The sequence below is a fragment of the Physcomitrium patens genome, chromosome 23 (genome assembly GCF_059467195.1).
Source record: "Physcomitrium patens ecotype Gransden chromosome 23, ASM5946719v1, whole genome shotgun sequence".
Taxonomy (NCBI): domain Eukaryota; kingdom Viridiplantae; phylum Streptophyta; class Bryopsida; order Funariales; family Funariaceae; genus Physcomitrium; species Physcomitrium patens.
In genome coordinates this window covers 6,847,127-6,919,215 of record NC_143432.1, presented here as the reverse complement: position 1 = coordinate 6,919,215, position 72,089 = coordinate 6,847,127, and the positions used below count along the sequence as shown (strand labels likewise).

At 37.2% G+C, this 72,089-nt stretch overlaps 4 protein-coding genes across 14 annotated transcripts; 2 read left to right on the top strand and 2 right to left on the bottom strand.

Annotated features, from left to right (window-relative positions):
- Nucleotides 1–5,914: 5,914 nt before the first annotated feature.
- Nucleotides 5,915–10,712, top strand: LOC112276171 (phosphoribosylaminoimidazole-succinocarboxamide synthase, chloroplastic). Its single transcript, XM_024507257.3, has 12 exons — nt 5,915–6,692; nt 6,826–6,927; nt 7,047–7,176; nt 7,406–7,498; nt 7,758–7,846; nt 8,251–8,331; nt 8,453–8,542; nt 9,087–9,176; nt 9,431–9,481; nt 9,894–9,940; nt 10,051–10,108; nt 10,237–10,712. Exons 1-12 carry the CDS (start codon nt 6,288–6,290, stop codon nt 10,294–10,296), a joined length of 1,296 nt encoding a protein of 431 aa, XP_024363025.1. The 5' UTR covers nt 5,915–6,287; the 3' UTR covers nt 10,297–10,712.
- Nucleotides 10,713–12,731: 2,019 nt separating this feature from the next.
- On the top strand, nt 12,732–17,776 carry LOC112275913 (protein GRIP). Of its 2 annotated transcripts, none has more exons than XM_024506671.3 (2): nt 12,732–13,506; nt 14,422–17,776. In XM_024506671.3, exon 2 carries the CDS (start codon nt 14,520–14,522, stop codon nt 17,307–17,309), a length of 2,790 nt encoding a protein of 929 aa, XP_024362439.1. In that variant the 5' UTR covers nt 12,732–13,506; nt 14,422–14,519; the 3' UTR covers nt 17,310–17,776. The 2 variants fall into 2 exon arrangements, with proteins under 2 accessions (XP_024362439.1, XP_024362440.1); XM_024506672.3 differs by having other exon boundaries at nt 12,985–13,625.
- A 7,525-nt stretch (nt 17,777–25,301) lies between these two features.
- On the bottom strand, nt 25,302–29,108 carry LOC112275546 (uncharacterized). The gene is made up of 11 exons (XM_090246585.1): nt 28,967–29,108; nt 28,396–28,860; nt 28,077–28,144; nt 27,672–27,768; nt 27,376–27,504; nt 27,056–27,164; nt 26,642–26,786; nt 26,447–26,489; nt 26,115–26,291; nt 25,771–25,995; nt 25,302–25,609 (listed from the first exon to the last, which is right to left on the bottom strand). The coding sequence occupies exons 2-10, from the start codon at nt 28,726–28,728 to the stop codon at nt 25,912–25,914; spliced, it is 1,185 nt and encodes a 394-aa protein (XP_090102711.1). The 5' UTR covers nt 28,729–28,860; nt 28,967–29,108; the 3' UTR covers nt 25,302–25,609; nt 25,771–25,911.
- Nucleotides 29,109–48,599: 19,491 nt separating this feature from the next.
- On the bottom strand, nt 48,600–52,754 carry LOC112275931 (protein LIGHT-DEPENDENT SHORT HYPOCOTYLS 3). Of its 10 annotated transcripts, none has more exons than XM_090246860.1 (4): nt 52,365–52,754; nt 52,189–52,261; nt 50,792–51,004; nt 48,600–50,305 (listed from the first exon to the last, which is right to left on the bottom strand). In XM_090246860.1, exon 4 carries the CDS (start codon nt 50,180–50,182, stop codon nt 49,304–49,306), a length of 879 nt encoding a protein of 292 aa, XP_090102986.1. In that variant the 5' UTR covers nt 50,183–50,305; nt 50,792–51,004; nt 52,189–52,261; nt 52,365–52,754; the 3' UTR covers nt 48,600–49,303. The 10 variants fall into 10 exon arrangements, with proteins under 10 accessions (XP_090102986.1, XP_090102992.1, XP_090102993.1 ...); XM_090246866.1 differs by having other exon boundaries at nt 50,936–51,004; nt 52,365–52,720; XM_090246867.1 differs by lacking the exon at nt 52,189–52,261 and having other exon boundaries at nt 50,936–51,004; nt 52,365–52,666.
- Between the last annotated feature and the right edge of the window lie 19,335 nt (nt 52,755–72,089).

Below are 72,089 nucleotides of genomic sequence, written 5' to 3'. Positions count from 1 at the left end.
TCAAATGTGATCATATACACTTCTAAGAATGAATTTAAATCATAAAGAAGTCATAAATCCTTTTCCATCAAAGGTACAAATTAAGAAAAAGTACTTTTACATAGAAGTTCACATATAAAGCCGACTTGAGTAAATCCATCCATGTATTGGAAAGGATGTAATCTTAAGTAGAGCTTAACTTGGTGTAAAACCTTCAAAATTTTAATCTTGTTCCATCAAAATTCTCAGGCATACTAATTCTTGCCTCTCTTGAGCTTATAGCAGTAAGACCCCTTGAATTTGGTTGTGAGGTTGATCGACTTGTTTCTCTCAATTGCACAACTTCTTGATATAGGCTCTGGACTTCTTCTATAGGTATTGAAGTAGTGCTCTTATAGTTGACGTTGGTGATGTGTGAAATTTCTACCTTAAGAGTATTGACAAGCTCGTGAAGACCCGCAATAGTTGTAAATCTATTTTCACTTCCGCTAGGAGTAGCATCTATAATCTTTCCTTCTACAGACAACTCAAACAAATCTAAAAAGTTAAATTAGAAGAAGTTAATTTGTAACCTCTAATAAAAATTTCCACAAAGAGGGATAATTCTTTATTTGTAAAATAAGACAAAAATAGTATATTAATACTCTTGTCAAATTGACAAGAACATAAATCTTGAAGAAAAAAAATCTTCAATATATTCTTGTGTCACTGAAGAGAACTAGAAAGTCATTCAAAAGGTGATGTAATATTAAACTAGAATAGCTATTGCCAAAAACAAGAAGACTAAAAAGTCTTGAAACAAGACTAAGGACTAGAATGGCATTGATAAGAATAAAGAAGGTTTTATTCTTGCCTCCATATATACTCTTAACTAAGAGCTACATGGTGATGTCCTATATGACCTTCAAAATGTGTTGACTTTGCTAGCCACATGTCTTAACTTGCAAGGCAAGTTATCTATGTATGCACTACATAATTAGCTTGTTCCACAAGTTACTATATAGAGTTAACTTGTTCTACAAGCTACCAACACGTGGTTAACTTGTTAGCCAAGTTTCTAACCTACAAATACATCTAAAGTCAAAACCGCATCTATGAAGCTTCTAGAAAGCTTATCTAAAAGACTTAATGAAATTAATCTATATTTACCTACTTCTACCTAATCATATAAGTAACTATTAGAATAAATATATATGTCTAAGACATATATTCCTTGAATGAATCAAATACATCTTATAATAAACTATAGAATGGTTTAATGACAATTTAGCTTTTTTAATAGAACAATATAGCAATCATAAGAATGATGTTTTAAAAAAATATTTGTATTTTTTTTTAATATTTTAATAAACTTTATACTAGATTAGAATGTTGCTTAAAGTCTTTCTACTATTAGAAAAAGATGGAGGATAAATAACAATACATGGCTATTCTTTGAAAATGTGTATAAAAGTTTTTGCATATATAAATAAAAATTTGATTTTACTAAGCTTATGATTTTTGGCTTGATTAGAAAAAATCTTAATTATATTATGAAAAAATTTGAAATTACAAAAAAATCCAATCTATCTAAAGATTATACTTTTTCATCCATAATAAGTTTAAAATAATTAGATTGGAAGAAAATTTAATAATATTAAATAAAACTAAGCTATTATGACCATTTATTATTACATCTATAGAAATTGTTTCATAAATAATTTCTCTAAAAGGTAAAAATCAATTATTTATGACTTTTACATACACTAGTCTAGTTTTTTATACCATGTATATTCTATATCTTTTAACATCTAAAAGAGAAGCCAAGGCTCTTAAACATAATAAAAAAGATACTTTATGATTTTTAGATTCCAAAAAAAAATCTATTATAAAATAAGGTGTAGATTGTAAAAAAGATTATGATCTTTTCTAAATATTGTATAAAATTATAATCCTATGGTTCTTGTTGTAATTTAAAAAGCTCATTATCTAATACATTATTTTTTTTATAGCCATGATTCTTATTTTATAGTTATATTATTTTTTATACAATGTCAAATAATAAGCTAAGATTCTTTACAATATAAGTACAATCCTTCTTGACAGTAATAAGTTTTTTTTTGCTCAATCAAAGATTTAAGGTTTACTACATTAATTTTCATATTTTCCACTTTCAAACATATATATTAAAAAAATCATTGAAATTGCTATTGAATTTTAAAAACATTAAGGCATTCTTTTGTAACACTTGTATTAAAGTTTAAAAAGTCAATTATCATACTTTATAGCAAAATAAATTGCTTGATTTAATTTTTGAAGATGATGTAAGTTTAATATTATTTTCTTCAATTTATATTGCAATCCACAAAAAAACTGGTCTGTAAATGCAACATCATCTTTCTTAATATTAATTGTAAGTTGTCAAAAATATGAATAATATAGGAATTTTAAAAAATTGCATTGACAAAAAATACAAATCTTGTTAATTGTAATATTAATTGTATCTTTTTTTATACATTAATCAAAATTTTGCCAAAAAAGCCTTTTAATTATCTAATATTAAATCATTTTATTTAAGATTAGATAAAAATTATGATAAAGCTGAATATAAAAATAGTGTTCTAATAAACATGACTTATGATTTTGGAGTTGAATAACTTTAAAGTTGAAGCTCAATCACTAATTTTATTTGATTCATTAATTCTTGAAGCTTTGATCTTATATTATTAAACCTCTTAAGGAAGAATTGTTTTGGCTTTCTAATACTTATAGTAATACTTAAGCTATGTTTTATATGGAAAAAATGATATGATTTGATGTAAATGTTGAAGCACCTCTAATCATCTCTATATCTTTACTTTTAGTTATTTTTGTTGTTCTTTAAGGTGGTGAATTGAATTGATGCATTGCAACCTATAACTCCCTCATTTCTTGTATTTATATTATTACATCCTTTATTTCACTAAGTTTTTCCATCATGACACAATAAAAAAGAAGATGTCTAATATGACTTGGGATAAATAGAAAAGAGGGCTTAAGTACAAATTAAATTCTAAGAATAATATGAGATTAAAGGTGAATAAACTAAAAAACATTATATTCTAGTGTTTTATTAAAGAAAATAATCATCCACTTTTAATCACGAAAAGACAAAGATCTAATATTCATAGTATATGTTCATCAATTTATCAAAGATATAAATCACAAAACAACCAAAGAGTTAATACATTCTTGTGATATGAGGAAAGAGAAAATATTAATTAAAATATGATTATAATATTGAAAATAGAATGACTATTGGAAAAAGAGAAGAAGAATAGAAACTTTTGAAACAAGATTAAAAATAAGAAAGACATTGATAAGAGTAATATAGGCCTCACTATTGCCTCTATATATACTATCTACTTAAGAATGTATATAATAATATTTTAAACATCAACTAACACATGTCTAATTTGTAAGACAAGTTTTCAATATGTGCATCACAAAGCCAACTTGTAAACAAGTAGTCAATACATGGACACATGGCCAATTTATTAGTCAAGTTTTTAACCTATCAATTATCTACAAATACTTATAGAGTCAAATTTGCATCTATCAAATTTAACTATTTTTATGTACTACTTAACTCTTTTTATCTTAATAATTATTAGTATCAATAAGTATGTCTTTAATATGTAGTTGCCAAGGTGAAAGCATGCAACGTAGATTGTATGGCCTTGGTAAGACACATTTCTGTCATGCTTTCATTACAATACTAAATAATTTTCTATGCTATCACTTGCTTCTACAATTCCATCTTTGATATTTCTAAAACTCAAAATCTTTGTAACAACTATTGTATGAACTATGTGAATATCCATTGTTAAAAATTATTTGATTTTTAAAATAAACTCTAATAACCATTAATCTCTGATAATTAATATTCATTTTTTGCCACAAACGATATTAATTAACATGGGTACAATTACACTTTAAATATCAAAAAATATACTTTAAATTTTTATTTAAAATATATATATATATATATATATATATATATATAATCATATAATGAAGAACAATCATCTTCATAGATTTCTTCTCAAATTCGAAAGTATTATATTATGTTATGTTATGTTATCCTCACATCCAATATGATTTTTATGTAGAAAATTCCTAAATTTCTACAGCCTCAATTTTTTTTTCCTTGTATATTTGTGTATATATATTGATTTTCTTTTTCTTAAGTATTTTTGGTTTCTATGTTTTTTTCTTCTTAATCCAATACAAACTTATAAAAATTTGTTGCACCTAATTACTTTTTCCTTTGCAAACTTTTTATTATAATAAAAACCCCATTATAAGTTTTTAATTTATTTTTCGGTACTTAACTCAAACAATCAGTTGGTGTTATCCCATAGTAACACTGATCTAATTCCATATATGTATTTGGAATATTCACACCTTACTACCTAAAGTTTAAGAAATTTAAAAATCTACATAGACATTGGCAGTATAATTTATAACAGTTCAAAACTTGTCTTCAGCAGTTTAAAGATTAATTGAAATGTGGATTAATTATGAGCAAATGATCCCAACCAATACTAATATAAGAGGGTATCAATAAATCATTTTTAAAAAAGATTGTTTTTTTAATATATGTATATAGTATGTATGTACATTGTGATTTCAATAAAACAAATAATACTTCAAAAAAAAAATTATTTTATTTTTGAATACTATAAATTTTAATCTAATATAATTTTCATATAATTTATATTTTTTTAAATGTATTATCAAATGAAATGAATGACTAGATTTTTATTGGATGTTCTTTGAGAAGGCACAAGATGCATAAAAATCATCTTAGATTTTGTTGTACAAGACTACTAGAATTTTGTTATATAAGGCTACTTAAATTTTAGAATAATTATCTGCATTTTTTACTTTTGCTACCAGAAATAAGAATGAGATTAGATCTAAACTGAATTATGTCTGTACATTAAACTAAAAAACGCCAACTGTATAACTTCTTAAAAATTTACATCTAAACAGGGCAATTTTATCATCTTTCATCACTTGTGTGTATAAAATTTTGTTTTCATACTTTGTTTCATATTTCTAGGCATAAATAGAATGAAAATTTCTTAATATTTAGATGTTTTTTAACATTGCATTATCAAATGTGAACTGTTGGAGATTTTGTTTCCTATTATCCTAGGCATTATAAAGTTGTATAAAAATACATGTATTATGTGGTATATAAAGTTATTCCAACACTTTGAATATCACATAATAGTTTACACTTCAAATTGAATTTTAATCAAAAAATTAAGTATTTCTCTCAATGTTTGTATTTTTATTTTAAAAAATAAAAGGTTGATAATAAACTTATTATATTATTGAATAAAAATGTAAAATATTTTTATCCAGAAAAACAAACTCTTATGTTTTATATAAAGTTTTATAAAATATATGTTTATTTTAAAAATATATATTCTAAAAAGTATTGTTCTTTTAAGAGTTTTTGATAATTGAAATATTGTAAAAGTAGTTTTCTTTAAACAAATGCCTTCCAGGATGGACCATATGGCCTTAAAAAAATATTTTTTGTAAAAACTTTTTCTACAAACGTTGCTTTATTGTCATTAAAAAAAACTAGCGAGGGCCCCCATCTTTGAAAACTAATTACAAGTTTATATAGAGAAACTTACTCTATGATTTGATTTGATTTGATTTTGTTTTTCTCTTAAAAAAGAATTCCCAAAATCTATGCGAAACAGATTGCATTCCTTGAGGAGAGCGAAAGGGGCAATGTCCTCATGAACAGTTGTTGATTTTTACTCTCCAAATTAGGGTTTGAATGACGACATGGCATTCCACGTCACTATTTCCACGTCACCACGATCCCGTGGGAACATTCCCGGCGAACAAATTCGAGCGCATCGACAGCAGCGGAACCACGCCGAATCCCGAACTGCGAAGGCACAAATTCGACGTCGAAGACGAACAAGAAAATGCTCCCACTCTGGATGGCAACGCATCCTGAATACCTGCAGAATCTGCGGACTCGTCGAGTGTATCCACTCACTCTCGGTGCTCGGAACAGGAAGAAATTCTTGCCTGTCCTGTCGCACAGCTAGCTACTTCATTTCATGTAGGGCTGTGGCAGGGAGTGCGTAGGTTTCATGGTGTGTTGTGTAGTGTTGTGGTAGTGGTGGTGGAATTGCGGAAGTGTTGTTGGAATTGAGAGCGTGGAGGCGTGGAAGAGAAGAAAAGAGAGCTGAAGCGGCTCGCTAGGAGTCCCCCCCCTTCTTTTTTTTGTTTTCGTTTGTGTTGGTTTAGAGATGGTAGCAGTGATGGTGATGAGCTCGATGGGAGTGGCATCTCGGTCTTCTTCATCTTTGGTTGTAGATGCTGCTGCTGGTAGTGCTTCGTCTCCCTTGTCTGACTCGTGCGGGTCCTCGCGGTGCTGTTCGAAGTTGCGGTTCCCTGCGACGACGCCTGGAACGCTGACCTCCCGTGCTGCGCTCAGCAGCAGAGTTCGGGAGTTGTCGTCTATGGTGCTGCGGGGCGGCAAGGAAGTGGTTGCTTGGCCGAGGGTGAGCTCGGCGATGGTGAGCTCGACTGTGGACTTGGATGCGCGGCGGCCGGAGGTTGAGGCTTCAATCGACGAAGCTTTGGGCAATTGCATTACTGAGAGCTTTCTGAACGACGCAATTCCTTCGCTTGGACCAAAGATTCGCGGCAAAGTGGGTGGATGTCTCTTTTTTCTTCCCCTTGCTCAGCTCTCTCTCTCTCGTGCTAGCATTCTAATTCCGTAAGCAATCGCAGTGTACACGCTTCTTTGTGACCAATGAGTCTCATGCGATTGCCTTGTGGCAGGTCAGAGATATTTACGACGCCGGGGATTATATGGTGCTAGTGACCACTGATAGACAAAGTGCATTCGACCGCATTCTCGCCTCTGTTCCTTTCAAGGGCCAGGTCAAGTTTGTCAAATCTCTTAAACCCTAAGGGTTTGGCTGGCCTCAAGAATTCGGCTTCACACCCATGTCCTGAAAGGTTATGTATACTGAGAATCAATCATGTCTGGTATGGTGCAGGTGTTGAATCAGACAAGCATCTGGTGGTTTAACAATACCAAGCACATTACTGACAATGCGATTGTCAGCGCTCCAGACCCGAATGTCACTATTGCTAAGAAGTGTACGGTTTTTCCGGTCGAATTTGTAGGTAATGTCTTCTTGGCATCTTTTGTATCCCTGTTTCTTCGCTTACATTCTAGTAAAACCAGTGAATTCATTTCTATTTTTCTTCGTTTGTCTGAAGGACGAATATACGATTTAGTGCCTTTAAAAGTCAATTGCACTTTAATTTGTTTTGTGTCTTTTCTCTAAATTGTAAGATCGGAACTGGCTTGGTGATTTTCAATTTTTTTGTTGTGCTCTTGTGGTTTTTTCAGTAAGAGGATTTGTGACTGGTAGCACAAGCACTTCACTATGGACAGTTTACAACCAGGGTGTCCGCAATTACTGTGGCAACGAGCTTAAAGAAGGTAATGAATGCATGTTCAATAGCTCTTCTATCTGATCTTATAGCTATATTATGGAACAAGTCACCTCGTATCTAGCAGTCATTAGCAGGTGTGGTTATTGCTGCCTCTCTGAAGACGACTTAAGAACATTTTCAGGAGTCATTTTGTGAGACTGCAAGTTTCTAAAAACTCATTTGTCTACGGAGTCATTGCCGCACTATTTTGTTGTAGAAGTCTTTTAAGGGAAGGGTATCTAAAGGTATTGTTTGGACATATTCAGGAATGAAGAAGAATGAGAAGTTGGAAGCTAATATATTGACTCCTACCACTAAGGCTGCTGACCACGACCTTCCTATCTCTGGAGATGAGGTATGCGACATTCACCTTATTCTGGATTTTCTGCACCTAATTTTTTCAGTTGAAGTAATGATCACTCAACCACGTTTTTTTTTTTTGATTTATTTGAATTGTGAATGATGCCTTATCTATTTATGATGAAAACTTTGAATGAAAACTTTTGATTCCACGTATGTTGGTGAGGAGCTACAACGGTTCAAATTCTTACTACCAGTGTCCAATTTTCTATTATGATGGTCATACTTTTCAGTATAGAAGTTCTTTAACAAGTGGGTCCGCCCAAGTGATGCGAAAGATATTTTTGAACACTTAAAAGAGCAAGATTCAATGTGGACATTGTTTTTGGTATTTCAGAAAATGCTGAAACAGTGCGCCCCTGAAAACTAACATGATGTGATTGTTTTTGAGTTTCACAGATAGCAGAGCAAGGATTGATGTCTAGAGAAGACTATGAGGAGGTCAAAAGTAGAGCTCTTGCACTTTTCAAGTTTGGCCAGGTGTAACACTGTTAACACTACGTCTACACCTTTGCTCCTCTTTTGCATTAGAAACAATCAGTCATTTTCATTTTGAAAATGTTTAATACTGAGTATTGGAGGATTTCATTCTTGTTTACAGGAGGTGGCTCGGAAGCATGGGTTGTTGTTGGTAGATACTAAATACGAATTTGGCAAGACAAGTGATGGGACCATTGTTCTCATTGATGAGGTAAAATGCTTGTGCACTGCCGTCATGATTTTGTCAGTTTCTGTAAATCAAGGTTTTGCCTCGCTTGCTGTTTGCTTGGTGATCAGCAGTGATTTTTATTTGCTACTTAGTGTCTTGGATGTGTTAATTTGTCTTTTTAGTCTGTTAGTGTGTTCCTATACAACTACTCTCGTAGTTTTAAGATGGTATTGCTATAGGCACTTCGGACTTTGTCACCAGTTTCACCTCAGCATCACCCATGGACGATTAAGCTTCGCCTTTTTCCGTTGGCTGACAAATTAGGAATGTAGAGGGCTCTATTTCCCTCTTTACATTTGAATTTTTCTCGCATTTCTGATTCGTCTTTGTGTTTCCCCGATTTCAATCTATGGTGAGCATCTCAGGATGAAGTTCTGGCGCCTTTAATATGAGTTGCTGGAAGTCAAAGACCACTATAACACTCTTTTAGTACACTTACAGACGGATGCATTGCAAATGTGCAGAATGAATATCTGTTTTCAGCTTTGTTTGTTTAGATTGGCTTACACATTCTTCACTACCGCAGGTTCACACTCCAGATTCTAGTCGTTACTGGATAGCAGCCTCTTACGAAGAAAGGCAGCGGCAAGGACTAGAGCCTGAAAACATCGACAAGGTTCGTTGTTTTAATTTTCTCTGCGTCGTGACTGTAGAATATCCAATTAGAGATTATTAGTGTATGGCAGTATCTTCAGTGTCTCCACTACCTTATTGCATCAGAAAAGCTAAATGAAGCTGTCGGACCGGCATTCGTGTTTTTTTTTTTTTTTTTTTTTTTTTTTTTCAGTAATATAAGTTGCTTGAGTGTCCTCTTCTCTGATATCCATCTTGTTGACATCAGCCATGTTCTCATGCTTCATTGGTTTGCAGGAGTTCTTGCGCCTGTGGTTCAAGAGTCAGTGCGATCCTTATACTGCTGAGGTATAGGGAGCTTGTAATAAATGGCTTAATCTTTCTCCGTATTCCCGTCTCGTGTTTCTTCATATTGTCTTGAGTTATTTCTTTTCAAGAAACGGCGGGTTGAAAGTACTGGTTGAATGTAGTTGAAAACATGAAGTTTTAGTTATCTTTCTGATTTCTCATACTAGCTTGAAATAATTTGACATGAAACTCAGCTTGTTGAACTTGTTTTCTGAGTTCGAGACTCTTCAAATTTACGGAACTTGCAATTGATCCACTTATTAAGCATAGCGATCTAACTAGTTAGCGATTTTGATGAAATAACTGGATTTATACTCGTACGATGCGTCATTTTCGTAGGTTTCAAAGAGGTCTTCTTCCGCTTCACCCTGAGGAGTTAGCCTGGGCTGATTTTTACTGGCTGTTGTTGCAGGTATTGCCTGAGGCACCCAAGGAATTGGTGTCAGAGCTTTCTTGGAGGTGACTATTTTGTGCCACTTTCTTGCTCTTCTTCATCTCAGATTTTGCCTTTTTTTGTCCCTCACTTTTTTTTGGTCATAAACAATTGGTGTTTGGTTGCCCCTTTGCAGGTACATAGTGTTGTATGAAACCATTACTGGAACTAAATTTGTGCTGCCTGACGTAAAGGTAAGGGTTCGTTTCTCTTCCTCGCTGTATTCATACTCTTTCATACTTTTACATGTTTTTAAGTGGATCGAAAGCAGTGTGGATTTGGTACATAAATCAAGTACTGAAAACTTTCTTGAACTTGGCAGGAAAACCTGCACGACCGTATTATACGAAATGTGCAAGATGCTCTCAGCCTTTTGTTGTAGTGATGTCATTAAAATGGGTAATTTTTTTCGCGTGCTATTGGTACACACTTTGGATGAGCTAATGCAGTTACAGGATATAGCAAATAGCACCGACTGACGTAAATTGAAGAGGGATAATTGAAGTGCCTGGTGAAGTCAATCCCATGAACAACTTCATGCAAAGCTAGTGGTACTAAATTAGTCGGGACGGTCTCATCATCTTGAGTTCAACAATTGATTACCTCCTGTGAAGAGTAGCTGGTTGTTGGACTCGGTATGATAGCGGTCTTCAGTGAGTGTTGAGAAAGGCGTCGCACCTTCTCCGGTGCAACGCGCTTGCTAGGAGTCAACTTTTGCCCTATCGTCCTCCAGTTTTTTTGCCAGTCCCGAACCCATTTGAATAATTGTTAATCAATTGTAAATTGTGGTCCTCAAAATGGTTGCATTCTCAACATCAGCATGTTATAAATTAGAATATTGCGGGTGCCGATGTAATGTTTAGGAAAGACGCGGTTTGATAGAACCTCCTGTTTCCTTGCAGCACTGGATGCCCTGTATAGACGAACGTTCATCCACTAGAGGACCTTGGGCAGTTATTTGGGGCTGAGCATAGGGCAGCCCCGCCACTGCCTGAGGTCCTGGAGAGAATAAACCCTCTGTTGACCCCTTTCCTCCCCGCATCAAGTTGCTCCCATTCTCTTGTCTCACCACCTTGCTCCTGTTCAATATTTTGTGTTTTTGTTATATTTCTGCTTGTTCTTCAATTTTTGTTGTTCCTCAAACACTACTTTTAATTGTTGTCCCTTTTAATTTTGCACCCAATTGTTATCTTTCTGTTATATTTTTTGGATAGCTCCAAGATTAGTGTCGAGTTTTCAATCAAATCTTTGTTTCTTACTTCTGCTTATGGTTTCTTGGAGAGTTTGTAGAAATCAAGTTAGTGACATAGGTTGGGTTTGACATGATACTTGGAATTATTATCGCTTTTATTTTTTATTTAATTTTAAAACATCCCCAATTATAATATATATATATTGAAATAAAACCAATCAGTTTTAAAAGTAACCATTTATTATGTCCATACTGTTTGTTTTGATTCCTGTAAGTTTTGTATTCTTTTGATTTGCAGTACATTAAAACGATAAACTATGTATGTGTTAATATGGTTGTTGTATACTATTTAATATCTGCTACAACAGCATATATGTATTAATATGGTTGTTGTATACTATTTAATATCTGCAACAACAGTATGTGTGTGTTAATATGGTTGTTGCCTACTATTTAATATCTGCTACAACAGAATATATGTATGTACATGTATATATCTATATATCTATGTATGCATTGTTTACAATTTGTTTTTATAAAGATTAAGTCACATATATCAACATGTACATTGTTTATGTATTAAACTGTAGGATTTTGTATCTTTTATGTGAAAGATATCTTAAATATTATAATTTTTAAGTAATTTTGTAATTCAATAACATGACAACCAATTAGCATACTATCTATTCAAATATGGACCAAGTGTTAGAATTTCATCTTTCTAACATCATTCCTAATGCTATTTTCTTTTTAGAATAAAAAACATACATTAGTAGAGTAAAGAAATTTGGATAGTACTTCAATTCAAGAATAGACTTATTGGAAAATATAGTAAGTTTTCAAAAATATAATATTGTTTTTGAATCTTTATTTAAAAAAGTATTATAATAACTCTTACACTTCTGTCAACTCTACATTGAAAACAAACAACTTCATGTATCATTTAGTTGTATTTGTGGTTCTTAATGAATAGTACATTAAAATTATATTATATTGGATTATTGACTCTAACTATAGACGTAAATAAGTTATAAATATTTAACTCATTCAAGATCTTGTTTTTTTATTTTATTTTAATTTTATTATTTTTTATTTTATAAATGATGCAATTTAAGAGCAAGAGGCCAAAAGCATGTACTTCAAACTTTAATTTTAATTTAATTTAAATTTAACTTATGAAATCTCTTTACATTAAATATTTCAGATATTCAAGTAAATAAATTTAGATAAATATTAATGTCACTAAGTTCATGGATTGCATGAAAAAACAACTTCTACCATCCTCATATAAAAATTGTACCTCTCTCTCTTTATTTATACATATATATATATATATATATATATATATTCACACATCCACACATATTCCTTGTCAAAATTTGCAATTACGAAAGCAAATTTTGCACCCCAAATCCTCCACGCCACCCCCACTTCACACCAAACCATTCACAAAACACAAAACTGACGTGGCAGATCGAAGGGCTACCAATATAGGCCTCAACGCAAGCATCATCGTGAGACCACAATTAGAAGAAAGGGGCACGGGGACAGGGGGGGGTGGGGTCAAATGGAACGGAGGCGGTCATAGCGCACCACCCCCCTTTCCAGGCCCATTATTGACTGCCTCTTGTGGCCTCACCATCGGGTGGAGGCTCAGCCTGGGCAGGGCCGGGCCGGGCTGGGCCGGGCACGGCACGGCATGGCCTGGCGGGTCGGGAGAGAGGCTGGTGGTCAGCACTGCTCTGCTTTGCTTTGCTGCTGCGTGCGTGCCTGTGTGCGTGCTCTGCGATTCCTCCTCCTCCTCGTCGTCATGGTTCATTAGAGCCCTTTGCTATAGCTGGATCTACCAACCCTAGTTTGTCCCTTCCCCCACTCCCCCCTTCCCCTGGGACCTTGACCTGGTTCCATCTTCTTCCACGGCCGGGCCCGGAGCATTTTGTTAGCGACGTTTTAGCCCCTGCTGGACCTCGTGGATGGAATTTGCGTGAGATCGCTTGGTTTCCTAGGCAGGGAAGTTTTTCTCGAGAGTGTAAGCTAGGCTAGGGTTTGCGAAGTCCGGTGCCCGTGGGTTTGGTGAGAGAGAGGGCGAGTTTACAGGTTGTTTGGTGTGGATTGATTGATTGCTGCTTCGACCTTGAGGTTCGGGAGAAAGCGGAGTGCGATCAGTGGTGGAAGTGGTTCTTCTGGTGCTATGATAGCGTGTAGTGTGTAGTGGATTTTTGTGGAGCACGGGAATTTGTGCCGAGGGGTGGAGTTAATGAATCTGTGTAGATACTGGAAATGGTCTTGGATGAGTAGTGACAAGGAGGAGGCGACACATTTCAATGATTAGCTCACAAGAGACTTGTCTGCGGTCTGGAAGGTGGAAGGTTTTTGAGGAATTGGTCTTTGCGACTTCAGGTGGCTGTTCTTCAACCCTGTTATTCTGCTCCTACATCTGGATTAGACCAGGAGGCTTTTGTTCAGGATGGTTGGTGGGATCAACCGGTTCACAGTGCATAGTGTACCTTTTCATAAAGGTGAATTCAATAATGCGATATTTGTCTTCCATACTGGTGGAATTCTAAATTCGATCATCACAGTGGAACTGCGCGGATTTTCTGTCGTTATTTGGGCATTTATTTTATCCAAGTTTGTACAATTAGGTTTGTCTAATAAACCGAGCGAGTTAGCAATTTTAACAAGAGATTTGAGATTGTGACTCTTTGCCGAGGTTACAGGAATGAATATCGATGATACTCTACGAACCATGATTTGATTACTTAATCTTCTTCCCTGAAAACTACTAATAGTGAATGGCATATAGAGTGAGGATTTGACCATTATTTTCAAAATGTGCGAAGATCTCTTGTTACTAGCCGAAACTAGCACTGTACGATCCTATTTTCAGAACCATCTCAGAGGAAAGCTATACGAATCATTGAAACTGTCTATTTAGATGGTTCATGTAAATGTCTTCCCCTCATGCCATTTCTTGTCTCTTTTTTTTTTTTTTTTTTTTTTTTTTCTTTTCTTTTCTTTCGGGTGGGTCGATTTTGATTCAAATTCAGCTTGCGCTTCTTATATGACACTGATGCTGTCTTAATGTTACATAGTGGGATAATGTTTTGAATGGGATAATGTTTTGAATGTGAGTAGTTGCATTTAGAGCTTTATATTCATACCACTAGCAGCCTTAGCTACCTCTTGCACCTGGTCAATTGCTATGTGTTGTCAATTGAGGTTTATTTAAGAAACAAGAAGCCCTGGGGCATGTCTTGCATGAAAGATTTTCACTAGGTTTGGAACTCATATTTTTGTGTTCGTGTAATGCAGTGGTGATCCCTGAAAGAAATTAGTGTCTCGGGATTTACTCTCACTTTACTTCTCATCGAACTGAAGTATAAACCCAACGTGTTTTCTCATTTTACAACATGGCGCCAGCTGATGTTGAAGGCCTGAGAGCCGCGAATGCTCGACTTGCAGCGGAAATGGCATCAATGAAGAAGAAGATGATGCTAGCAATGAAGAAACAAAGTGCGGAGGTAAAATTAGCACAGCAAAGAGCCCAGGCTGCAGAGGCTGCTCTCGCTGCTGCTGCTAATGGAAGCTCAAATGCGGCTGACTCGTATGTCGAAAGTGAAGGAGCCTCCTCTGAAAGTGGATCGCGTTTGTCTCTGGACCCAAGCATAGGACGAGACACTAATTCTGGAGTCTCTGACGAAGGTGGTGGGATCGGAAATGGGGTTGACGCAGAGACCTCGGCTGAGGGGGGCTACTTGGAGGAGCGTGAAGCACTTGTTTCAGAAGCTCGTCGAAATGTCGAAGAGAAAGAGAAACTCAACGCTGAATTTGAAGCCCTTGCTTTGAAAGCTCGTCAAACTGCTGAGGAGAAGGAGAAACTTGAAGTTGAGTTTAGAGAATTGAAGTTAGCTTCAGATCAAATTATGGAAGACTTGAAGGAAAAGAACAGGTCACTTGAGTCTCAGCTGGAGGCAATCTCACATATTAGGGTTGAGGAGGTTCGATCTCCAGACACCTCGTCACAACATAATAGTGCTGGAGAAGGAGCTGTTTCTGATTTCGAAGAAATGAGGTCTTCCGAAAATGTATACGCCGAAAAAATTTCTCTTCTCGAGCAGCAGCTCAAGGAAGCAAATGAGAAAGTAGAGAGGCTAGAAGCAGGGCTGAAAGAGCGATCGGAGAGCCTGCAGGCTTCTGAAGCCGTTGCACTCGATGTCAAAATTGCTGGTCCTCAGGCGGACAAAAGAGTTTCTGAGCTCAATTTAAAGCTGGAACAAATGAAGAAGCAGCTAGAGGAGGAGGTTACAAAGTATACTGAACTTGATGCGAAATTCGGCCGCTTGCTTAAGCGTTCAAAGCAGCGCATTCAGGAGGTTCAGAAAGAGAAGGAGGACGTGGAAGAAAAGTTCAAAGCATTAGAGGAGAAGGCCACAGAAGCATCAACCCGGCAGGCAGCATTGCAAGCAGATCTTAATGCCACACGTAATCAAGCGGGAGATGCTATTAGGAATCTGGATTCTGAACGTCAACAATTGAACATAGCCCTTCGTCGGGCAAGACATGACATAGAGGAGATGCAGCAGGCCTTAAAAGCTAAAGAGAACGAGCTCAATGAGATATCTAGTCAATTATATGAAAAGGACCAGCAATTAACGGAGCTTAATGAAAGGCTGAAAGAGGCTGAAATGAATCAAGAGGTTGCCATTTTAGGACTGAAGGAGACATATCAGAAGGTCATTGAAAGTTACGAGCAGCAGTTGTCAGAAGCTGCTAAAGATCGTACCAAAGGTGATGAAGCTCTTTCTGCTTTGCAGGATCAGCTTGCTGAGAAAGACTCCAAGTTGGCAGAAGTTGAAGCAGCCAGTAGCGGTGAGCTGGTGCGTTTGGGTGCCTTGCTAGATGCAGCTCGAGGAGACATCCAACGCATCCAATCTGAGCATGAAAAAGAGCGTGAGAGGGAGCGAGAGGAGCATAAGTCCGCTCTTTCTGTGTTGATGGACAAGTTGGAAGCATCTGAGTCGTTGCTAAATCAAGTAGAGATTGCGGCAGGAAACAGGCGAAGTCAGCTTGAATCTGAACTTGAGGGTTGTCGTCAGATTTTGAGTGCCACTCAAGTCGAGCTTGCTACGGCTAGAGCTGAGACTAAATTGCAAGCACAAGAGCTAGCTGCTTACAAGGTGCGGGCTCATGCTCTTCTGCAGAAGAAAGAGGCAGCACTGCAAGCTGCGCAGGATTCATCATCAATGGCGGCACTGGAATCAGCTCTGGAGGAAGCCAAGGCACAGGCTGCCACGGCTGCTGCAGCCAGAGACCAAGCAATGAGAAGGTTAGATACTATTGTTGCTGACTACCAGCGTAAGCTTGACGCACAAGCTGGTGCTATTGAAGAGGCAGAGCTTCATATACGGGACTTGGCCACTCAACTTGAGTCGAGCAGAGCTCTGTTGAAGTCTCAGCAGGCCGAGTATGAACGGCGCCTGGATCAAGCAGAAGAATCCGTATCCTCGAGACCAGAGGCACCTGCCGCAATCCCTTCGCCTGTAAATGAAGAGCTGGAGAAGGAGCTCACTGCCATACGCCTTGCAGAGAAATCTTTGAAGGAGGAGTTTGAATCCTACAAGGAAATGACAAATTCTATGATGGCAAGCAAAGATGAAGAAATCATGCGTATTGTGGAGGAGAGGAACTCTTTGCAGAAGCATCTCTCTCAAAAGGCGCCTACTGATGTAGTAGACATGTCAGTAACCAGTTCACCACCGCCACCTCTTGCAGAGCAGCAGATCTTGACATTGGCTCGGCTTCAGGCACAGAAAGAAGAGGAGGTGGCCAGATGCCTGCGGCATATTGAAGCACTTCAAGAAGAAATCAAGGAACTGGAACAAGAGAATCGCCTCCGCTGTCACCAAATCACGATTCTAAAAGAAGAGTATCAGAATTCTGAACGAAACCAGAAGCGATCGAACGTCGATATGACCTATGTCAAGAATGTAATTTTAAAGCTGTTGGAAACAGGAGAGGTGGAGGCTTTATTGCCTGTGATTGCAATGCTTCTCCAATTTAGCCCAGACGAGTTGCGTCGATGTCAAGAAGCCTACAGGATGCAGGCTTCTGCTGAAGTTCCATTAAGTGGAGCAGCCGCAGTTGTAGATGCCGCGACAGCTGCTCCCCGGTCATTACTTTCCAGATTCTCGTTAGGATAATGAGTGGTGAGGATTGCAGCGCAATCATTGGTCTAAAGTGACTTTAGTCCTCGTTAGAATACAGGGTTAGGTAGAGGGTACATTCGCCAATGCCTGCGTCCCAGCTGCGATCGTTGGGCATGAAGTGCTGGATTAATGCCAAAGGTTTCCGAGGGATTTGTTTAGAGAACGATGGCATGAATTTCCTTTGAAACAGATTTTTCCTGTAGTGGGTAGAGCTCTTGATAATTTTAGACACAAGAACCTGTTCCTGCCTGCAGCTAAGCCATCGGGTCTTGAATATGTAACAATACACGTCGAATTCTGCCGCCATCCTTAGTCCGGAGATGAATGCTGTGAAGCTTCCTCCCATCCAAATGTTTGGGTTCGCATGATTTAACCTAATGATCACTAGTGTGGGATGGTTCTTTGCTGGAATTTTTCCGGATCGTACAAATAACTACATGAACCCTTTTTGTTCATTTGAATTAGCTTGATGGGCAGCTGAATCTACTTGCGGGGCAGTTTACAGAAAAACCTCTCCTTACTCTGCTTATCACAGTTCCATTTTGGCCTACTCCTTTTGCACAATATTTAGCCATATTGGTTGCTTCCCCTGCAATATTCACTATCTGAATGTAATACGCCGTTAATAACTGAAGGGGATCAACTTGGTTGCCACTTTGGGCTGCAGTAGGAACAATATCTGCAGAGTTTTTTTTATTTTTATTTTTATTTATTTTTATTTTTTTTCGTTTTAGTTAAGGGGTAGTCTCCTCCAACAGCCTAAGTTAAGGCTTCATGTTGTAGGAGAAGCTTATTTTGTGTATGAATGAATTCGAAGACCTTTGTGGTGCTGGTGGCGGTGGCGGTGGCGGTGGCGTCTTCTGTGAATGCAAGTACTCGCCTTACAAGCCCTACATACCTACCCCGCTCTTGCCCATCGTCGCATCGAATGCTGTGCTGATATCTAGTCCTCCGGTATCTAATGTATTTGGAAGGCGTCTACAGCGACTGATATTGTTGGACTACACAAAAAAGTTAACCTTAAGCTCCCTAAGTGTTGTGTTATTGATTGCTGCATGTGTTTTTACAGTAGTTTAGGTAGGTGAGCTTTATTACTTCCTTCATGACAATTTGCAGGTTTCTATTATAGCTAAGCTGAAGATAATGTCCTTCCTATGTTCGCAGAGAGAGAGGGAATATTTTCGCAAGAAGCTGACGAAAGTTTACTGAACACATATCAGGGTTGGAAATGTGCAACTGTGGTAGTCAGAATCTGATCGGAACAGCAGAAGCTAGATATATACAGATGATCTTTCGAATTGTATACGATGGCTTAGGTTCGCCGTGCATTTGAAGAAATTAGGTTATCAGACAACACAATATGATGATGGAAGACATCTGCAAGAAATGTAACCTTATTCCAATCATGATTCAAGTCTACAAATTGATTGTTCATCAAACTACTATTTCCTGTGGCGAACTGTAAAAGGAACATCGGATGTGAGCTGAAATGTGCACACCTACTTCACGTCCTGGTGGTCATTTTCTTGGTTTCTTAGTCATAAAATTGCCAACATCATCCCGTAGTAGCCGGACTTCCGTTAAACGATGCCTTCCGCTAGCAATTAGGATTGCAACTTGCCTTTAAACACGACAACGACGTATTCTAAATACGAGTTCTACTGGAAATACAATATGAAAGGGTACGCCTGTCTTGTTCAAAAGCTCAAACAGAATGTCGATCGTCTTCAGGCTTTGCATCTATCAATGTTTAGTGTCTATGATTACCAGATGACGATTGACCCATCAATATGTTAGCAACTTAAGGTGAGACTGGAATTAGAGCTCTATCCAGAGATAACCTCCCAAACAACGGCACCAGTGACCATCTCATAAACACCCACTTTGCCACTCCTGAGAACGGAGAGTGCGGAAGTATACAAAGTAGATGCGGTGCGGTTGCTTGTCCACCGCTGCCCACCTAGCCCATCCCGCACAACTAGGTTACCATTGGGTTGAAGCTCCAGAGTGCAGTTGTGTTTGAAGGGATCATTGAATTGAGAAAATGCTGCCCATTTCCCATTCCAGACATATCTGCCGTCAGTGCCTTTCTTGTAGAGGACAAGGTTACAGTCATATTGCATGACCAGTGCATACTCCGTGTCACTTGATTGCAAGGCCTGTCCCGATGCAAGCACATTTTGAGTTCCGTCCCATGCTACCGGGACTAGGTTGGAGAATCTCCAATTGCAGGCCGTTTCATTCCGCCCGCCTAAGATCGCATATGTTTCAAGCGTCGCCTCTCTCACTACCAACCGGCTTAACGTCAGAGTGTCCTTACGAATTAGTGCAATTCCTGTGTCGATTCTACTGGTAGTTCCGTTGCACCCGAATCCAGAACACGTTGCAGAGGTATCCCAATCCAATGACGAAGCTCTCTGAGAGCCGATTGGTGAACCTGGTGAAGGCACAAGAGTGCCCTGTGGTGGCATTATCGTCATTGTCGTTACGTTTGGAGCCCACATGTAGGAGTATCGGAAATTGAAATTGGAGCAGTAGCCCCACGGTCTCTGATTCGTCCTAATGTCGAGATAGAAATTTGCGCAAACCCCGATTCCAGTGGTCACACCGATGCATGTGCCGTTGTCGCGTTTGTACTCAGCGGTGCAGTCACTCGTGAGATACTCGAAAGTGGTGTAAAACGTCCCACGAATTGGAGTCTCGATTACGTGAGGCGTGGAAACTTTCGCCGCGAGGGCACAGGGGGCTCCCAGTAGCATCTTGGGCCAGTCGTCTCTGAGCATGCCCGACGCACCTATTTTGAGGTCTACTATCTCATCGCTGAAGACAACTTCGAAAGCATCTACTGTTGCACCCGGACTCTCCAGCAAAACAGCTCCCAGGTATGCGAGCACCAGACCCAAGGCGTACAGTGCCTTCGCCATTGATGACCTCCGGGAATCTGCAATTCCTTGACAAAGGTCCAACGATGGAAACCAAATGTCCAGTGAAATTCTGTAAGACTGGTTAATTTGCAGAGTTCGCACGTCACACTGAGGATGTCATCGACAACAAGTCGGACTGTCCTTGCCTCTACTTTCCTGAGCAGCTTGGCATTATCCAAAGTCGCCGAATGGATCTGGTGCGTGGTTGAAAGTCTCGTGATTTCAGATGATTATTCAATCCTCAACGATCAATTTAATCACCAATGTTAGTTTTCTATATTGCTGGAAGTCGCGCACTTTCAACTACACATACACAAGCATTCATCTTCAAGCTCTCTTGGCATGCCACCTATGAATCAACTTCCAAAAATTCGATACTGAAAATGGACATGAAGCAAGAGCACACACGCTAGACAGAGAAGACTCGTGGTGTCACCATCAAGAAGTGGCTTCTGTTGTATGCTCCAAAGGCGCTACTTATATGTCCAACTTCGATGCTTATAAGTTGTACACATGAGCGGAATGTTCTATACGGATTGTCAATAGAATGGGGGGGTTCGTTTATCCGATCTGAATGGATAGATTTCCCACCTACTACTAAATGAATCAAGACGTGGATACGCGGCTCCGAAACACACCTACTCCTAGTGAAGTACAATTTTACACCATTAAATATGATAAATCCGAATTTCCTTTTTATTTTATGGAATGTGCGGCAAACGTGAATTGCCTGAACTGTAGTTGAAACTTAGTTCTCAAAAGTCGGTGCTACTGAGATCATTCACCTCACGAACTACGACTGTCTTTATTAAATATTTACAATACCCACTTGATGCTGGGGAGTTGGTCATCTTCTAAGTAATACTAATGCTGTGCAGGTTGTAATTTTATAGAACTTACTCACACCTCCACATAAAAGTTGCTAAGTTAATGTTGACAACAAGATCCAAATCAACCAGGATAGAAATTGTGTTCTGCATCTTCATATTACCACTCTTAAAATACAAGATCACACTGAATAAGAAGATAATGGTTCGGTATGCATTCGTGTTGCAGCCATTTTAAAAGCAAAGACTCATTGAATGCAAAGGTGTAAGAGTACAGTTTTAAGGGCATTCGAACACCCTTGTACAGTATATCAAAGAATGCTCGCCTACGACGCTCTAAAGTACACACGCTCCTCCGCATACAATCCATCTGATAGTCCAGTGACAGGTAGGTTCCAAAAACATGATTCATATGGCAGGTCAGCACAACGAGCAGTCGCAGCAGACATCGAGACACGGAAACCTGAAATTGCACTTTGCAAATCTAGTAATTTGCAAATTGGTAGAACGACCTCAACAGAATGGAAGCCTTCATTACAGTCTTTCCACCCCCAAAGCTGTCTCTAACGCTCCCAGACTTCAACTGAAGACACTTCACTAGCTTATTACTTCTTTGATTAGCACAGAAACACATCAATATCATCCAAGGAACAAAGCTTGGTCTGTGAACCTGCAAAATCCACAAACATCAAGATTGTGAGCAAGACCTTCAAGCACCCGAAAGAGGTGCATGTCAAAGTTAAGGTGTTGATTTATGCTTAATCACTTTGACATGCATTCAAATAAAATATCATATAATGTTATTTTATTTATGTATTTAAATATTTGATTTGATTTGACAAAGAGTACATGAGTGTTTATATATGCCTATTACATATATGATATTTTATAATGATTTTAATTTTAAATGAAATAATTAAATATATAAATATATACATGCATTCTTTTAATTTTAGTTTATAAATTATGCTATGAGATTAAAACTAAATATTTTTTCTATCAAAAATAAAATTATATTTTCTTTTTCAAAATTATAATTATTTTTTAATTCGTAAATCTGAAACTTTGTAATTTTTATGCATCAGTTTTTATGAACATATTTCAAATGCATAAAATTTGCACCTAATCAAGTTCTTAATTTAATTGAGCATTATCCAAAATACCATAAATCTTTATTTTCTTTATTTTCTAGAGTATTTTGAAATATTTTGTTTAAGACTATTTGCATTGTTTTGAATATGTTTAAATTATTCCAATGAAATGATTGAAATTTATGACTTAATCACCTTTGATAATACCATCACTTAATCTTTTATTAATCATAAGAACTACTTAGATTTATATTATAGTTTATGATGTATCACATTAAGCATGAGCTGTCTTCACAATATCAAAAGACACACTGGTCCACGAGCTCCTCGAAAATGGTCTCAACATTTTTCTACGAACTTGGAGGCTCTCAGTTACAGAAAATGAGAGAAGTCAAAACAGGCAATCTCAAAGAGGAACGAAGTCTTGTTTTGTGACGCTCTTGTTACAAGGAACTGAGAAGATCTGTTGTGTAATCTGTTTGTATCTGATGCTTGAATCCAACTCCTTCATGACAAAAAAAGCCTGCATGGATCGATGAGAAACCTAGCAGCTAGATGCTAGAGATAGTCTTGACAATCACCACTTCATTTGTGACAAAGATTCTCAATAAATGAAGAGACTGATGTATGACACACGTCTTGAAAGTTTGTGGATTCGGGTTTCATATTCTTACATTATGCCGGTGCTTGTTTGCAATTTAGACAGCCGGGAGGATATACGTCTGAGGCAGGATGCTGCGCGGCAAGAGTTCCCAAACTTATCGGCTGTAAGCCCCGCTTCTGCCATTAATGACAAACACCCACACTACAGTAAGGATTTTTTCTCGTTTTGTCAGCAGATGATGGATTCTATACTAAACAACACAAGATCTAAGTTGTGGCCTGACGATCTGGAGGATGACTTCCTAGAGGCAGTGAAGCATGTGTGGCGGATGCGCAAACTTGCACTTGCATTTGAGCCCACTGCCTCCACAATCACGGCAAAACTCACAGCACCATTCGACGCTAATATCATGGATGCTTTGGAGGCTCTAGATTTGTTCCAGGGTGGCAGCACTTGCGGTCAAGCTGTGGGATTGTGCAGCTAATTCATGGGAGCGGCACTCATGGTGATTATTACAAAAGGCAGCAGTAGAATTGATATTATCAAGAGTTGAGGGAAATTTTTGATATTTCGGGAGGATTCGAGGGGCATGTGTGATATTTTCCGTAATATTTTTAAAAAACTTACTACATAAAAAATAATTAATAAGTGGTGTTTATTATAGTTTGAGTTCTTAAAATTGGACATATTAATTCTTTAATAAAAATCACAGATATTGATTATAGTATATAAAGTTATTATAAAGTTTCTTAAAAAACTTAACAGATAGCAATTCTAGTTGTAGCTAGATAGATTTAAAACAAGATAATTTATAAATCTAGAAATTATGACAAATATCCAAAACATAATATATAAATTAGATAGAATAATGTTTAAACTAATAAGATGATTTAGACATGGAACTTGTATTATATCTAAATCTTTATATAAACTTTAGAAATAACATGATTTATATTCAAAACAAAAATTATTTTTAAGATCCAACTTGACTTTAGATTTAGATTTAAATCCAATTTTGGATTCAAATTTATATTCAAATATGGATCTAAATCTACACGTCTTTAGAAGCAATTTTTTACTAAAATTTATTTGGGAATTTAAATTGAACAAAAAATAAAATCTGACTTTACCAATAATATCATATGATAGAAAAATAACTTATTTAAAAAAATAAGTTATAAGTTACCAATAATATAAAAATATAATCCAAATCAAAATTTGATTATATCTCAAATTTGATCATATCTTTGCAAAATTACAAATATCTTAATAATTAAATAAAATATTAATTACCATACAAATAAAACATGTTTCAACAAAAAACAATCATTTGTGTTAATTTTACATTGTGTGCATCGCGTTGCAAAATGTAAGAGCTTATATTTTAAAATTTTAAAATACTTATTTATACTTTAACATGTAATAATAAATTCATTTAGATAAATTTTTATTTAGCAACACATTATATTAAACAAATAAAAATTATGACATTATTGTTGTATTTTATTTTTAAATAATCATATCAAATTGAATCATTTTAAAAGATTAATTGGTTTATGTTTTGACTACAAAGTGTGATATGTTACAGATTCATTTCTAAAACTAATCTCAGAACTTTGTAAAAGTTTAATAAATTTTCTTTTCGAAATACTTCATAACCTTCATTTTTCACACTTATTATTTGACAATACTATTTGATTTCTATGCCACCAAACATACATTTTCTTCCACACATTCAATAGAATTATTTTATGAACATTGAGCAACGGCATAATCAAAAACTTTGATCATCATTCTTTTTGAAATGTTCAAATTATAAATTTAAAGTTTAAAGTAAATACTTAATAACATTAATTCCAATAATGTACCCATATTAAATATTTACGTATTTAAACAATTTTTCATGTTTCAAACATTCTTAACTTACCACGCTCACAAACAGATAAAATAACAAAAAGAATTGAATAACGATTGCAATCATTTCTACCACCAAGTATGAAAATTTTACATTTTTAATTTCTTAACTTATCAAACAGCTTTTCTGCTTTCATTGAAAATAATTTTAAAATAAAATAAAAACAGTGATTTCTCTTTAAGATTCATGAATTTTTAAGATCCAGCATTGGTAGAATAGTTGTGATCATTTAATCTAGGTAGTGTCATGTTAAAAGATGGTCAAATAATATTTTTCTTCAGTTTTCTTCTTTCTTTCTTTCCCCTTTTCTGAAATTCGCAAAATTTCAGAAACATTCATCCCTGCACTGTGAAGGAAGGTAGACTCTGCTTCCAATCTTCAACCATGATTTCTTCCCAACAATCTTTCCTCTCTTCTTTTTCATCTTTGTTTTCCTGTACAGAAATCTTGATATAAGTTCGATTCAACATATCTGAGCTTCAATCATGATTTTTGCACGGCAAGGAGGTGCTGCGAAGCTCTCAACAAATGATCACAAATCTTAGAGGTTAATACACACAAGAATAGAAAAACCAGTCTAAAGAAGTGAAAGCAGCAACATTCAACATTAACGTAAATGCCCAGATTGAATGAATTGGGGTATAAAAAAAGTCTAAAATTCCAGTTCATTCGGCCAACACAAGAACTGCGTGTTACATGATGTTGTAACAAGAACACATTAGAAATGCCTTAACCAGACCCCACATTCAGAGGTCCTCACAATTACTGCTTGCAAATTCAGAAATAAAGCGCGGACATTGCAGATCATCTGAAAAAAAATCTTGGACACCGCAGACCCCGAGTCACTCCTCCAGCAATAGCAAGGCTCGTGTCAAGTTGAACACTTATGGCGATTAAAATTGGCTCCACCAAAGTCTCGTCAAAACCACCAACCTGATACAAAAGAAGAGAATGGATAAGATCTTGACTGCTCGACAGAAATATTACCAATATTTCGTGAAAGAGAACTGAAAGTAAAGTACAACTTCTATCATCAAGTGCGTGAATTCTTACTTCCATACAATAATCAATGTGATGATGGGAAATGTACTTACAGCTATGTTTTCAGCTGCATACCAATCAAAAAGTCTGCTTTGACATTGGCTATAACTGAACGCAGGTAAAAATACAGTTATACTTTTCTGCAATTATTGATTCAGTAGGATATTCTAAAAATAGAACTAGTAGAGCTTGAATCACTCGGTCTTTGATAATTTCAAAGCCAGCGCATACACCATCTTCCTCCGCATGCCTGTCCCTTCCACTACTTGCCTGCTAGCCTGCAAAACACAACATACAAGAATTCTATCATACTTTCTTTAGACCAAGGTAAAGAAAAGAAAAGAACTGTAATAAACTCTGCCTTCGAAAACATTCACTTCAAATACTAAATTAGTACCTCAGACGGACTAACACCAGAATCCAAAAGAGCACGCAGTTCTGCTTTAACATCTTCCTCGGTGGGTAGCTCGTCAGCAGCGCTCTCTGACAGTCCTTCAATCACCAATGTCATCTCCCCACGTGGATTTCGTTCTTCAAACTCCTTTCGGGCTTGCTGCAGAGTTCCTCGCCAGAACTGCAAGACACACAACATCAGAACATACCAGACGCGCAAAAAAGATACAGAGAGAATGATGATGAAAATTCAAGTCAATGCTTTAAGACATAAAGCGGTGCTCTTCAAAAGCCAAAATCTAATGCACGAAGGAGTTAGATAAGTTCAGTCGCCACCTCTTCATGAAATTTGGTCATCTCTCTTGCCACCACACAATGCCTGTTAAATAAGATTTTTAACATTACAAAAAAATTCTCATTAAAACACAACATTTCCCTCACAAATTTGACCTCAAGAGTATCACAGCCACAAATAATGCGTCAAACCAGTATAAGATATGCAACCAAAACAACAAGCAATTTAGTGTGTACCGTGATGGTCCAAAAGCAGACACACAGTCATCCAAAGTCTTGTTTAACTTGTGAGGAGAGACGTAAAATATCTGAGTGGCCGTCTGTTTGGATGCAGATGCAAGTATCTTCCTCCTAGAAGTTGCCTGCGTTGGTAAAAACCCAACTGCACGGCCGATGCATTAGTTTCTGATTAAGGCCCTTCGGGTTAAAAAGAAAGGCGCCATATATTTAAGAGTCACAGATAATTACATGCCAAGGCACATCTAAGTTGCACATTTTCATTACTCAAACTTGAATATATGTCTGTCTTTGAAGAGGTATATTATTCGATGAGAAACTCACAGATACCTATTTCTATAACTTACACCTTCCATAGTGAACATATTTTCTACCGAAATTCCGATTGTCAAAATAAGAAAAGAAATTTCTCACCAAAAGTGAACACTTCTGTTGGTAAACCAGAGGCAACTAGGGCAGTGATAACAGCAGAAGCACCAGGAACGGGATGCACACGCACGTTGGATTCTACACATGCCTTCACCTATACAACATACAGTATAAAGTGGATAAATACCAAAGTCTGACCGAGAGTATAAACCAACAGTCCATGAGAGTAAAGTACCTTAAAACAACTTTCTCAATGCTTAGAAAAGAACCATTATTTTAGATCATTCATATCGACCATCAACTATCTTCTTAGGTGAACTTTGGAGTAAGAACACAAGTGCTGAAAGAAGTGTAATGGTGAGTACAAGTTCAGTGCCAGGATCGCTAATGCCGGGCATCCCTGCATCGCTTATAAGGGCTAGTATTCCACCAAGTTTCAAGCGTTGTATAATGGCATCACGTCTTGCAAACTCGTTGAACTTGTGGTAGCTCATCTAAGTACCCACCAATGTACAAGGTTAGTTACACTGGCACTAGGTCAGTCATAACTTAAAATAACTCGTAGGCAAGTACGAGGGTGGTAGATTCATTGTGCATGCTCTCGAAAAGCTTGTAATTTATCTGTGCCTAAATTTGCAATGCAAACAGGGGAAGAACTGACCATAGGAGTCGTGATATTGTAATGCTGCAAAAGCCTTGCTGAATGTCTGGTGTCCTCGGCAAGTATTACTTCTGCAGATTTAAGTACGCGCACTGCACTGACATACAAATACATTGCAAATAATTTGAAGGTACAAATTAGTTAAGAACAAATCTCCTTCACATAAATCTAGAACTCCTCGCTGAAAATAGGGCATCCGGCATCCATTCTCCATACTAGGGTTAGGTCATATTCCTCTTCTGTAATGGAGTCGAGACCATGGTTGTAATTCCATCAGTCTCCTGGGTAGACTGTTATATTATTCCTCCAAACCCTACACGCTAAACCCTTGAATCTCAATAAGAGGACTTGTCTCATTTCAAATTCTTACTCAAACTTGGTTGATTAGATAGGCTTACTACTTACCGAAAAGTCATGTCTTCAAGGTTACCAATGGGTGTTGCAACGAGGTAAAGACCACCTTCCAATTTTGCCTGGGCATCAGCAACGCAATGCAAACCTCTGAAGCGTTATTTTTTCTTTTTTTAAAAAAATAATTTTTTTTCGACAAAATAGAGAAAACATGAATGGTACAACTTGCCATGCATAATGAACCACAACTGCAGTTTCTCAAAGTTGCACATAAGGCTTTCCAATGCTAGGGAGGCATACTAAAACGGTTATGAGAGCAGAAAAATCATTCTTGCGCAAAATGCAGTGCAATTTAGGAATCCCGAATTATCACCTTGTGTTTTGAAGCTTCATGATCTTCTTCGCGCACGCAATCTAAGGCTTCGTCTTTCCCAATTCCGGTCTCCGACTCCAGTGCCTCCTTGACACGCATCACGTCTGCCAACCCCTCCCGACTCGTGGAGCTTGCATTGCGCTGAGAAAGAAACAATCGTCTGCTACCCTCAAACACATTAAGGTGGGAACCTCTGCCGATTCCCAGTTGCTCCCCACCGATAGGCAGAAACAAACTGTTCCTCACTACATTTGACAAAAGCACGCTGCTTGACGGAGAAATGCTGTACATAGGTCTATGTGCGAGCAACGTTATCGTCATCCTCTTCAGCATGTGTCCTAATTCCACGTGCAGGTTCAGGGTTTAGGTAGCAGAATGGGCAAAGAGCAACATCAACCCATTAGAGGTAACCATTAACGAATCATGACATCGAATCACTTTGGTCGCCCGAGTAAACACGTTACCCTACACACAGCCACATCACATCAAAAATATTTGTTGTTGTTGATATACATAGAACTTGCGAAAATTTGAAGATAGAAACTGAGACAAAATTGGCTACAAATCGAACCTAGCAAGCTTGGAAGAGACTTCTGCAGTTGAAAGTAGCGTGTTCAGAAGCTTGGCATCCTGTTTGGCACAGTTTGGAGTATCATCCAAGACCTGGATGAACAAAGATCCATTGAAAATATGTGCAAAAAGCAAAATGTAAAATTCTTGAGTTTCATTCTCGTGGAATTACGTTGGACTTGTCCAGAGCCCTCCACTTTGTTTTATGTCTGCGTTTGTGCAATGCTACGTGTGACGATATTGTGGTTTGAAATTTTAGAAATTCGAACAGGCTAAACCAATTGGGTTGTGTGCATGCTTGGTTTGACTTTTGGGCCGCTGGTTGCAGCTATAAGTTGGAATTACGTCTAGGGTACTTGTTGATTTTCTAAGAGATGTGCTTAGGTTAGTAGCCATGGCTAGCTTGATGGGGCCTTGATTTTAAAGTTGTGTTCAGCATGGCTGAGTCGCATATATTTCAAACAAGAAGCACGATGTCTCGAAGGACCACACGATGTTTGGAGCTGGATTCAATGCAATCTTCAGCCGACTGCTATCTTACGACGTCATGGCCTCCCAAGTTCGGTGAGAGAACAGCCACACAATGGATGTCTGTTCTTCTTATTTAGTGATTGTTGTTCATATTGCCGCTTAAGAGTTTGATCAGAGTTCCATAAATGCATCGAAAATCAGGAGCATTTAGTTGGCTACAAGTGCTTTTGCCGGATTATTTTCTAAAGAAGAAGCCGTTGAAAGAAATGTAGTCAACAATGGGCTTCAGAGTGCTTTCTCTAACACCTTCTGAGTTGTGTTGTTAGAAAAAGCACTCTGAATTCCTCTGATGAGTTTGTTTTTCCCCTAATGATGGATTCCCAACTGACGCCGGACACATTCCCTCCCACATAGTAGACTGCCTGGACTATTTTTTTGACGACGGTGTTTTTCAAATGCTGACAGCATTTTCTTCTTTAGTGCTATTCAGCTGCTAATCCCACTTGCCCATCTGAGCGTAAGGCTTTGAAAGAGATCGTGCAATGTGATGAGTACTATCTGTTCCCTTAATTTGTCACTTTAAGGTCGTCAATTCTTCCGCAACTGCTTTAATCTTCATTTTGGTTCTCTCCCACATGTGATCTGTAGCAATCAGTAATCATGGACGACCTTCGAAGCTTTCTCCAGTATTTCTCCTAAACTTTGTTTTTGCAATCTAAATTTGTAAACATTGAATTCTTGTCCCTTTTCATAACGAAAACTTCACTTCTTGTATGATAATCGTTAACCTTGTTCATAGTGCCCCAGCATTCTACGTAATGTAAACCTCTGGATCAGCAGACTAACTTTTGCAAATGGGACATTAAACAGAAGATACAAATGAAAACGTTCTCGATGTGTGGATTCAGGGGTTCTGCAGTTGAATTCCCCTTGGTGACCTGGGTCTTGAGAACATGTATGTAGAGTAAGTGTCTGGAAACAATCTAATCAATTCTGCACTGACATCTACAAGGCTGGAAAAATCACCTTGGAGTGTTTGATAAACTTCAAAGAGTCAAATCTTACAAACTCCATCTTCATAAGAAACCATTACCACATACACTACCATATACATCTTGATGGAACAACTCTAGTGCAATGCTCGTTTGAATGTAGCATGAAATAGTAGGGAAATTCTCATTTACTCCGCAATGGACCTAGATTACCTTTCAGATTAACTTAGCTTCAGAATTTGCGTACTTGATCAGGACTCCAATCTTTGCTGATACATTTGCCTCCATGCATGTTGTGAGCTCCTGGCACTTTCAGCCGCTCATCAGTGAGTTCTCCATAATATAATTGTCCACCGTTAAGGTTCTAGTCCGTCGAAAGTCACATGTTGATGCCAGCAACTGTTGTTTGCATTCTCTTGTGTTGTGAACCAGTTGAGCCTCTTCATGCACTCCACAGCCTCTCTGGTCATCGGAACGCCCTGCACTTGGCAGCACACCATACTATTATCTCCGTCCATGGCATCCCAGCATTGTACACAACGACATACGTAGGTTGAAGCTCCACGCACGATTCACTGTTGATGCAAACTGCTCTTCTTGGTTCTCTGCCAAACTCCCATGACCTTCCCAACTAGCTGTAGCATAGCTGGGGGTCAGCAACCCTAAAAGTATCTTTCTATCAAGTCACTGTAGGGTCTTCCCCCCCCCCCCCCCCCCCCGTGATTCAACCACTGTTGCTGATCATGTCTTTCAGTGAATCCACTCCCCTAAGTTTTAGAAACTAGCTGATGGAATCCCAAACACATGCTGCAGAGTGAAAGCCCAATGGTTTTGACTTGCTTCGAGTTCGATTAATCTAGGGCACGGAAACTGCTCCTAGCCCAGAAACACATCGGCACAAGGGGGAACCTCGCGGGGATGTGTGGGGCATGGGTGTTGATGTGTGGTGGGTGGTGCCCAAGGCAACTCCACATGTCAACAATAGGGGGAACGAGTCTTATGAAGTACTCTAGGAGTGACCAAAGGTAGTATGGTCCGAAAGTACTCTAGACTGCGTGATGTGCAACAATATGCCTGCCTGATTTCTGGGTATCGTGATATTAACCAGATTCCTTGAAAATGCTCTTGAACCTCCAGTTAATTCCTCCAGTTTGACTCTTTGTTAAGATTCCTTTGCAAATATTTTCTTATTCGCACTTGATCACGGGATGCAGGATTTGCATGCAGGTTGGGTTAGCTAAGTCGCCAGTGGATTCATTCTGTTTCTCGGTCACAGAAGAGTTGGTAACTATATCTCAGTTTTGATTATGCTATTACTGTAGGGTTACTTCGATTTTGACTGGAAAGAAGAGTGTATACCGGACGATTTGAAACCAAAGCACGAAGACTAGTGGTTGGGTTCCAGTTGTGTGTTTCAGTTATTGATATTTTATGTTGGTTGGTCATTGACTGCGGCAATCTCTGTGTAGACTAATGCATGGTTGTTGCATCTTCCAGCGAAGTTGACACTTCAGCTTGATCAGCAGTTTGAATCAGTTGGCAGTTCTATTGTTGCCCTCAGTAAAGTGGTGACTTGACCTGAGTTGCGTAACAACGATACAATTGCAGGGAATGATAGGAGATGAATTGATCCACACCCAGTTGATATAGACTGTTTTTTTCACTGGAGCGTTTGCGAATAATGGCATGAGATGAAATATGAACAGGGCTTTGAAAATAATGCCACTAAGTACCAGAACCTTCAAGAAGATGTAACGTCACACAAATGTATTTGAAACATCATTGTACTTCAAAACTCTTTTTTATTATCATTTCTGATAGAAACATTAGTGTGTGGAGGACACTTGACTTCAATAGACATGGACACTTCATCTTGCATGCCGACAAATGGGTAGCTCAAAATGCAAGGACTAAGAGAGACTAGGAAGCCTTCTTTACACACTATCCAGGTTAACACCGTCAAAAGATGCACCTCTAACCCATTCAAGAAAAATAAATAAATAAACAAATCTAGAAAATTGAAACGTGATTTGATCGTCTCGTTTGTCCAACTATTAAATTTTGCTTTCAGACACCCATGCAAAGGCATCTCCAAGTCCTACAGAAGAAGCCCATACGTACCTCATCAGTTATAAAATAGTCCAAAACACTTGCATTGATCATCAGATAACATGTAACAGAATCAGGCAAAGATCCCTTCTCTCCCTCACGATCACGTCCTTCCACAGCTGAACGATTCAGAAACTTCTTCCAGGTTTAGCTCCCCCCAACAAAGTGGGTGGGTCCAACCCACCCTACCCTGAACAGCTTGTTCAAAGATTGGGTTTGTGCAGAGGCTGTGGCAGAGCCTCCTCGTTAGTAAACCCTTCTTATTTCCATGATTAATCTTTACTTTTCTTTCTCTTGGGAGTAGATTCTATCGCCAAAGAATGGGACCCAGCTCCAGAATTATCTGAGCAAAAACCGACAATTGAATACATGCTCCACCTCAAGCATTCTTCTAAACCTCGACTCATACGTTGCAGAACAAGGATATTAAAAATGCTGTTCACAGAAATTAATGAGGAAGTGGGGTCTGACCTTCAAGACGTGGCTACCGAGACAAGAATAGAAAAATGTAGAATTTGGGCCCCGTTGTTTTACTGTGACGATTGTTCACCTCCTAAAGTTCCATAAATCACGCTGTCTTTCCTTTTCGTGTGATGGATTCTGGGCAGTCGTGAAAACTGGAGAGAATATGTAGACAGCATCTGCAAGTATCATACCAATTTCTGCCACACCCCCACAATAACTACAAAAAATGAAAAGCAGAACCCCTTACTCACAAAAAGTTGCGAAACCCTAATGTGGCAATTGACAACTCAAAGCGGTTGGGTCCAACCCACCCTTCGTTGCATTGTCGGTAGAAAGCAGGTGGCCACTAATGTCACTTCTCTCTGTCACTAATTCTGCTGATTAGTTATCTCATCCGTAAACCTGATTATTCCTGCCATGAATGGCCAAAGTAGAGTATCCATAACAGAGGACTAATCTTCCGACCAGGTGGAAGTCATTCCTGCAGAGTCATCTCTTGGCCCGATCTTATCAATCTGCAGAGGATCAACCGAAACCCCTCTCACACCAAACCAACTTCACCAGAGACAACAATAAATATGTAAATCATTCGTTGTTACTGTTTTCTAGTGTCATCTGTACTTGAGTTGGAGATAATGGGAAAATTTATAAAGAATTTTTATGAATGAAAAATGGCAAAGACAACTCTAGTGGTGCAATTGACTTATATGTTGTAGAGAGTCGCACATGGTGGATGCAATTTGGCACATGTTGCTTGAAGAACAATCACCAGAGAGCTAAAAAAGAGGTTGTTGGCTGTAGTTGGTGACTTGCATGGCCAAGAAGATTGAGCCATTTTTTCTTTTCTACTCCTTTTTGTTTGTATTATCTTTTTTGTTGTCTAGTTCTGTATTTTTGTTTTATATGTATATATATATATATATATATATATATGAAGAGAGAGAGAAACAAATTGTCACCTTGAGTTGAAGAGATGACAATACAAACTAACAAAGTTTATATATTGTATTAATATAGCAAATGAAAGAATGAATCAACATATATACTTACCATATTTTGGTTGCTATGATTATAAAGAGTCCAGTATTAAGATATTAAGTGAATTTCATGTATATGTTTGTATGTATGTATATATATATATATATATATATATATATATTTCTTTTTGCTTGATTTTTTTTTATTTGAAGATATATATATCTAAGTATATATATATAGATAATACTTAGGTTTTTTCAATACTAAGATCAAACTTGTAGTATTTGACTTATTATCAAATACATAAATTTCAAAGAATTAAAAGATCAATAAATTTTTGTGTCACTCAAAGAGATTAGAAAATCACTCAAAGATGGTATTATATAAAACTAAAATGGCTATAACTACAGACAAACAAACTATAAAGTCTTAAAACAAGACTTAAGATTATAAAGACATTGTCTAGAGTGAAGAAGACTTCATTCTTACTTCTATATGTACTATCTAATTAAAAGCTATGTTGTGTCATTTTATAAGACTTCAAATATGTGTACAATTTGTAAGACATGTATCTTAACTTGCAAAGCAAGTTTATTATGTGCATGCCACATTATTAGCTTATACCACAAACTATCCATACATGCAACACATGGCTAATTTGTTCACAAAGTTTCTAACCTATCAATCAATTATAAATATATATATATAAAGTCAAATATGCATCTATTATCAAGGATATGAATCTTAAAGAAAGAAATCCTAAATATACTCTTATGTTACTGAAAATAACTTAAAAGTCACTCAAAGATGATATAGTATTGAACTAAAATGGCTATTGCCAAAAATAAGAAAAGTAGAAAGTCTTGAAATAAGACTAAATACTAGAAAGGCATTGACAAGAATCAGAGGCTTTACTCTTATCTCCATATATATTTTTAACTAAGAGCTATCTTGTAATGTCTTACTAACAAATGCATAGTTAACTTGTTTTGCAAGCTATCAACATATGGTTAGCTTGTTGATTAAGTTTCTAACTTACTTTCAAAGACAAGAACTTGATAAAAATAAATAAACAAGTAAGACTTCTCTCAAAGAAAGATGACAAAATAGAAATGACTAAATATGTATATTAAGAAAGAAACAGGAATGGTTATTGCCAAAAGACAAGAAAAACTAAAGATCCTTGAAACTAGACTAGAAGTAAGAAAGGAATTGAAAAGTGTGAAGAAGGCTTCACTCTTGTTACTATATATACTATCTAATTAAGGAATATGTGGCAATGTTCTATTGGACCTTCAATATGTGTTGACTTTGTAGGACACATGCCTTGACTTACTAGGCAAGTTTTTCTACGTGTCGGCCACATAGTTAGCTTGGTCTTCAAGCTAACAACATGTGTGGCACATAGCCAACTTGTTGAACAGGTTTTTAATCCAAAAATTCAATTAAAGATACCTATAAAGTCAAAGCGGCATCTATAAAGCTTCTAAGAAGCTTTTATAGCAAATATTATAGAATTAACTTACTTTTATCTATTTTTAATTACTTCTACCTATTTATACATGTAATTATTGGTTTACATGCATATATTTGTGACACCTACCAATCAATTAGAAACACATTTAAAGTCAAATCAATATCTATAAAGCTTTTAAGAAGCTTTTTGAGAAAATATTATGAAATAAATTTACTTTTATCTACTTCTATTTAACGGTATAGGTAAAAATAAATATGTATTCTAATTTTTATTTATATCATTAAATTAGAATAAATATGTATGTCCGTGGCATTACCTCTCCTTCTAGGGACAAGTTCTATGAAGAGTAGTCATCATATGTTTAGAAAATTTAAGATGCGACAAATTGTGTTTGCTACATATTTTGATCTTTATTCTTTTTGAAGATGGTTGATAGTATCCCATACCATGGTAAGAAGACCACCTTGTTATTTGATTATTGTTAAGAGCTTCGTAACTTCTTTTAAATAAAATATTTAAAACACCATCAAAAGTTATTTCTACCTCCAATAAAATCACCAAACATCAAAAGTCTCTTCCAAAGTCGTGATACCAAACACGTTATATCTAGCCATCTATTTGAAGAAAGATATGTTATTCTTGGAATTCTTCATCTTGATTACGTCAACTTAAAGGTTGTGACAATTGTAATATCTTGTCTAATAAGTTAGCAAGTAATAGCTTTTGAATTGAATCTACTGATTATTGGTTCTGTATTTCTTTAGTGCTACAAATATAAAAAAGTTAAAAATAAGATTATAAGATAGAATGCTATCTTTCTTAGATCTTATTTCTTTCATAACAAAGATTTATTATTATTATTTTTCATCTTTGTTTTGATAGATGTCATTGATGAAAAGCCTCAATTTTCTTTGTTGCATTTGTAAGATTCTTTAATGGCTTCTATGTGCATTTATTAATATCATATTTACGCGAATGAATAAGATATTTCAACCTATTTTGGCACTGCCTTGAATCTGAAACTTCTTCTATCTCAAACTCTTGATTATTATCCACTTCTATAGGAGGAGGTGGTATTTGTCTTCTTCCCAAGATATTCATTATCTTATATGGCTTAAAAAGGGACATATGAAATACAAGATGGATCTTCATAGACTTTGATAGATGTAATCAATAAGCAATAAGCTTGACTTATTCACTAATAAAAAAATATCCAAGCCTATAATAGTCCAACTTATCATAAGGACAAGTAGTCTTGATATTGCGATGAAGTATCTATATGTTATCATCCATGTTGAATTGTAGTTGTTCCTTGCAATAGGCATCTGCCTTAATTTCTTTTCGTTCTTGAACTTCCTTTGACTGTGCCTTCATTATTGCATGTAGCTCTGACAAAGAATTTGCTAAATCATTCACAGCAAGATTATCAATTTTTAAAAATTCAAAAATATCATGTCATGGATAACAACCATAATTAATAAAAAAAAAGCTGTTTGTTGAGTGGATGAATGCATTGAATTATTATATGCAAACTTTATAAATGATAAAAGAGTTATTTAATCATCTTGATAATAGTTGATGGTACACCTAAAGTAATATTCTAAAATTTAATTCACATCTTCTGTTTGCCCACTAGTTTGAAGATGAAAAGCCAAAAAGAGTTTTATATCCACCTTTAAAATCTTCAAAAAGATTTTCCAAAATCATAATATAAATTGATTCTTCCTATCCAATATAATATCTTTAGGCAATTTGTAATAGCAATAGATATTATTAAGAAAAAACTTAGTTTTTTCTTCACTTATGATAGATTTTTTATATGGTACAATATATACCATCTTGGTAAAACAATCTACTACCACAAATATAGAATCATACAAACTTAAGACTAGAAGTTCTATAATAAAATCTGAAGAAACGGAAGACCATGGTTATTTTAGAATACGTAATAGCTCAAGAAGTCCACAAAGTCAATGGGAAGGAGTTTTGGAACTTGAACAAATATCACATGATTGTATAAAGTCTTTGACTACCTTTCACATTTGAAGCCACCAAAAATCTATCAATATTAGCTCTAAAGTCTTGTTGTAACAAAAATATCTAGTTGCTAGAAAGTCATGACAAGTTAGAAGAACATGTAATCTTGCTTCATCCTCTAGAATCTATAATTGCCTTTCAAAATAAAGTAGGTTGTTCTTGAATTCAAACATGGAAGTACAATAAGACTTAGAAGAGTTATTTTTCATATCATAGACTAGAGGATTAAAGAATATACTGAATTGAATTTACTTAACAAACATTGAATCAATAGTCAATATTATTTTTATTACTCAAAGGTGAAAATACTTTAGCTTCAAAAAAATTATTCATTTTTGATTAAAAGATTTATTTCTTTCTTTTGATATAAGATAAGAATGTCTAAAAAGGGCGTCCAATAAACCTTGTTGTTTTTTTGATTAATAAGTGACCTTGAAATCAAATCTTGATAAAAGAATGCTCAAAGAAGCTTAACAAAAATTCAAAATATGTACTAACATGAAATACTTGAAGTTCTTATGATATATATATATATAGTGACTAGACTTGAGGCACCTTTCAAATAATGATGCTATTCTTGAAATGAATCTAAAATTGCAAAGAACTTATTACTTTGGATCTCATAATTAATCTTGGCTGCTAAAACTTTTCTAGAATAGAAGGCTTATAGATGGAATTTATTATCTACTTCTATTTATAACAATACTATGCTCAAAGCAAAATTTGATGCATTTGTTTCTATAAAAAATATCTTAAAGAAGTTAATACAATATAAAATTGGTACAAAAGTAAATTCTTTTTCTAAAGCATCAAAAAATACTTTGACTTTTTTTTTCCACTCAAGTTTATTTTTACAAGTCAAACATGTAAGTAGAGCTACAATTTGAAAAAAATTCTTGATAAAAATTTGATAGTAATTGAAAAAGTTCAAAAAGCATTGTACATTTTTTATTATTCTTGAAATCTTCCAAATCATAATAAACTAGACCTTCTTTGGATCCATTATTAGTCCTTTATTAGAAATGATATATCCTAAGAAGTCAACTTAAGTAATGTGGAATATATACTTTTTTAACTTGGCATATAAACTTGCATCTCTAAATTTTTTAGTTTTAAGACTTCTTGGTATATAATCTAAATCTCGAATTGAGATTCCTATTCTTGATGTTTAACTTATTGAGTCTTCAATAGTCCATATACATCTGCAGAGATCCATCTTTTTTCTTCACAAATAAGAAAAGAGTCTCAATTCGAGATTTAGATTGGCGTATGAAATTCTTTGCTCAGTTCTCATCAATATATTCCTTGAGTGCAGCCAACTCGTTTTATAATAGGCTATAAATTGGTCCAAATAGTGGTTGAGTTCTTTTGTAAAGATCAATAGAATAATCATAAAGACGATGCTTTGGAAGAATATCTACATTCTTCTTTTGAAAAATGTCTTCAAAATCTTGATATTGACTAGGAATACTACTAAACGACTTTTTACCATCAAAATTGGACATGGCATATAAAGCAAAAAATAACCTTTCTTTTGTTGCATGCATGAAAGCTCTTACACTTACTAGTATAGATTTGGACATATTAGAGTTATATATTTCTACTTGACTAATAATATTTTAGATTAAACTATCAAAAATATTAAGATTATAAAAAATCTAATCTATCTAAATATTATACTTTTTTAACTAAGATAATTTTAAAATAATCAGATTAAATAAAGATTTTATTACATTAAATATTATCATGCTATTATGATCTTTAATTACTACATTTAAAAGAACAATCTTATGCATAATATTTCTAGAAGCTAGCAAATGACCATCTATAACTTTTACATGTATAGTTTTAGTTTTTTAATTAATAATATTTCTTATTTTTTGATAAAATCTTTGTCTAAAAAATAAGTTAAGGTTCTTGAATCTAACAAAGCTAAGACTTTGTGATTTTTTGGTCTTAAATAAACTTCTATTCTAAAATAAGGTGAAGGATCTAAAGAGAAAATAAGATCTTTACTAGAAGTTACATAAGATTTCATCTGCACGATCCATATTATAACTAAAGAAACTCATTTTTTGAAACATTGTCTTCTTTAGCAACCATGCTACTTATTTTGTAGTTACATTGTTTCTTTGAATAATGTTAAGTAGTATGTGTAGTTTTTCTACAATATAAGCATAATTATTCTTGACGTTGTTGAGTCTTTTTGTACTATGTGATGGATTTAAAACGTATCGTATCAATTTTCATTGCTTCTAGACTTGATGAATAAGTTTTTGAAAATTTGGGAGTTGTTGTCATTATTTGATTTGTTCATCTCCAGCTAGGTCTTTATTTTTGCCCTCTTTCAAATAATCGATTGTCATATGTAATGGCTTGAGCAATAAAATGTTTTAAAGATTTTACCTTTGGCAATGTGAGTAATAAATCTTTGACATTATCTTTCAACCTATATCAAAATTGATTGATAAGGGCTTTGTCATTCTAGTCCACCTAAGAAGCAAGATTTTGGAATTCAGAAGCATATATGGTGGCTAAATGTGATCCTTATCGTAAAAATAAGAGCTTGGTCTTTGCTACTCTTTCTTAATCACTTTCTTCAAATGTGGCCGTAGACACTTTTAGGAATGAATTCAAAATATAAAAGAGTCGCAAATCTTTTTTCATTAAAAGTACAAACCAAGAGAGAGCTCTTTGTCTTAGAAGTATATCTATGAATCTAATTCAAATAAATCTTTAAAGATATTGAAAGACATGCAACCTTACATAGAACTTTTCTTATTGCAAAAATCCTTGAAATTTTGATCTTGTTCCATCAAACTTCTCAGACATACTAATCTTTATCATTGTTATACTTATAGGAGCAAAATTTCTTAGATTTGGTTATGACCTTGATCTACTTGCTTCCTTCAATTGCACAACTTCTTGATGCAAACTTTAAACTTCTTCCATAGGCATAGGAATAGTACCTTTATGATTCAAGTTAGAAATACATGAAATTTTTATTTTTAGAGTACTAACAAATTCATGAAGATTTGCAATAGTTGCAGATCTATTCTTACTTTTGCTGAGAGTAGCATCTATAATCTTTCTTTTCATAGACAGCTCAAACAAATTTAAAAAGTTGGATTAGAAGAAGGCAATCTATAACCTCTAATATGAAATGAAAATTTCTACAAAGTAGAATAATCTATTATGTTTTAAAAAAATATTAGAATTAGAAAACAAGATTGTTTGTTTAAAGGTAGGTAGTTTGTAACCTTCAAAACACAACAATAAAAGTGGAATAATCTACTTACTTCTAAAATAAGAAAAAAATATTAAATTAATACTCTTATCAAACTATCAAGGACATGAATTTCAAAGAAATAAATCTTCTATACACTCTTATGTCACTTAAAATAACTAAAAATTCGCTCAAAGATGATATAGTATTGAACTAAAATGAATATTGTCAAACACAAGAAGACAAAAAAGTCTTGAAACAAGTTTAAGAACTAGAAAGGCATTGACAAAAGTAAAGAAGGCTTCACTCTTGCCTCCATATATATTCTTAACTAAGAGCTACATGACAATGTCCTATAAGATCTCCAAAACATGTTGACTTTGCAAGACATGTATCTTAACTTGCAAGGCAAGTTTTTATATGTGCACTACATGGTTAGCTTGTTTTATAAGCTATCAATATATGATTAGCTTCTTGACCAAGTTTCTAACCTACCAATCAACTACAAATATATATAAAGTCAAAAAATCATCAATGAAGCTTCTAAAAAGCTTTTCTAGAAAATATTATGAAATAAAACTACTTTTATGTACTTCTACTTAATCAAAGATAAAAAGTAGGATAAATATGTATGTCTAAGATATCTATAAAGCTTCTAAGAAGCTTTTCCATAAGATAATATCAAATATTTATACATTTACCTTCTATCTAATATTTCTTATATAAATAAATATATATGTTTATCACACTTATAGTACAATCGCCTCTACACATTGGCTCTACAACCATGTATGTGGACACATTCTCAAACACAATTTAGCTTTGTTTATTATTATTTATAGTTGTATGTATGCTCTTTCCTTATCAAATTATTTGATATAAAAATAATTCAACTACATTATAGATAATATTTTATAAAAAAAATATATTTATACTTTAAAACATATAAAATATGTCTATTATTTATTAATTTAAAATAATCTTGTATCAATATTATACTTTTAGAATAATTATATATATATATATATATATATACATATACATATCTATCTACTATTATAAATAAACATGTAATAAGGCAAAAAATTTGGTTGAAAGTGTAATAAATAGTTTATATTTTGGAATATTTATAAAGAACTACTAATGCTACATCTCTGATTCATATTGTTACATCTCAGTTGATTACTTTGTAAAAAGAAAACTAATAATACGCCTCTTTCTTTTTTACATTTTTTTTCTTTCTTTGCTTCAAGAAAAGCTGATTGTTGAAAGGAAGACAATGAATATTTTATGAAAAAAAAGTTGTAAGTTATTTTTTTTGAAATAAAATATTTTCCTTAAAAATGATATAATATTTTATTATTATTATTTATCTTCCAAAAATATTGAAACGTATTTTTAAATTTTTTATTTTATTTTATTTTATATAAAAAATAAAGATTTTTATTATCAATAAACTAACTTCTATTATATGATTCATATCCTAAATTTGAATATATGATACATATTCTTAAATCTAATGTATTGAAGTTGCAAGTCATTATTTTAATTTAATATTTATTTTTATTTGTAAATATGTATATGTCAGTAGATTTTCCTTACTGCAGAATTACAATAATTTGAGTTAAAAAATTAAATTTTTTAGATTTTAAATTTCAAAAAAAGGAATCATCAAGAAATGTTATTGTTTTTAGAAATCTGATCTCTTAATACTTTAATTTTTAAATTATAATTATGTAATTACAATTTTTAGAACACAAAATTATGAAATGAAGTCTTATCCATATTTCTATTTATTTGAGTTTAAAATTTTAAATTAATTCATTTGATATTATAATGTTTTCAAATTTTTCCATCAAATTGTTTTGATCAACTATAAAATATACTAAAAATTATTCTTAAATGTAATTTCTTTTGTATTATAATTTGATTCTATAACATAGTGTATTCCTTACATTTAGTTAACATTTTGTTTTTTATTATTGATATTGTGTTAAAAAAGAGCTTATATTTGTGTGAGTATATATATGTATATAGCCATATCAATTAATGTGTGCTGAGTACAATAGAGATATTTTAATTATGATTTTTGAATACATATACATATATATATATATGGAAGAACTCTCTTCTGTGCAAAATAAAAATAAAATAGAAAATCAATAAAAATAATAGGTTCTTAATTTTGTTAGTGTTTTTTAATATTTTATAATTTAATATTAGTATTCTGTAACTTAGAACTCAGAAACCGAAACATACATGTTGACACATATAAGTCAATTACAAAGCAGTGAAAGCCAAGTTATACCTTTTTCACTTTTGGTACTTTACATCACTATGTACAGTAATTAGATATAATTTATTTTTTTATTTTTTATTTTTTTTACTGTGATATTTATGAGAGGTTTTAGTGCGACAGTCAACCTCAAAAAAAAAAATTGTTCTGTTTCAGTCAAGTGTAAGTCAAATGGAAAATTACCAGACTTGCATTTCTCTTGTGCCAACAAAAGGTTACACAACTCAAAATAAATCCTTTAACAATATTTACTATTGTGTAAATTTTTGCTATATTAATTATGAATTGATGATTTATTTTATGAATAATCTAATTAATTAATAAAAATTTAAAACAAAAGTGCCATTATGCTATACCAATTTCTTATTAAAAGTTTATTAAGATTGAATAAAAACAGAAAAAATTATATAATTTCTATATATATATATATATATCACAAATAAAACAATTGTAATTGAAAAGGTTATCTTAAATTAAAATTATGAGTTTTTTAATAGCATATGTCCTATTTAACACTTTAGTTTATTCATTCTGACAATGACTTTATTTTTGGTTATAAATGTTATTCATACCAAATTTGGAGGCTTCAATGATATTCACTGAAAAGGAAATAATGCCTTTTAAAAATACGTATATATATATATATATATATATATATAATATTATAATTGTTACAAATATCATTTCAGGCATCAGTTACACATGTGTAAATATTTTACATCTGACTGCACTTAATATGTTTAATTCAACAATATTAAACTGACAACAAAAAGGATTTGATAACAATTTAGAGTCTAAAGATAGTATGGGCTGTGTACCTTATGAATTACAAGGCCAAAAAAAGATTGAATATATTTGTATAAACTAAAATGTTAATTTGAGGAATAGTGAATAATGAGACAACTAATGCTTAAAGTAAATGAATTCTTAAGTATGAAGAGAATTTCAAACTTGAACTATTTATTATTCAATATCTTGTGATATTATCAACAGTGCATAGTTTTGTAAACGAAATGTTTAAGTATTGCATCAAAGTTAAAAACGAAAAATATGTAGAGCATCAACTCTGTGTAATTACTGAAATTTTGTTGTAATTGCTGTTGTGCAAACAAGTTTTTTATTATTATTATTATTTATTTAAATTTCAAGTAAGTAAGAAATATGAAATTAAGTTACAGGGAAAAAAAAACACAGCACATAAATTGCATAAAAATAAATAAATAAATAAAAGAATCCAAAATAAAAAAGAAAGAGAATATTATTATTTTTATTTTTTGATTGTTTTTTTCCTCAAATTAGTGCAGTCAGATGTAACATATTAGTGTGTACATGTATACAAAGTACATGTATACATACACACTAATATTCGTGGCCATTGCATTGGTAGTGATTTGTCAAAGCAAGTTATCAGTGGATAATAATATATAATGCAACAATAAATAAAAACCACTGTTCACACTAACATTCTCTATTAATACTCCACAATAAACCGAACATTTACATTTACATATTCTCATACAATTGTAAATATACGCAACAAAATAGAAATACAAAATGCAACTATATCAATCTTATGGTTTTAATCTGAAGTATATTTTTTAAAAAATCTGACATGTAATATAATCATAAATATTTATTAAAGTTTTAATGCATTAAATTTTATTTTCCAAGTCTTTTCTCATTAGTATTATTGTAAGATATTGCAATAAAGAATTCACTCCATACATTCACACAAATTTAATAATACCTGTTATGAATCTCCAGTATATATATAAATATAGTTATATGTATAATATGACTTTTTTTTTCATTGCTTCATCTCCAAACAATCAATATTTAAGTAATTTAGCGTCTATTTCAAATGATCCAAAATCTTCTTAACAATTGTAACTAAGATGGAAAATGACTATTAAATATATTTATATATATATATATATATATATAGTTGGCAAGTTTGCAATAGAACAGCTTCCACATAACTATTTCCAAAAACACTGCCAAAAGGTTGCAAAACTCTATGGATGAAATGGTTTAAGATAGTTATATTATTATCTTTCTTCAAGAACAAAATAATACACACACACACACACACACACACACACATATATATATATATATATATATATATAACTAAACATATACACAAGTTAGCTCAAGTATTAAATGAGGGCCTTGAGTTTTATGTTTGTTATCATGTTCAATTAATCTTCCCTTCTTTTCAGTCAGTAAAAGACTCCATCCATCGACGCAATGCACCCATCCATCCATATATCAAAATTACATTCATCCACGCACCAATTAACATCCAAACAGACAACCATCCACGCACCAATCAACATTCCATCCACAAACTTCATTCATTCTCATATATTCATCCATTCATATGCACATTACACACAGAAACTCAAAGCTAAGAGGTTCCGAGACGCGACTCGATCGAAAGCGGAGGTTCGCGCTGCGCGGAGGTCTCACCGTTTCCACATCCGTGCTCTATTCGCATCCAACAGGAGTTGGGTGTGAGAGTGTCAGTGAGTGAACGAATGCGTGTGAGTGTGTGCGTGGACACTGGTCGCACCCCACAGCTGCTGAACCAATCCAGGCATCACAAGCATCCCCACCAGAAGGAGGAGGAGCAGCAGCGGCAGCCGCGGCGACAAACTTTTGGGGGGAGGGGGGATCCGGCACTAGCCATGTTCCCTACTACGCGCCTAATTTAAGGAGCCTTGGAAGTCAAGAATCCGAAGCTGGGGCCCGATGCTATCAAAAGCCCTCGATATCGGGGCATCGCCCTACAGACACTACAACCACTAAAAATGCCCCAACCGAGATTTTCCACTCTCAGAAATCATATAAAACTGATTCGGGGAAACCAAACACCAGCGTTTTCCAGTGGAAAGAGCTCCAGCTTGCTTTGCATCGTCATCCTCTTGACGTCAAGGATTTTACCGTATGTGACGATGCGGCATCCAACAGCGTGGGGGCGGAAAGCGTGGCGGGATCCTAGGCGGGGATTACGGGCGAAATAAACTGGGTTACGAGAGCTTCGTCGTCGTTCTCGCCGAACGTTTGTGAATGTGGGAACGCTTCGTGCGCTGGGATTGCAAGAGTCAACAGAACGAATATGCTGGGACCCAGTGACGAGGAAGCTGGGAGAGAGATGCATGCTCAGTCGCGATCCGCTCTGACTGACGGACGGAAGGCTTTTTCACCGCACGCGGGGAAGCCTAGCTTATAGTTGACAATAGAATAAACAAAAAATAACAATATATTGTTTCTTTTGGCAACATTAGAAGGCAGGATAGCTATTCTTTCACATCGTATCTTTAATCTATCAGCACAAGTGGGCCACTGTCATTTCAATATATTTTCCATGAATCTGATCCCTAATAATGACATCTTTGAGGAGGAGACATGGAAATGGCTGATGATCTGGAGGTTCTAGACTGAACACTCTTACAAACACACCCATAATAACCACACACACGCAAATATATAATATAATTTTTTTGTGTCTGTGAGTTAGAGTGTATGTAATATCAGCCGGTGATGCACTTTCTTGGACTTAAATTGAAGCAGGGATTTAAATTTTCGTACATTGAATGGTTGAGCAGATATTTGTCTACAAGTGGAATATATAAATGAGGAGGTTTCCAAAAAAACAAAAATCTAATTATAGCTGATGAAGTGGCACTTAGTCACCCACTATTCAAGTTGCCCATTGGCCAGCAAGTCTCGAGCAGCCCTCGAATAGCGTCGGTCTATATTTGCTGGTACGCGTGTTGAAATGGAAGCGGGTGAGCGGGGGACGGGGGAACATACCGTATTACTTTACCGTGAGGTGATTTGCTAATTGAGTTTTGTGATTTACTAATTCTCCTTCGGGGTGAACGGTTGCTGCGGTCACAATGACGCGCAAATCAGTAAACATAGAGCAGCCAGGGTGTCATGATGAGTATCTACTGGCTAAAGAGCCGACGGGCAGTGGACTGTCCTCGATCCGGGGCCGCGGAGAGGGTAGAAAATGAGAAAAGAACACCTTGCGGCGACGGGGGATTATTGCTACCATTTTCAATCGCGGGGCTCCTCAATTGCTCAGCAGAGATTGTGGAGATTCGATTGAACAGTGAGTGGTAGAATCACGAGATGATGTGAGTGATGATGGAGGGTTGGCATTGGGGGGAGCGCTGTGGATTCTGCGCTGGAGATGATAATCCAGAGAATCAGGACGGTTTGGTGAGTGGCTGGGAGTGGTCGAAACTCCCCTCCCCCTTTATTCTAATTTAGTTTTTCCGTGGATTAATTCGACAAGAGTTTGGCTTGAGCCTATCAAGATCCCAATTGCGCTCTTTGTGCTACTTTCTCTTTGTGATTTAATGATATTTCTGGGTTGTGTTGTCTGGGACTCTGCTGAGCCAATCCTGGTTCCATCGTTGGTGATCTACTAGGAGACTAATTATGATTTGAGCTCAATTACATGAGTGGTCGGAATCCTTTATTTTTGCCCCACATCGCATCCAAGGGGTAGATTTTCTTCTCTGCAGTGCCGTAACTGGGTTCAGTGCATTCATTATAATATCATCTTCAGGTTGGAGCATGGACGTCTCCATCTGTAAGATTTAAATTAGTTTTGGGCTGACCCGACTGTGGTTTTAAGTGAGTGGAGGGATGTGGGGGAAACAATATAAAGAAAAATAGAACCGAAAGCAGAAGAGGGATGAAGGGGATGAAACAACGAAAGAAAAAGTGGAGATTAGTTTGAGGCGAATTGGGGAGACAGGACAAGCGAGAGGCTGAGGTGGCTGGAACCGAAGTATATGGCGAGGGCGGTCCAAGATATGCACTGCGCGGCGTTGTGTGTGTCATAGTTGGCGATGTGTGCGGCAGGCTGCGTTCAGACAGGCACTGTAGGCCGGCGGATCCAAACGAGTGCTGTGGAAAAAGGAGAGCTGACTTGTCTTCTGCTTGCCTTGCTAGCTATGGCAACAGTAGTGTGTGTGTATCCATTCGATTTACCGTAAGTGGGTTATTTCACAATGGCGGTTGATGCCAATCAATTCTTTCCGCTCAAACGGGTTTTGATCGATCTTGACCGTGAGAAACTAAACCGGATCACTGCAAATAGTGGGGACGAATAACACGTTCAAGACCATCGACGCATCTGCACTAAGCCGACTTGACACGAAGTGGTCGGATCGAATGTCTGGAAGAGGATATGTAGAAGAAGTCAACCGCCCAGTACCTATTGTTGAGCTGATGCAAATTTGCGAGGACATGGAAACTGATAAGATCTTACACCTTCTCTTCCACGTACTACGCATTGAAACCCTTGCGGCGTGTCTTGGCTGTACTATCTTGGATCCACTGCCTCCCGCATCGACAAGTTAGGGCATTAAAAGTTGAATCACGTGCGAGGACAGTATGTGCTATCAAAGGAGAGAGACAAGAACATTGCCAGACGTGCACACAAGCATGACAAGAAAGTAAAAAATTATGAATCTTAGAACACTAAAACCAGGATATATACTTAGGAATCAGCATGCGAAGGTTCACAAAGGATAGATAGATCATGAAAAAGAAAGAATGTTGAAGGAGACGAAGAAATGGTCTTAGATAGCGGAAATTTTACAAGCGAGCTCCTTAAAGCTCCTCTGGACGAAGAGGCTCCTACGAAATTGAGGCAACTCGTCTGACTATTCCCATACACCAGGAGTACTATCTAGATACACTACATTATGTTCCTGGAGCCACCGTCCCCGAGGTACCTTCAGTATTTATTCCAATTCCACAAGAGAAAAGCCTCGGAGTCGGCCGCAGCGAAAAAAGCTAGAAACAGATTGCCCCAATTTCTTTGCAAAACTGATGAAGGCGAATAGGGTGAGTCTAGGGAACCGGAAGAAGAACCAGGGGGGATGGAGAGAGTAAAGAAGATGTCTACATCTATACCTTGTGGAACCTGTACAGATCGACGGACCTGACGGCGGTTGTTAATCTTCCTGTAAACATGTAACTAGGAATGGTGGACCTTATATGTGGATCGGAGGACATGAAGAGAATATCTACAGATTCTCTGAAGAGGAGAGTGAAGATCTAAAAGGATCTATATACAAAGAAGAATCTGCTTTCGCCGTGTTACTGCAGTAGCTCCGAAAACCATCGTCGTCGTCGTCGTGACGAAAATAGAATCACCTTTTGTAGAGGGAGACACCAGAACTTCAGTGGTGTCGTTGTATATAATCTGTTTCGACCAAAACTGTGACGGGACTGTGACGTCTGTTCAAACAGTTCGCTCATTGCTGCGCCGGCATGGCATGAACATTGCCGTTAGTCATACCGCCGACGCCGTTGCTCAGGTTCATACCATTCACCCCATTCATACCGTTCACCCCGCCCTGAGAGCCTCCAGAGCCCGCATTCGGCATTCGCTTCCGCTTCTTCTTCTCGTAGGCGATCCCTCTCGCTTTGGCCTGCATCTCGCGTACCTCGCGCAAATACAGACGCACTTGGCGTGCTCCGAACGGGTTACTCTCAGGTTTGCCCCCATTTTCCTCGAACGCTGCACGTAGTCTACCGATGAGTGCATCGAGGGAGCCCCAAGCTTGCCGCAGCGGGCATGGACAGGGGTGCGGGGGGTGCGGCAACCCAAAGAAAGGACAGGACGGGACATGAACCTTCGTCTTGCCAAATTGGTCGAGGTAGTGCACGAACTCTAACACATGGACCCCTGTGCACCGTGCCAGCGCCAAGGGTGGACGATGGTTGCGAAGGTACTGTCCGAAGGTGTTCCAGTCTCGCCGCTTCTGCGCCTCGTATCGGCTCGGAGCTCGTGAATTCTGGTCGTGCTGGGCGTCTACCTGCATGCCCTGCGGGATGACGCCGTTTGGAACAAGACGGGGTGATCCCATGAGTGTCGATGGGACCCCTCCGCCATGTGCATCCTGCAAGTTGCCTAAGGCAACTTCCCCACTCATAAGGGACTGTATCCGGCTTGAAAAATCGTGGTTTTCTCTAATTGTGACGGGCTTTGAATCCCTGTGCAGAGGACTTATGAAATGATCCTCTCGCACGAATTGAGGCTCGCCTGGCCTACTGTAGTTCCCAGGGTGGATAGTTGACGCCGTTGGGTTCAGAATGTTCCGGAACTCGGCGTTGCGAAAGTTACTCGTCATCCAAAGATACTGGCTCAGCGAGGAATTTCTTCTACAGAAGAGTTGGGACACAACATAGCCTGTTGGTCTGACACAGTTTCTGTTCTCCGCACACGACGCTGCACCGCTTTGAGCCTTGAAAAGCTGCAGAGATGCCACAGAAATTGTTGGATCCTCGCTAAACATCACTTCACCGCACAAAAACTCTCGAAATAAAGGAACTAAGAGAAGATGGATAAAGATGTTAAACTAATAGTCAGATAGTCCATTTTGGAATGGATCGGTAAGAGATACTAAACAACAAACAAAAAGAGAAATAAAAGTAGTAAACTACAGACCACTTTGAGTTGAATTGTAGGGGTGGCCTAGTGGGTTCTTGTGCACTACAAATGTGAATGTGATCTACTTTTGGAGTGCGGCAGGGGGTATACGATGCTCATAATAGAAAAAGCTGTAAGCTGTCAATACAAATAATATTTCCCATTCTCAGAACACAGTCGAAACTTTAATGGCAACGAAGTGGTCTGGATAACTATGTGATCGCTCCCAAAGATGACTGCTTTGGTGGACGAAATGCGGCGCATTGCCCAAAGCCAACAATTTGACACCCTGTTTTGTAGGGAGGTTCACCTGTAAGTCCAATCTTCTGATGCATACTCATTACGATGCTTCACAGTTTAAATTCATAGGCGTGGTCATGTCGTATACTGGAGTTGTTCAAATCGACTGATAGCCCATAAATCATGAAGACACTCCAGGAGCTCTTAGACTCACCAAAATGCCCGCCAATCGCTTTATCAGTGGACACAAGGATCTGCGGTCTTTATTAACCTTGCCGGGAAACTGCAAAACATGCGTCGAGACTGTCAGTTGCGGCTGAAACATCACCGAAGAGAGAGACGATAACCAGAAAAATTCATCCTACCAACAAGGACCATTGACTAAGGCATCACGAGTCGAACTAACGTATACGAACTTTCCGGAAGACCTACGCGCTCTGTAGGATTGGAAGCACAGGAGAACAGCTGCTCCATCGTACGCCACTCAAAAGTGAGTGGAACATCAAGCTAAAGGCTCGATTAGAAACACCAGCAGTGAATGCGGAACATGTTACCACACTCCGCACCTCAACGAAACCGCTCTATGCCGACGAATGTCCAAAGCTCCTTTGAGAGGGAGCTTGGATCATGATTCTAGTCATCATACGCACCTAAAGCCACATCAAATACTGCAGCTGTGACTTAATCCTGTAGAGAAACGAGAGCACAACGGAGGGGGATCATTCGAAGCAGGGACCATGCATTGAAACTGTCGCAGTGTCCCCGCACGATCACAGCTGCAACTTCCATTTCAGCTACAATTGACTGTACGAAGCGGATGGTGTAGCCTAAAAGCCTTCAAATGCTACACACTAGTAACTTGAATCCCGGAATAACAACAGACTTGATTTCTCATCTCCCTGAAATTCCAATTTGCTGGAATTGGAAGCCACGGTGGAAGTAGCAGAAAGAGTTACTCAAATCTCTTCTGTTCCTTTTAAAATTTCCCCGAAAACATCCCGAGTTACGGATCACGGCACTCTAGTGGGTCACAATGGACGGCGCGGAGACGAGTCTTTCTGTAATGAGAAAGATCTGGAGGTCATCACAACGAGTGCAGGGCTAAAGCTGGCTGGTGCTTACGGACACAAGACAAGGGAAAGGCTACCGAAGACTTGTCAATAAAATTTTGCGGGTTTTCTAAGCAACGACCTCGTGATTGAGAGGTGCACACAGGTATGCAGCCCTCGTAGTGAAGACGGCAGCGAAGGTAACGAGGTCAATTACTACTCTAGTGCTTTCACTCCCGCAGCATCAGAATGAACTGAAGCACTGGCGGAGGTCAACAAGCCAACAACTGGTGAACTACACCGCGATGTAGTGCTTGCAACCTCCAGCACAGACCCCCGACACTCACCATTCACTGGTTCCTACCTCTCCGACCCAAACCCTCTGACACCCACCGATCGATCTCGAAGAGCTACTAACCTTTGCTGTTAACCTGCACGCACTAGAGCGAGAAAGAGCAAAAATCAGACCACCTCTGCCGCACACCAGTATCCTAGACAACCACACGAAAGTGTTAGCTCACATCCCCATCACTTGAACGACAAAAATGTGAGAACAGAACTGGAACGCCGGCTCGAAACAGATTCCTCTCCTACCTAGCATCCAATCGTCAACCGAGATTTACATGCTTCCGCTTTTTCTGGGCTTGGGCGAATCGTTGGGCTCTCGACACGTCAAAAAGAGTTTCCGACAACGTCAGAGTTCACCACACTCGCCGGCTCGCGCTCCTCCTTGATGGGTTGACGCTGTGGTGACCCCGAAGCTCCGATCCGGTGAAAATCTAACACTGGCCACCCTTCAGTGCACCAGCAAACACTTTGCGTCCACAACCCCCAGCCGCCCTCTTCTCAATATCTAAACCCTTCGAGACCGCCCCGCGAGCCCCGCTCGAATTTGTCTACTTACTGGTCGATTCTCCTGCACCAGTGTTTACTTTGTTCGCTCTATTCCACATCGCAGGGATGGTATTTTCGGGTAAAGCCTGGTCCTGGGATGAATGGATCTATCTGTGTTGCTTCCAAAGGTCCCTCTCTCGGGGCTTTGTCCGCTCTTTTCCGCCAACAGGCGGGCTGGACTTTCGGCCTAGTCACTAAAGATGGCCAGGATCTATTACAGGTGGTAAGGAGCGGGAGGGATTGTTTCCCTTGTCATATAATAATCTTGTTAGATCTATGCAGGCCCGCTCCGCCACTCGTCCCATCCATCGCCGGACTCCGGTGCCCGCTCTTCCTCCCCTCCTCTTCGTGACTATTCCTTTCATGCCCCATCCCCCCATTCTCCGCTTCCTGCAGTTTTTTTTTTTTTTTTTTTTTTTTTTTTTTTGAGTGTGTGTGCATGGATCTATTTGTTGTTTTCTGTTTATCTCCTTGGCTTCCTATCGATTACCCTGCTTCCCTTTTCCACCTCATCTCCATTCTGTAACATTTTTGTCTGTACATGTGTTGTATATGGATTCGTAATTCTGTTTGGCATTACCTGCGGAATCGCTGGAATTCAACACAAAAGGAGTGTTGTGTATTCGAAGGGTTTCATGTGTTTTCATCTGGAAGCAAACAGGAGAAGCTAGTTGGCGAGGACGACCGATGATCACAATGTCTCCTCATGTTTAGATTCCTGACAGCTCTTCGATGCGAATGGCGTCTTATCAGTACATAGAACTTGTGTCAAGCTCAAGCTCGCAGATCTCACGCTGACCAAGTTAAGCTTCCAAGTTGCTTGATTCTTCCAAACGAGTTTTTTTTCTTTTTTTCTTTTTTTCTTTTTTTTCTGTTGAAGAGATCATTTTATAAGAATATGAAAAACATTAAACGGTTTGGGTGAACCTCTTTTACTTCCATCGCCTTTTTCTGTCTAATAGCCACGTTAAGTAAATTTACAGTCCCAGTTCCTTGTGCCCTTCCAACCTCATATTTTGTTATTTATTTATTACACACAAACTCAGGATGAACCTCCATGATTACATGAATTTTTCAAACACATGCCTATCTTTCAGACATCACACCATGCAGTGATTTGTTTATTAAGTTTAGGTAGAAGGATTTTATATCTTATGCAATGGAATACAGACGAAATTATTTTATTTTTCTTAGTTTTTTCGATCTAATTATCTCCCTCCCTTGAAACACGTCATCCAGACTCTGACGTGTAATTGAATGATAGGGTATCACATTGGGGCTGGGGGGTCACAAAGAATATGCTCATTGTGCCAAACTTTGTGCATAGTTTTCAGCTTCAAGTTTTCTTTGGGGTTGTCTTGTTCCCAGAATAGAGAATCAAGCCCATCACCCCATTAAAATCTTATCATAGAAAATGTACTCCAAGTATTGACCAAGAAGGTTCAGGGGTTCAAGTGTTCACAAAGACCCATTCTTAAAACAAGCAAAGTGGACCATTTTTAATGACCAGGTGCAGCCTGTAGTGGAGAGAAATCATGGGAGCATAATTTTTTTTTCTTACATGCTCAGAGAGATAAAGTTTACTAGAATTGAAAATAAAATACCATAAAGAGAAATAATCCAAGCAACAATTTAACTCTTTACTAAATAAAAGCATGCAGTGAACAATGGGAGTTAGCTAGTAGCAATAAAGTTGTTCAATGAACCATTAAAAAAGTGGCCTGTACCACTGTAAATAATGTACAAATGATTGAATGTGATCTGTTCTGAATGTAAGGTGCATCTTCTGAATGTGTTTGGGTTTCGTTGATTAAAAAAGTAGATAATAAAAATGATAATAAGAAACAGAAAACAAAAACATAAAAAAAACACGAGTTTCAGTTATTTATTATTCGGTGTCGTTTAAGATTAAACGTTGTTTTATCACATCATTAAATGTCCTTGTGAATAGTATTTTCTTAACTTATTATCATTGATATTATTATAGGGTTCAGATGCAGCAAGTTCGAACTAAATGATGAGCAAGTAGATTTAGATTCACTTGATCATTGCTAACCTCCTCATCTCAGATTTTTTGAATAGTAATATCGACAACAAAAAATCAATACTTAAGTGTTTTTTTTTAAATAAAATAAAAAATAAAAAAAGACATTAGAATTGTAAACACAGTCGGTTCGTTTGTTTTCTTGTTTATACAATAAATACGAATCACCTCTTAATAGGCAACAAGAGTCTATTGTTTGATTAATTGAATGGAAAAAGAATCTGCATTGAACTCAAGATTACTGAATGATGAAGTGTGTCCAGAACTGGGACAGGCAGGACAGGCAACGTGGGAGATAGAAGGGGCCAAGGCAGCAACAGCTGCACCAGTGAGAACAATGCAGCTCCAGCTCCAGCTCCATGTATATAGTGTCTGTGCATCCCCCCTGCAGTAGGGCCATGAATTGAATTGAGCTGAGGACAGAATCCAGTATGGGGAACCTCTGAGTGCTGCCTGGTACAAAGCCTCAAAAGTGGAGCGAGAAGCCCTGGGCGTAGTGAGATTCTCTTTTGACGCTCAATCTCAATCTAGCAGCTATCTGTTTATCTTTATGTATGTCAATATATATATATATATATATATATATATGTATACGAATATTTTGGGTTTTACATTAAAAAAGTAGCATCAAAATGAATCAACCAATCCTCAAGGCGGAAAATATTGTAATTCCATAATAGAACGTTCTTGTGTTGTGTGGTTTAAGCACTTTTTAATACAAAAAACACAAACACTGATGTTAATTTAATTTACAAGGTTAAAAAACCTTCTCCATTGCTTTTTCTCTTTCTATAGAGCGTTAGGTCTCCAATTGAAACATTAAATAAACAATGAAGCTCTTCTCTTCAATTGCTTCATGGTGTTGATAATTGAAGGACCCCCTTTTTCTTCCATGTGTCCATTGAAAGTGTGACTACTTCCACTGTTCCAACCGAGCCTCACTTTCATTATTGAGGGGTAGCACCACCGCCACCACCACCTGGAGTGTGGAACACCATAATCTTACCTTCATTCTACAAACACAACGCAACCACATGCAGTCTATGGTCAGATTAGGGTTTGCACAATGATGGAAGGGACACAAGTACGAGGAAACTAATACCATTATTATCAAAAGCAACACTTGAAGCAAATATCTACATGCACATAAATATAGTATTGACAAGAAAACAAATAATTGTTTCCAAAGAATGATTCAGCGTGAAAAACGACAATCTAGAAGAACCAGCTCGTCTATATCGACCATGAATGATGCAAGACAAAGGTCGACAGAGAAAAGATTGCTTCAAATATTTTGGGTGCATGCGGGTTCATTTATAGACATCCCCTAAACCAAATTTTAAAGTTTGGAAATCCAACATGTGGGGGGAGGGGGAGAGGGAAGACTTTAAGAGAATAAAAAATAAAGCAGGAAAAAGGACTTACGCCCAGCTTGCACTGTCTCCCTTACTGTGGCCGCTTTCATCGAATGGGTGAACATGTGGTCAATATCTTTGGTGGCTTTGCAGGCACAAAGGGTGGAAACCTCCACTGAAAATCCTCATCTATATCTTTCCTATCTGCCACCGATATTATAGCATTCCTCTATTGGGATTAATGAGGTCCTTTTCCCCTCTCTGCTCGTGGCAGGCCGGCAGCCCACTGTAGTTTGGAATTCATGGACTGTGCTGTTCTCGCAGTGCTGTAGATGAAACGTTGCCATTTGAATAATCCATAGGGGTCGATCCTTTACCGGTGAAGCGAATATTTGTAGGTATACGGCAGGCTCCGAGTTCATAATTCCAGTCACGCAATTCTAGCCTCCAGGCTCCTTCTAACTCCCGGATTGTGATGCTCGAGACATAAATCCGTTGATTTTCAGTTTGGTGCGGTCCCGAACTAAGATCATTCAGTGGTTCTCATGAATATGATTACTATTAGTATCACTGTTTTCTTTCAGACATACAGCATTTGTTCCTTGGCCACCAGCAACACCCCGCTTTCATTTTACAACAAGAATCTGAGAAAACTTGAATCTTCGACTGATAGACTCACATCAAGAGGTTGCGAGGCCTCTGGGTAATATGTTACTTCTGTGGAAAAAGAGGAATTGAACATGTTGACATGCGTCGATGCGGTTCCGTACTTCAGATTCTCGTGATTCTTTCCGCATCTAATTGGACAGTTTGTCACAGGTTCCTTTCAACAGAAAAAGAAAAAGAAAAAGGTTGTATTCTTCCTATGTTTACTTATTAACCGCGATTACTATTGTCTAGGGAGGAATTTATTGTGAGACACTACTAGATGAAGCGGTGTTGAACACGACGCCATTCAAAAAGAGGACCAGTCTGAACACAATTGGGAAAAACATTTGGTCTGTAACGGCGGCAGGGCTCGGAAGCAGAAGATTTGGAACTTTTTCGTCTTCAGTTACCGAGAGAAACAATCCATCTCCAATTATAAGCAGCCAGCTTATTCTTTCCCATCACAGTCATTCTGAAGATCAGCAGTGTTATCTGGACGACGACGACGACGACGAGGCACGATTTGGAAACAGATTAAATTCGATTAGAAACTCCGTGGCGTCGTAAACTGAAGCCTAGGTGTCGACACTACTGGCCGAATTTCAATCAGGCGTACGATCGTGAGGCGGATCACATTAGATTACCATCTGTCCACTGGCACCGCAAGCTGTGGCTGATCTGAATGACCATCAATCAAACCAATACGGACTTAAAACTGTCGATCTCACATAGCTCTCACCAGCTAAAGCTACCAGAGCATGATGGGAGCTGCTCCAGCGAACCGAGTCGCCGACACACTCAATCCAGGTGAGCAGGAATATTGGTCTCAATGTGGAATATCCTCCTCCAGGAGTAACGTCATGGGGACGTGAACCTGAAGTTACAGAGAGAGGTAGAGCACCGAACAGTCACAAAAGTTGGATATCGTGCGCCATGGCAAAGCAAGCTCATGCGACGCAAAGTTTGAGTTCATGCAGGCGGTATGAAGGGCCCTTCCCACTATGAACCAAAGGCCATACTAGTCCATAGTCTTCGTGGGTTCAAACCAAAACCAAACCAAGAGGAATTGCAAAGTATTCTCTGAGTAGATTTGGTCTACACACACTGAGCATGATGTCAATGTGTTACACGTCCTTTGGTGATGTGTTTTTTAGGAAAGTTTACCGTTGCTCTTTCAAAACAATAATAAAAAAATTATATGTATGTATGTATTTACACCCGCAACATTGGTGGTGAAGTTCAATACAAATGTCTACCCTTTACTGACACTAAAGTTTCAGTTCCTAGTTGAAAAATGCAATGGCTAGCAACTATATACTCGGTTAAATCAGGTCCTTTGGTCATGGCACTCACAGTATTTGAAAGTGGTAGTTAAGTCTAACCTAATACTTTGTTCATTTCTTCTCGTGTTCAAGAAGTCGGGTACTCCTTGAAGGCCATTGCAGTGAGAGTTGAGGTCAGGTATCAACTTGTCTGTCTGCATGAACAATTTGTTTCTATTCTTTGCACCAAAAACCAAGGTCCATTACACAATTTTCGGAAATATATATATGCATTCCTTCTCCAACCTTGGAAGTAGTCCTTTGAGATGTCAAACTCAACTTTTTTCCCTTAGCTTCAATCCTGGTGTTGGCATTAAGTCCCCTCAAATTCAACCCTTACCATAAATAGATACTTAAAAAAATCTATTATAAAATATTTCTCACTTTGTGCGTCATGGTAAGAACGTGCAAATCACCATCCATTCTCACACACTGATCATCCAAGTGTTTTCTGCAGTTGCCATCCCCTTCCTGTGTCCACTGATGAGAAATCCAAAAAAGCTGAGCCATTGTGGGGAACCAGAGCAAGAGAGAGCGTTAAAGGATGCCATTTCCTCAGTGTGAAGAGACCCCAAAGTTAGCAAGTGTCTTGGTTTGTACGACCAGCTTAATTTCCTGCACGCAAGTGGGGACTGACCTGTTAAGACTTTGGGCCACAGCTCCGCAGCAGGCCACCTAATCGAAGCCTGATCGTGTGGGCCATTGCCATGCACCAGTTATTGAGAAAAAATCATAAAGGCAACATTTTACTAAAATACTGAATTAGTATGTGATCACTTTACTGGCCTAAGCCACGCGCCAATGACATCAGCTTTATAGCCATAACCTTGCTTGTGTCTCCCAAGGTGCCCGAATAGTATGGGAGCCCTGCCACCCCGCAACCCAAGAGCAGCTTCCCCATGAAGCGCTGTTTTTTTGGGTGGAATCAATGAGGCCGAGCACTGAATGGGTGATCACCAGGTTCGAGCTTTTCAGAGACCTGGAGGCCTCGGCATGGGAAGAAGCAAGAAGGATGCCGGAAGGGCATGAATCGCATAGAAAGAGCTATAATAAAACCCTAAATCTGCTTTATTTGATCAAATATGGGTGGCTTTCGAGTGCTTGTCTGAAGTGGGGCCACGCCGGAAAATGCAAGGCAGTTGTCCAGGTTATGTTGGACTAGTTTATTTTTTAAGACTTTCATCGAGAAGTTGCAATCTTACAAGTGGGTTGGATTTGATGTAGCTGGCGTCCGATGGAATGTTGAATTCCTGTGATCAAACGTTTGTAAGGAAATATGTTTCAACACATGAGGTCAGTCCAGAATGTCACCGTGAATCCCTAGAGCTTGCAAGCCTCCAATCCGTAGGATCTCGGCAAGTGCTCACACGTCGCTGAAACTTGGAGATAGTTCCTTCTTTGTCGACAACTAGATGGTGCAATTATCATCTTTCAGATGAGTGTTGGTGCTTCAAAGCACGCATAACTGAAGTGTAAAAATAACGGCCACAGGTTGCGGGAAAATTTAAAGACAGGCTCGCATATTGATGTGATTGCATGGAAGGTTCACAACATGTACATTTGTGTGTTGATGCACAGGTTTGTTCCGCTGCTTTAGGTGAGAGGCAGATGAGAACTGACGCATTGAAGGATGTCATTCAAGACTGAATGTTGAATGGTTTATGACATTAGCTGCCTCCCTCTGACGCTAACTAAAGAAACATCACCGATCGATTTTTGACTTCGTGGATAGGAGACTTGAACATCTGACTGTGTCACACTTAAAATCCTGAACAAGTTTTTCGGGTCGAGGTGGAGTGTTTATTAGAATGTCATACCATGTGGAGAAACACCCTGGATAATTCAAATTTTTATCAGAAAAGTGCCATGACAATGAATGATCAGGTGTCTAGGTTTAAGTCGCGACAAGGAGGTGTCATCGCTAGATTAGACTTCCAGTCTGAGTTGGCTACTCTTCATAGTACGAATTCGCGTCCCAAGATAAGAATGATTTGCATTCCTAGAAAGAGTTAATTGAGCAACAGGAAAAAATGATTGTTATGCAGGTGGCCACAGCAACACACGCCCAACACTCGTCGTCAGGTAGGGAGCGGTTCACTCCGACATTCGACAGCACTGATAATTAATACTAAAACAGTGTTTCCGAATCCTCGAACCAGCTTGATCAGGCTGGTCTGTGGAGGTCGCTAAATTTTCCTAAGAATACGGAAGTTTCACAAATCAATCCGTTCATTTTAGCGGCATGGCAAGGCGTGGTTGGCTCATTCCAGCGGCTAATGCCAGTGGCCGAAACGCGTTGAAAATGCTGAATTTCACCTTAATGCATTTTGTTTGCGGGGTTTCAATGTTCAAGTCATATACCTGCCAAGTGACTCATAAATGTGATGATCGGCACCAAGAACAATCGTGAGAATAGAAATCACAGACGCTTCAATAGCGAGACGACTGGATCATTGTGCTGCAAGCCTCGCTCAAGCGAACACCGTCACTGATTGGCATCCCCTGTACACATTTGTAACTTTTGTACCTTGTCCTGTCCAGTAGGGAAGAGAAAGTGCCGCCCAAAGCTGATAATAGTTCACCAGACAGTACACACATTTATCGACACAGTCCACGGAGTCACTATATTTACTGTGGTAAAGCATTCCCAACTGAACAAGGTCACTAAACGATACACTCATTTCCAGAAAGGACGGCCCCAGGAATCCACCTGAGTCGAACCCATTCACCACGGCGATGCTCCATCGGTGAAGGTTTCTCATCGCACCGCACCGAAACAATAAAACTACGACTTGCCAATCTAATCCAGCGTTAACGGCAGAGCCAAGCAGAAACTACACTGTACCCACATAACTACCAGAACTCTGTCAAGTTCATGTGGTTCTGAGCGGACCAGAAAGGTGCTCATCGTTGTCCACACTCTAAAAAGAATCTCACTCAATGTTTGATGCAAGGCACTAACTAGTCCACCTCTGTTGTTGACCAGCTGCAAATTTACTTCCTGCGAGCTTGCATAATTTCTTGTGGGGTTCTGGTTCGTGCCAAAACTGACGTGTTGCTGGATGCGGTAAGGTTTTTTTAGTCCTCCACAACTTATCTGACATCAACCTTCCACTTAACGTTCATCCCGTTGCCACTGCTACGGCCAGTAACTTATGTCTGTACTTATGAGCTTTTCGTGTTTGACGGGCCTACCGAAGAAGAATGACATTGACCTACCCAGCTAGGCATCTAAGGTGGCTAGAGACAAACAAGGACGAGCCTGACAAAAGGACTTAATTGAGAAACAATAAGTTTATTGCAGGGTGCATGGCAGAGTGCGGCCAGACCCGGGCGTTGACCCCACATCCTCTCCAGAGAATTCTCCCCCACGTTCAGTCTTCGCCGTCTGGGGCAGCGGAGAATCGATTAAAGAATTGCGGAGAATGCTGCCGGAGCTCCACGTGAAAGATGGCAACTTGCCTCTTTGCCAGCTGCGCGCACACACACCCATTCTTTACACACACCCATTCTTTACACACACCCATTCTTTTCTGGTGTGTCCAAGAATTCTTTTGAAGCTCGGTTATATCTTCTCACGGTATATTAATTTAGACTTTTAATTGCATCGTGTTCAATTTTCTAAGGATTTACTCACCCACTTTGGTTGGAGGAATATGGTGTCTATATCCAAACCTGTAAATTGAGTGAATGATGTTTTATTACTCTAGGAATGGATTTGGATGTGTCATCTAATTTTATAAAGCTTACTGTGATTGTTGTTTTACTTATTCTACAATTCTTTTCAGAATAAACATGTATAGGGGAATTGGAACATAGGGAAAGATTAAGTGCATGAGTTTTACTTGTTAGGATCACACAATTAACCGTATTCCAAACCACTAAAACACTTAAAAATATTACAATACTTTCTCCCAGTAACAATACTCCTTCATCAACTGATAACAACAGTGTGCAACCCTGCACTCTCAAAAGACCGCTCAAAACACACAATTTCTATCTGTCAAGGACATGAATCTCAAAGAAAGGGAATCCTCAATAAACTCTTATATCACTGAAGAGAACTAGAAAGTCACTCAAAAGGTGATGTAATATTAACTAGAATGGCTATTGCTAAGAACAAGAAGACTAGAAAGTCTTGAAACAAGACTAAGACTAGAAAGGCGTTGAGAAGAGTGAAGAAGGCTTCATTCTTGCCTCCATATATAATATCTAACTAAGAGCCACGTGGCGATGTCCTATAGGACCTCTAATATGTGTTGACTTTGCTAGCCACATGTCTTATCTTACAAGGCAAGTTATCTATGTATGTGCCACGTAGTTGGCTTGTTCCACAAGCTATTACATGGAGGTAACTTGTTCCACAAGCTACCAATACATGGTTAGCTTTTTGGCCAAGTTTCTAACCTACAAATACATCTAAAGTCAAAATTGTGTCTATATAACTTCTAAGAAGTTTCTCTAGAAGATTTTATGAGATTATTTTATTTTACCTACTTCTACTTAATCATATAAGTAACTATTGAGATAAATATTTATGTCCGTGACACCATCCAATACTAGAATTAATAGACTTCACTCCAAACAATCTGAATTCACATAATTTCTGTAATCACCAACTTCCTCTGTTGAAACACATACATCTCTCATTAAAAAATAATAATCATAATCTTCGAATAACTCCTCATATAATTCAATCACTCAGTACTCCAATTACATAATAAATAATTCATATATCAATCTTTGATTTATTCCACAGATTTACTTTTCAGTATTCAGAAACTATCTATTACTCTTTAATAACAAAGAAAAACAAAGAGACAAAGAGGTAGCACCAAACTTACCCAAGCTCATGACTATTTTAGTCTGGCCCTCAGATTAACTTCTACAACTCCTATATACTTACTCCCTATTCCCAAATTCTAACTGTAATCCTATAATTAACCATTTTTAATATCTAAGTTAACCATCCAACCTCCTGAATTGACTATTCTATGAATTATTAGTCTATTTTATCAATATCTTAATGAAACAAACTAATATCTATTCTATATAGCCCCACTCCTATCTGTGCAGCCTCTTCGCAAACACACAATTGTTACCTATTTAAAAACTACTTAACAACATCCTACAAAATTATTATTTCCTTTGGTCCACTCAATTGATCATTTGTTGCATTATCTAATGTGGGTTCTACCAATTCTAGTTCTAAATTCAAATCTTTCTCCTCCTCCAATCTGTCCATTGACTCTTTCTTCAACTGGTTTGAGAGATCTTCATTATACTCTCCCAATTCACGGACTTGAGCTTCTAGTTTCAATATCTAGGCATCACGGAGTTCTAACTGATGCTGCTGCTGACTCATCCATTCAGGAACATCTTCAATTGACGCTTGTGATCAACTCCTCACTATTGACTCTTAATTGGAACTACTACTCTCAAATACACAAGAAACATAAGAAATGGCAATCTCAGAAAAAATAACCCAAAACGACACTACAGAATGATCTCTAACTGGTGCCCCACTCCTTATCTCTTACTACTTGGTGATAATGACAATATGTTATCCATACTGTCCGTTTCTCATCTCCGTCCCATCTGACACATTAGTAATTACTAACTATCTTTTCAGCCGCCTCTACACCCTAATGCACTTATACCATACCTAGATCTATCCTAAGTCATTCGAAGTCACCTCCCTCAAAAAAATAAAAACTTGTCATAGATTTTATGTATTAAATAATCATAATCGGTTCTTGTTAATGCGGGTACTGAATCGATGGCCCATGAAATCCTTCAATTGAATAGAGCCATTGAAAAAACCTTCAATCATCCGATACTGCCTATGCTAGTGAACTTGAAATTTGCCCAAAAAATGATTAAATCAATTATGATATAATAATACCAAATCATTGGACATAAAATTCTTCGGACGCAGTTTATTATTATAGTAACTCTTCATCCATTTTTGAGTTGCTTCCATGTTGAAAAGAGCTGTAGCCCATATTTCATCCAATTCCTCCAATTTTGCCAATTGAGAGTGTAATGACTCGCTTCATTGAGACGTTCATCCAAGGTAATCCGTAAACTTTGAACCTCCAATTCGATAGGTAAAATTACCTCTTGTCCGTAAACTAGTTGGAACGGAGTAGTATTGGTAGTTACTTTATATGTGGTACAATACGCCCACAAAGCCGCAAAGAGTTTGATCTCCCAATTGGTACCCGCCCTCAAAATTGTCTTAGTTAAGACCTTGCACAAAATTCCATTGGTCTTTTTCATTTGCCCATTTATGCGAAGATGATATGGAGTAGTTTTTTGATGCTTAATCTCATATGTGTTCGTCAAGGCAGCTATGGTAGCATTTATGAAATGGATGCCACGATCACTAACCAAATCTTTCGGACACCCAAATCGAATTATAATATTCTCATAAAAAAAAAGTGGCCACCGTCCTGGCATTATTATGGCAGGTAGCAATAGCCTCTATCCATTTTGTTACATAGTCCGTGGTGACTAAAATATACCGCTTTTGGCCAGGTTTTGATGTTGGTATGATGGAACCAACAAAATCAATATCCTATTTTTCAAACAATGCATGTACCAAGATTGGTACTAACGGCATGGCTGTAGTGCCCGTGAATCGTCCCATTTGTTGACAAGGATCACAACGACGAATAAATTGGTGTGCATCAAAAAACATTGTAGGCCATCAATATCCTGCCATTAAAGCCTTGCGAATAGTGCTGTCGCTCGCAAACTGTCTACCACAACTATCCAAATTGTAATCTTCTAGTATCGATTGTACTTCACTTTGAAAGATACAACGTCTTAAAATGCCATCTTTGCCTTGTTTATACAAAGCATTGCAAATCATCATGTACGAGGCACTCTTCAAAATGAGTCGCTTCTTAAGCTTCTCGGTGAAAGTTGGCGGAAAAGTCTAGAATATCAAAAACTGAATGATTTCAGTATACTCGGAGGAAATCACATCCACCACAAATAATTCAACGTCAAGAAGAGCATCAAAAACAGGCTCGTTGCCAAGAATATTAGACAACTGAAATAAATGATCAACATTTGTATGTTTTTTTCTAGGTCGTACAACAATCGTAAAATTAAACTCTTGCAGAAATAATACCCATCGGGTAATACGCCCACTCAATTGAGGCTTATTAATCATGTATTTGAGGGCATCATGATCCACATAAAATATAAACAGATATCTAAGAAAATAGTGCCAAAACTTCTGAACAAAATATATCATATCCAACGCTTTACATTCAATAGTAGTATAATTGCATTTGGCAGCCACCAATTATCGACTGACATAATAGATAGGATGATCTAGACCCTGGTTATTCTTTTGACTTAGCACCGATCCAATAGCCACATTGGATGCATCAACGTACACATGAAAATGCTCCGTCCAATGAAGTGCCACCAATATTGGAGCAGAGACCAATTTTGACTTTAATGCATCAAAGGCCACGGTACACTCCATAGTCTAAAAGGGACTAGTCCCATCTGACGAAGGTTTTTTTAGTAAGTTCTTTAAAGATTGACAAATAAGTGCAAACAAACGAATAAAGCGGTGATAATAACTGACATGGCCGACAAATCCTCGAACACTACAGACTGTCTAGTCTGGACAAGTTCATTATGTGTTGCACTTTGTCAGGATCCGTAGCAATACCATGGCTGGGGATGATATGTCTCAATAATTTTTTGGATGGAATACCAAATTGACACTTCTCTGAGTTCAACGATATTCCAAAGTTAGCCCACTGAGCCAAATATTTGATTAGATATTTAAGATGAACTTGTTTTGTACTGAATGCATAAAACTCATCTAAAAAGATCTCCATAAATAGCCGGAGATAGTCTTAGAAGGCCTGAGTCATCACTCTCTGAAATGTGGTTGGGGCGTTGCATAATCCAAAAAATATCACATGATAAGTAAATGTGCTCCAATCCTTAGTAAAGGTTGACTTGAGCTGGTCTTCCAGTGCAATTTGAACTTAATTATACCCGAAAAATCCATCGAGGAATGAATAACATTCGTGACCTACTACAACGTCTAATATACTATCCGTGAAAGGTAATGGGAAGTAATCTTTCTTGGTGGTTGCATTAAGTTTTTAGAAATCCTGATAAATTTGGATTTTTTTGTTCTTTTTTGGCACCATCACAATTGAAGAAATCCACTCACTATTCGGAACTAGGTAAATAAAACCAACTGTAAGAAGCTTGTCCAATTCCTCCTTCACCATGATGGAATATTTAGGATTAAGGCAATGTTGTCTCTATTATACCGATTTAGCATTCTCTTCTAAAATGATATGATGCTTACAGACTTCAGTGGAGATACCTTTTAGATCATCATAAGTCCAAGCAAAAGTTGATTTATGATGCAAGAAAAATTCTATTCAGTAGGTCAATTCTTGTTCCTTAATATCTTTGTAGACATTAATTGTCCGAGGCTCTGCTCTGGTCACCAAGTTGATAGTTTGACATAAAGATGCAGCGGCGATGTTCTGTTTCAACTCCCGTGCTCGTTTAAAATCAATCAGTAAGTCAAACATATGCAAAGTATTGAATCCTATGTCCAGGGCACTCACATAGTACATATCATACTTGGTCAACTAATCAATACTAACTTTAGCAGAGATTTTTGAATTTGGCGGGTATATCAAGTACTCTCCCAGACCTCTACATTGATACACCACTCCATCGTGTTGGACTGCTTCCATAGATGCCTCCTTAATAGGTGCTATTGTATCATCATTAGAGCTAAGCTCATCATCCAATGTCAATTTAGATACTAACAATTGAGACTCCTTGTGATAGTGTATTGAGTACATTTGTAACACCATTTTATCTCCGCCCTTGCCAATTGTCAAAGTATTCCAATCCCAATCGTTCTTATCTTTTGCTTGATAAAGCCTGGATCGTCCCAATAAAATTGGATATGATAAAGTCAAACATTATAACCAAAAGATGATGTAGTCGATTTTATATGTAATATTGGTAATTATAGTTTGAACACTCCGTAAAACATCCATTGGTTTAACCTGGCTATGATCTGCCATCTTTAACATTAATGTTGTGGATACTAAGTGTTCCAAATCTAAAACATCTATTGTATCAACATTCATTAAATTGATGCTGGAACTACCATCCACCTGAACACTCGAGATCATAACACCGTCAATCGAAACATCAATGGTTGGTGCACCTAGATTAGGGTTCAAATTGACTTCACAAACTTCTTTATTACATTGCCTATGTTGTGTTAATAATGAATTCAATGTAGAACGGCACTATGGTGCGACTGCTAGAAGTTACTTCATAGAAATAGAAGGTCGAATAGCATCCAAATCCTTCAAAATATCATAGGATTCCATATTTAAGGTAATTCCTAATGCCCTCTTTCTTTTCATTTGGTTGAGATTAACTCTGAGAGGTAAGATATTCTTCCATCCTAGACTTAGAATTGGAATAGTAGTCGGACCTTCTTTGGAATTTATACCCGTCAGAGGATCTTTGAATGGATAGGATGTTTGTCAAAACTACGTAGAGAACGAAATCTCTTGGAAGAGAACCAAAGCCTCTGTAATCGGGACCTCATTGAGTTGCCCAACCGAGTCAAGTCTCATACTGGGTAAGAGGCCCGTAACAGGATCTGGATTGGATGTCCTCGTAATTGGATCAATTTGGTCCTTTGCATCAGGCTCACACAAATGTTGAAGTGGTCCTTTCTCCTTTTGTTGACTCCTGGTAAGAACGGCTTAGACACATTCTACCTGATTTACTAGAGAATCTTGAGAACCTTGATTTATCTCCTCAATTTTTCCTTGGCTTTGGATTTACTAATCTCGATTATTGAAATTGAACAGAATATTATATTGCTGATAAGTATGTCTTGACTGCATGCAATTTCTACACACTGATGCATAATCGTCACTAGCTCTGGAATTGAGACATTCACTAGCATAATGACTAATCTATCTACAATGAAAATAATGAAGTGGTCTTCTTGCACCTCCATCAGGCATATTGGATGTCTCCATTGAAATATACCTACTAGGCTTGTTCCATGTAGGGTTAGAAAATGATTCTGGTTGTCCCATTGGTATGAAGGGTATTTGGTTCGATGACATCAGTGGAACATATTGCTGATACCTCTGCTGCTCCTTACCGTAGTTCTTGGGATTTGATGTAGACCCATGATTAAAATTAGAACTTTGAAAGTTATTGAATGCTCAATTTTGTCAATTAGATCGATTTCTATTCCATCCAAATATATTTCTCGTTTGAACTTGAGTCGATGGAATCATGGTGTGATTACTAAATTGTTGTTGCCTTTGCCAATTCCAACAATTAGTTGTTAAATGCTTTCTTCCGCAAAATGTACATTGACTCATCATTTCTGAGGGTGAAGGGCATTCTGTTATCAAATGACCATGACCCTTACAATTACTGCACCATACATTGGTCCTACTATTCGTAGGCTTGTGCCTCTTCTCCTTATTTTTGGCCATATTAATGGCCATTTCTTCCATTTTCTTTGTCCGGTTCAATAACAAGGCTTCATTTGAATCATTTGGGACTGGTATTATTGGTAACTCTCTCGCTTGTTGTTGATATGGAAAAAATGGAGCATACATTGTTGTTATGTTTGGTGGTATAGCTTGCAATGGGATGACATTAACTGGCCCTTGAATATTGGCACTGGAATTGACTATTGTTTTTAACATCCATAGATAACTACCCATTGATCCGTTCCAAGTCGGATTTTGATAGCTGCCTTGAACTGGAATCATCGTGGCACCCGTAGTTAAAAACTGATCATAATGGTATTCCTTCCAAACCCTTGCTCTATTAACAAATGCAGTTACCATATTTGGTTGAGCCTCTTTTACAAACATTTTTAGTTCGGGTGGGTGCAATCCGTTGATTAGTATGGACAATACAAAAGCCTCTGGCATTTAGTGATTTGGCCACTTACAGAATATATCTGCCACACGACCATAGTATGATTCCATTGTCTCTCTTGGACTCATTTTGTTAATCATTAATCTTTCTCAAAATTGATCCTCAAAACTAATTGGGAAAAAATGGATTAAAAATATATTCTTCAATGCTTCCCAATTGGAAAATTAATCCACTAGTTGATAGTTGTACCATTCAAATGCCGTGTCTTTTAAGGTTGCTGAAAACCATCGTAACCAAATATCTTTAGTTCTTCTATTATTGGCTACACATGGTGTCAGAAATTGAGACAAATATTGATCGAGATCCACACCCAAAAAACTCCTAAAAGTAGGTAATGGAGCCACACTTGTTGTATGATTGCTCACGTCATCCATTTGTATTGCTATTGGAATTGTTGGACCACCCGTCGCCATTGAAGAGAACAATGTTCTACTTAATCTTTTGTTAAAATAATTGGCTCCTTTCCCAATTGATTATTTTGAATTTTTAAGTTTTCTCAATTTTTTATCATTATTCCTTATTAAGTTATTTGGTTGAATTAGAGGTGAAAACGACGAATTTTGAAATACATTGAATTGGTTCTTATTGACCAGTAATTTATGCTACTCTACAGAATCAATTTTGATGGAATTAGAAGCTTTTGTTATTAAAAACGTATCCAATGGAGTATCCAATGGAGTATCTATCACGGCAATAATCATGTAAGCTAATAATTATATATAGAAATAGGTAGAAGTAAGTAAAAGTAGATAAAAGTAAGTTAATTCTATAATATTTAATATAGAAGCTTCCTAGAAACTTCCTAGATGCTACTTTGACTTCATAGGTGTCTTTAATTGACTTTTTGGATTAGAAACGTGGTCAACAAGTTGGCCATGTGCCACACATGTTGTTAGCTTGAAGATCAAGCTAACTATGTGGCCCACACGTAGAAAAACTTGCCTTGTAAGTCAAGGCATGTATCCTACAAAGTCAACACATATTGGAGGTCCTATAGAACGTCGCCACGTAGCCCCTAGTTAGATAGTATATATAGAGACAAGAGTGAAGGCTTCTTCACTCTTGTTAACTCCTTTCTTGCTTCTAGTCCAGGTTCAAGAGTCTTTAGTTTCTTGTCTTGTGGCAATAGCCATTCCAGTTTCCTTTTAATATACCTACTTGTTTATATTTTGACTTATTATATCGAGATAGCTTTTTTGTGTATATTTTCCCTCATCGAGTCTTTGTCCTTGATAGATTGACAAGAGTACATTTACAATATCAGAGCTTTGTTTTTCTTGAGTGAGAGTGGATTACCCCTTTCTCTTGACAAGACATAAGCGTATTAGAAGTTTGCGGATTACCCACTTCTAAACTGATATTGTTCTTAGTATCTTCTTTGTTATCAAGTCTTTCTTTTTTTTTGTCTTGAGCAATATCAAACAAATTTTTCTTCTTAGTATCATTATGGCAGAGCTTGTTGAAATGAAGAGTGCAATGGCACAAATGCAAGAGCAAATGAGGGAGTTAATGCTTGCGATGCATCAACTCAATTCACCAACACATGAAAGAACAAGAATAGCAGAAAGTGGGGATATAGAGATGATCGGAGCTGCTTCAACATCTACAACAAATCACATTCCTTCTCCAATTGTACAATACCCTATAAGCACTAGAGAACCAAGAATTGCCTTATCCGAGAAATTTGATGGTACGAGATCTAAGTTTCGAGGGTTCATCAATCAAGTACAATTGGCAATTGAACTTCAACCGCAAAGCTATCCAACTCCAGGATCACAAGTCAGGTTTATTGGCACTCTACTTTCTGGTTCTGCATTATCGTAGTTTTCGTCTTTTCTTGAACAACAAAATCCAATATTGGATAATTTGGAAGCTTTTTTGGCGGAGTTTCGATCTATGTATGGTGAACACGATGCAACTCGTGTTGCAACAAATAAGATCCGAATTTTGCAACAAAGAAATCACTTAGTAACAATGTATGCTTCACAATTTTGACAACTTGCAATTGACATCAAGTGGGATGATGCTGCTTTCATCAGTCAATTTTTTTATGGATTGCAATACGAAGTAAAGAAATTGATGCTCAACTTACCTGATCCTCAAACTTTGAGTCAAGCAATCGATTTTGCGATAAAATGTCATAATCGACTTTTCGAATTTTGATCTGAGAATCATTCACGGGAACCTCAACGTTATTACTTAATGGCAACATCAACATCTTTGCCAAACGTACATTCGGAAATAGAAGACATGCAAATTGACGCAGTACGTTTTAAACCCCTAACTGAGCAAGAAAAGATTCATCGTCGTCAAGAAGGATTATGTTTATATTGCGGAGAACCTAAACACACTGCTCAACATTGTCCAAAGAAACGACGCAACTATAAAACGAGGGGTACGACGGTCAAAGAAAACAACATGTCAGAAAATAGATTCGTCCAGCTACAATAGGGACCATGCAGCTGGAACCTTGTACAATTCCTAATGAAGGTCCTATCCTCTCCTTAGAACCCTCTCCTTGTTTTATAATAGACTTATATTTAGGACCTAAGAATTACAAAGCCTCTGCTTTATTAGATTCGGGAGCCTCAGCATGTTTTTTAGATGAACAATTTGTTAAAAGTCGTAGAATATCTTTTATACAGAAACCTAAACCAGTACATGTAGAAATCATAGATGGTCGTCCCTTGTCTTCTGGAGATGTCACTCATGAAACTCATCCTATAAAAGTAACAATAGACGGTCATGATAGCTACATAGCTTTTAACATAAATAAATCCCCGTCCAATCCAATTATTTTAGGTTTATCCTGGCTAGAAAAATATAACCCTCAAATAGATTGGAATTCACGTAAACTTGACTTTTCCCAAAGCGTTATTAATAGTTCTACCAACGAAGTAAAAAATTATAAGTCTAGTATAGTAAAACCCGTACTGATAGGTGCAAAAGCATTTATACACGCAGCAAAAGAAGGATCAACTTTTGCTATTTATGCTGCACCTATTTCTGAAAACGTAAAGACTTCAAGTGGCATTCCAAGTCAATATCAGGAGTATCA

Bases quoted from the DNA above. Each gene is read 5' to 3' on its own strand.
- LOC112275931 (XM_090246860.1), bottom strand. From the start codon at position 50,182: ATGACGAGTAACTTTCGCAACGCCGAGTTCCGGAACATTCTGAACCCA.
- LOC112275913 (XM_024506671.3), top strand. From the start codon at position 14,520: ATGGCGCCAGCTGATGTTGAAGGCCTGAGAGCCGCGAATGCTCGACTT.
- LOC112275546 (XM_090246585.1), bottom strand. From the start codon at position 28,728: ATGCTGAAGAGGATGACGATAACGTTGCTCGCACATAGACCTATGTAC. The intron at 27,165-27,375 runs GTACTCACCATT...TATGTTGTATAG, and splicing joins GCGATCCTGGCACTGAACTT to GTGAAGGCATGTGTAGAATC. The intron at 26,787-27,055 runs GTGAGAAATTTC...TCGGCCGTGCAG, and splicing joins AACAGAAGTGTTCACTTTTG to TTGGGTTTTTACCAACGCAG.
- LOC112276171 (XM_024507257.3), top strand. From the start codon at position 6,288: ATGGTAGCAGTGATGGTGATGAGCTCGATGGGAGTGGCATCTCGGTCT. The intron at 7,847-8,250 runs GTATGCGACATT...TGAGTTTCACAG, and splicing joins TTCCTATCTCTGGAGATGAG to ATAGCAGAGCAAGGATTGAT. The intron at 9,482-9,893 runs GTATAGGGAGCT...CTGTTGTTGCAG, and splicing joins GCGATCCTTATACTGCTGAG to GTATTGCCTGAGGCACCCAA.